The 72089-nt window shown below is 43.7% G+C and overlaps 2 protein-coding genes across 2 annotated transcripts; one reads left to right on the top strand and one right to left on the bottom strand.

Annotated features, from left to right (window-relative positions):
- Window positions 1-17596: 17596 nt before the first annotated feature.
- RSAD2 (radical S-adenosyl methionine domain containing 2) lies at window positions 17597-39174 on the bottom strand. The gene is made up of 6 exons (XM_073625413.1): window positions 38781-39174; window positions 36111-36272; window positions 28234-28463; window positions 26828-26977; window positions 25620-25652; window positions 17597-21144 (listed from the first exon to the last, which is right to left on the bottom strand). Exons 1-6 carry the CDS (start codon window positions 39082-39084, stop codon window positions 20980-20982), a joined length of 1044 nt encoding a protein of 347 aa, XP_073481514.1. The 5' UTR covers window positions 39085-39174; the 3' UTR covers window positions 17597-20979.
- An 11646-nt stretch (window positions 39175-50820) lies between these two features.
- CMPK2 (cytidine/uridine monophosphate kinase 2) lies at window positions 50821-67565 on the top strand. Its single transcript, XM_073625414.1, has 5 exons — window positions 50821-51568; window positions 55550-55661; window positions 60425-60626; window positions 63685-63918; window positions 67106-67565. The coding sequence occupies exons 1-5, from the start codon at window positions 50900-50902 to the stop codon at window positions 67224-67226; spliced, it is 1338 nt and encodes a 445-aa protein (XP_073481515.1). The 5' UTR covers window positions 50821-50899; the 3' UTR covers window positions 67227-67565.
- The last annotated feature ends 4524 nt before the right edge of the window (window positions 67566-72089 follow it).

Below are 72089 nucleotides of genomic sequence, written 5' to 3' on the forward strand. Positions count from 1 at the left end.
GTTATGGACATTTGCCGGGCAATTTCTGCACTAGCCCATACCGTACGAAATCTCCAAGAAGACTTGGGCCAGATGCAAGATCGTCTACCGAATCTGCTTGGTGTCTCATCTGCAGCTACTCTCCTTGCACTTGTAAATACGTCTGTACAGACTGACTTCTGCCTGCTCAACGAAACCTCTCTGCCTCCTGAACCTAGAGTACCTTTGCCAGAGCATTTTTCAGGGGATCGCAAATTGTTTCGCACTTTTCAAAATGCCTGTGAACTTTATTTTTCCTTGTTACCACGAACCTTCTCATCCGAGCATATTAAAGTGGGATTTATCATTACACTCCTACGAAATGAACCACTCTCCTGGGCTCATCATCTTAGAGAACACCATGATCCGGCCTTGTCTACCGCTGACTCCTTCTTTTCAGCCATGTCCCAGCTGTATGCTGACCCTTTCCTCCAACAGACTGCTGAATTTACACTGGGAAAACTCCAACAAGGCTTGAGATCCGTGGAGGACTATGTAACAGATTTCCGTGTCTGGAGTTTAGATACGCAGTGGAATAAAGCCGCTTTACATCATCAATTTCGTCTTGGACTCTCTGACCAATTAAAAGACGAACTTGCCCGAACAGGAGTGCCCTCATCCCTGGAAGATCTGATCCATCTTGTTATCCAAATTGACCGTCGATTGCGTGAAAGGCAATCTGAGAAAGCTAGTACCAAGCCAGCGTCTCTCTCAAGAAGTTTTGCTCCTGTCTCCACAATCACGTCCAGATTACCTAAGGGTCACTCCAAGAATAAGGAGCCTCCTGAGCTTCCCCGCAGAAGCTTTTCAAGACCACCACTATCTTCCTCTGAACGCCTCCGGCGAGTACGTGACGGACTATGTTTTTACTGCGGAGGAGCGGGCCATTTCATCCAAGCTTGCCCCATAAGACCTGCCAAGCCCACTTCTACGCCCCCTTACATGTTGCATCTTCCTGGGAGGGATCTGCTACACCTCCCTCTTTCGCTCCAGTTTCATTTGCCAGGGAGGACTATTTCTGTAACCGCAATTATAGACTCTGGAGCTTGCAGTTGTTTTGTGGACTCAGCCTTTGTCTCCTTACATCAACTTCCTGTATGTACCAAGAGGCAGGAATTTACTGTGCATCTGGCAGATGGCTCTGGTCTCAAGTCTGGGCCTGTTACACAAGAGACTGTACCCATTCTTTGCCAAGTCTCTTCGGAACATCAGGAGCTGCTCCGTTTGGACGTCATAACGTCCCCCATGTTTCCTGTTATCCTGGGGCTACCCTGGTTAAGGGCCCATAACCCTCATATTGACTGGCTTACCGGAGATATCTCATTTTCCTCTAATTATTGTCAGAAACATTGTTACCCAAAAAAGTTTGTTAATCCTGCTCCTCTCCTCAGCATCCACTCGGACCCTGAAACCCTGGAATTAGTACCCACAGTCTATCATGAATTCTTGGACGTATTTAATAAAAAGAGTGCAGAGAGCTTACCTCCCCACCGGACTTACGATTGTCCCATTGAACTCCTACCAGGGGCGGAAATTCCCTTCGGCCGAATTTACCCTCTCTCGGAACCTGAACTAGAGGCCTTACGCAAATACATTGATGAAAGCCTAGAAAAAGGGTTTATTCGAGCCTCTTCCTCCCCAGCAGGAGCTGGTATCTTTTTTGTGGAGAAAAAAGATCACTCCCTGAGGCCCTGTATTGACTATCGTGATCTTAATAAAATAACTATCAAGAACCGGTACCCACTTCCCTTAATTCCCGAGTTATTTCAGAGACTGCGTGGAGCACGAGTTTTTTCCAAGCTAGATCTAAGAGGTGCCTACAATTTGGTGCGAATCCGAAAGGGGGATGAATGGAAGACTGCCTTCAGGTCACGCTTTGGGCATTTTGAATACCTAGTTATGCCCTTCGGTCTCTGCAACGCCCCAGCCACCTTTCAGCATCTGGTAAATGATGTTTTTCGGGACTTTCTTGACCTGTTTCTCATTGTCTATCTCGATGATATTCTTATCTTCTCTGACTCAATCGAGATCCACCGTACCCATGTGAAAAAAGTTTTGAGTAAACTTCGTGAACATCATCTCTATGTCAAGGCTGAAAAATGCGACTTTGAAAAACATACAATTCAATTCCTGGGACTTGTCATCTCCGCTGATGGGATCTCCATGGATCCCCAGAAAGTCGCTGCTGTTTTGGATTGGCCAGCTCCTACAGATCGAAAGGCGGTACAAAGGTTTGTGGGATTCGCTAATTTCTACAGGAAATTTATTAAGAACTTTTCTGGTATTATTTCTGCTATCACCCTTTTGACCAAACAGCATGTTCCCTTCCGGTGGAGTACTGAAGCACAAACATCTTTTGAGCAGTTGAAAGCCTTGTTCACCTCAGCTCCCATCTTAAAGCATCCTGACCCTTCCTTGCCCTATATTCTGGAGGTGGACGCCTCTGAAATCGCAGTGGGAGCCATATTGTCGCAGCGACAGGGCCCCAAGTCCTTACTCCATCCTGTGGCATTCTTCTCCAAGAAATTGAATCCCTCTGAGAAGAATTATGATGTAGGGGACCGGGAACTGTTGGCCATTAAAGCTGCCCTCGAGGAATGGCGCTATCTGTTAGAAGGAGCCTTGCACCCTATACTCATTTTCACTGACCATAAGAATCTTGAGTATTTGAGAACAGCTAAACGACTCAGACCTCGGCAGGCAAGATGGGCATTGTTCTTTTCCCGTTTCACATTCCACATAACCTTCCGCCCTGGTTCTAAGAATGGGAAACCAGACGCGCTGTCACGCATGTTCCATGACCCTGTTCATCCTTCCGAAGCAGACACCATTTTACCTGCCAAGAACTTTCTTCTTCTCCAAACCAATCTGACTTCCCAAATAAGAGCTGAGCTGTTGGAGCATCCCCCTTCCCAAGATTTATCTCTTCAACTCAAAGACGGGCTGTATTACCATAAGGAACAGGTCTTTGTCCCGGAGCAGTTCAGGGTTTCTGTCCTCAAGCGTTGCCACGATCATCCTTTGGCAGGCCATTTTGGGATTCACAAGAGTATCAACCTAATTTCCCGTTCTTTCTGGTGGCCAGACTTGATTCAAGACTGTAAAAGATACGTCAAATCCTGTGTGACCTGTCAACGCAATAAGACTGACCGAGCCAAGACTTGGGGCCTATTAGAATGTCTTCCTGTGCCTAAGAAACCATGGAGCATGATATCCATGGATTTCATTGTGGAACTTCCCCCGTCTGAAGACTTTACCACCATATTTGTCGTGGTTGATCGCTTGACTAAGATGGCACACTTTTTACCCATGCAAGGAACCCCGTCTGCCGCTGAGACTGCTTCCATATTTATCCGAGAGATAGTGAGACTACATGGTATTCCCGATAATATCACTTCTGATCGAGGGGTACAGTTCACGTCCAGATTCTGGAGATCTCTCTGTGAAGTCTTGAACATCGAGCTCCGTCTGTCCTCTGCCTACCATCCTCAAACTAATGGACAGACGGAGAGAACCAACCAGACGCTGGAGCAATATTTGCGTTGCTTCTCCTCTTTTTCACAGGACGATTGGTCACCTCTGCTTCCGCTAGCGGAATTTGCATACAATAATTCCATCCACTCTGCTACCAAGCAAACCCCCTTTTTCGCCAATTATGGATATCACCCTTCCTTTTTGCCTGAATTACCCGTGGATTCTGCTGTGCCTGCTGTTCAAGACAGACTGAGTTGGTTCATCTCCAATAATAAAGTGCTTCAGGACACCATCTCTAAGGCCCAGGCCAATAACAAAAGATTTTTTGACAGGAAAAGGAGGGGTAACTTAAATCTGAATCCAGGAGACAAGGTCTGGCTATCCACTGCTAATTTAAAACTGAAGTGTCCCTCCAAGAAACTTGGTCCAAAATACCTGGGGCCCTTTGCTGTAAAAAGGAGGATCAACTCTGTGGCTTTTGAACTTATCCTACCAAAGAATCTCAAAATTCACCCTGTTTTTCATATTTCTTTGTTGAAGACATCAGTACCCAATCCCTTTTCTAACCGGGATCCAGAAAATCCTCCTCCATTGCTCGTTGAGGGCAGTGAAGAATTTGAGGTAGAAGCCGTTCTTGACTGCAGAACCAGGAATGGCCTAACACAGTTTCTGATTAAATGGAAGGGCTACGGCCCTGAAGACAATTCCTGGGAACCAGCTTCTAACGTACATGCCCCGCAAAAAGTACGAGCATTTTTTCAGCACCATCCAGAAAAGAAGCCCCTGAGGGGCATCCGGAGGCTGCCCGTAAGGAGGGGGCAATGTAAGAGAACTGTTACGTCCCGGGTTCACTCGCGGGTACACTCGTTCGTAAAGGACTCTTTACGCACGCATGCGTTCGGGAAGGTCGCTTCGGATCGCAGACGTGCCAATGCGCGTGCGCAAAGGAATGGGCGCACCCGCGGGAGCGCGTCCGCGCGGCCCTTTGGCGCCAGACGGCCTATTTAAAGGACACACTGACTGTGACAGGTGCTGACTGATCTTCAGCTGTTCCTGTATCTGTATCCTGTGTTACCTGCCTGCTTGATATCTGTTGCTGAACCTTGGCTCCCCTGACCTTGTCTCTGGACTCTCCCATATCCTGATTCACTGGTTCCTGACTTCGGCTTCCTACGTTGACTCTGCTTCTGCCTGATGATTTGGTACCTTGCTGTCCGCCTGCTTCCGAACCCGGCTATTCCTGTGACTCCGTTCCTGTCTCCTGTTTGGCTCCAAGCTGCCTGTCAAGTTCCTGCATCTCGGCTCCTGCGATCTGCTGCGACTTCCTGCCTACCTAAAGTCGCATCATCTGCCTCAAGATTCCTGGGTTACTTCTACAGGCACTCGTGTTCCTCCTTTCCTTGGGGTCCCTCTGTTCCCACTCTCAGCGGGACCCGGGTTGGAGATACAAGGGAGGCCGACCTCGTCACTTCAGACTCCGATCAGGTACGTGACACACGCGGTCACGTACACCACGTACGACGAGACTAGAAAAGGCCGGTTCAGAACCAAGCGCCGCACCCTTTGGGCTCCTTTTGCTAATCTCGTGTTAGTAAAAGTTTGGTGAGAGACGATTCGCGCTTTTTCAGACTCGTGGCTTTCAGATCGTTTTCTGCCGTTCAGTTTGTGCTTGTGGGTTTGTATCTGCTCTTCAGTGCGTGCAGTCAGTTCGTATCGGAGTTTTCTGTGTGATCTTGCCTGCTCGTTGCTGTTTTTCAGGTCGCTCTTCACAGGCCTTGCTGTTCTTCAGTGCGTTCTGTTACTTCGTTCTGAGCAGCCGACCGTTTTCTAGCCATGTTTCGTATGCGTGCTCCTCGTAGAGTTCGTGCTGTGCGGGGGCTTGGTGTTGGGGTCCTGACCTTGACACAAGTCCAGTCCATGAACAGGGTGAGGAGGAGTTCATGGACCAAGAATTGGTTGCTTCAGCGTGACCAGTTCTGTCATATGCCTTTGCTCCGTGAGATCCGTGAGAATAATCCTGATGATTTCAGGAACTTTCTCAGGATGACGGCCCCCGTGTTTCACCGTTTGTTGGCTTCGCTGACCCCCTATATTAGCAGGCAGGATACCTGCATGAGGCAAGCCATCACTGCGGAGCAGAGGTTGGTCACTACCTTGCGGTATTTGGCCACAGGGAGAAGCCTGCAGGACCTCAAGTTCTTGACAGGCATCTCCCCCCAGGCTCTGGGGATCATTATCCCAGAGACCTGTTCTGCCATCATACAGGTCCTGCAGAAGGAGTATATGAAGGTAAGATTTTTTTCATTTTATATCACATTTTATTGTATTGAATGTTTGCTAATATATTGTATTTCTTTCCTCATTCCCTAATTACCATGATTGTAATATGCTGTGAATGTCCCCTTTGTTCTCATGCATGCTGGATTTTTATGTAATTATTATTTTATGTCCTTCATACATATTTGCCCTTCAATAACCTCTCCAGCATGGTGTCTCCTGCCCCTATATTCACCTCATGTAGTCACTTAACAATGTATTTTATCAGCTCTATAGTAGTGCTTTACCCCAAACACCCCCTAAAATGTTTGGAAATGTTATTTTTGATTTAAATTCAGGCAGAGTGCCAGAGGCTTTTTTTTGTGGTGTCCCCAAATAATTTTTAGTAACCCTCCCTCCCCAACTGCTAAGTCAGCTGATCCCAATTCTCTATCCTCAATCATCTATCTGCTGACTTTGCCAAACCCATACACACTATACCCATCTCTTTACTGGTCAGATTTATGGATGAATTCCCCAAAGCATGTAGTGCAAGGGCCTGCCTGTATACTTTCCAATGGTACTGTTTAAAGTTTTTGTATCCTATTATTATCTTGATAGGTAATAGCAGAATGTTCAAATGTGCTCAAATGTGTACAGTGTGTATTTATATCTTTGTATTATGACACTTCTTACCTGTCCAGTGGTCTGCCAATAGTGTAACTAAGGAGGGGCTATTCCAAGTAATACCCTGTATTTAGGCATTCATCTCTCAATGAAGTGAAGAGAGTTACCTGTCCAAGAGTTCCCCCCCCTATAATGTTAGAAATGGCCCATGAGGGGGGGAGGGGGAATATGATAGGTGTACCTTATACTTTGTTGTTGTTAAATTCCCCTCAATAAATGCTATCTGGAGGTTGCCCCATAATGTTTGTGTCTAATCTGCTTGCCATGTTTCTGTGAAAAAATAGTAATGTTTATTGTTTTTTCCTCAACAGTTTCCTTCAACGCCACAGGAATGGCAGACTGTGGCCTCCCACTTTGCCCAGCGGTGGGACTTTCCTAACTGCGGAGGGGCAATTGATGGGAAACACGTCCACATCGTCCCACCACCCAACTCGGGGTCGTACTATTATAATTACAAGGGGTTTAATAGTATAGTGATGTTGGCGGTGGTGTCGGCTAATTACGAGTTCTTGTATGTGGACGTGGGGAAGAATGGCCGGATGTCCGATGGTGGAGTCATCGCCCAGACGGAGTTCTACAGGCGTCTCCAGAATGGCAGCTTGGACTTGCCACCTCCAGAGGACAATGTTGAAGGTCTCCCATTTGTGTTCGTTGCTGATGAAGCATTTGCGCTGGGGGACCATCTGATGCGGCCATTCCCGATGAGGACCCTCACCCTGGAACAGAGGGTTTTTAATTACCGGCTGGCCAGAGCCCGAAGAGTGGTGGAGAACACATTTGGAATCCTGGCCAGCCGGTTCCGATTATTTCTGACACCCATCCATATGGCGGAGTATAAACTGAACCATATAATACTTGCCTGCTGTGTTCTCCATAATTTTTTAAGAAAACATTCAGCCAACTATGCTGGCTCAGTTGGGCCTGAGGCCGGAATCCCAAATCCATCAACACTGACGGCGCTTGAAAGTGGCCGTCCTGGCTTGCCCTCCCTGAGTGCCCGTGATGTCCGGTTACGCTACCTGGAGTTCTTTGCGGGTAGGGGGGCTATCAATATGCCAGACAATCTGTGAAACCTTTTTCAAATAAAAAACAACCAAAAGAAATTCTTTGTGGACATTTACTGCTTGTGTTTGTTTTAGCTGACCCTGACAGAAATGTGTTGAGTGCAGAAAATGTCGTGATTGGGTAACCTTATAAAAAACAGTGTTGGCTGGTACTTCCTAAATGCAAAAACACATTTCACTACAAGTGCACTTGCAACTGCACTGAACCTGCACTTGTAGTGCGAAGTGGATTTGCCCTTAGGAAATAACCCCCATTTTTGCATAAAACAGCAATTACATCACCCCAAAAGTGTTGTAGTGTTGAGACAATAATCCACACATTCTTGAGTAAGCCACTTTTTTATACCTGCACAATCACATGTGCATTTACGAAAGGTTTTTAAAACAAACCAACATGTTTGTTGTATAACAATTTTTATCAAAGCATTATCAAAAATCGAAATATCCATTTCAGATAAAACAGGCCTGTGTAAAACCAACAAGAAAGCCAAAAAACTTGAACTTACAAAGTTCACATATGGTAAAACCTGAAGGCTATATCAGACATCAGTATTTAGGAACCGGGTTTGATATAGCGTTCAGATGGGTGGAAATCACCCCTGGAAAAGCCAAATTTGGAAGATGCGCACCAATTTACGAATGTCAACATGTGCTATCTGCCATCAGGGGGGATCAAGGGACGTGTTTTGGGGGAGCAAGCCCTTCTTCAACGCGGCTTTATAATTGAGGAAGGGGTTGCACCCCCAAAACGCGTCCATTGATCTCCCGTGATGGCAGATAGCACATGTTGGCACACTGTGTGCATCCTCCAAATTTGACTTTTCTAAACATTGAAAAAATTTTTGGAAGATTGGACCACAATAAAACAGGTGATTTTGTGAGGTTTAAATTCGCCCCAAAATATCAATGATGTTATTATTTTTTTTAATAACATCACTGATTTGTTGCTGTATGTTGTGCAATTTGAGATTACACCCCATGATCTCCCCGATCAGTATCTGGGCACTTTCAGATGTGAAACGTTCTCTCTCCCTCACATCACGATCACCTAAAAAGAGATAAAGAACAAAAAAAAAGGTCTAAAAAATCTGCCAACATCTATCTCTTTTACCTGAGCCTGTGGTCGCAGACACTCACCTGTTGTGGTGCCAATCTCCACCACATCTTCTTCTTCCTCCTGCTCAGCTTCTTGTGTTGGTGTTATTTCCCCTTCTTCCAGAGGTGGGGGGTCTGTGTTCTCCTGGGATGAGGGGTGTCCTCCGAGTCTTTTCCCCCCTATGTAAAACAAAAATGGTATACTTAGCACACAGATATTTGATGGCAGAACTAGAAATAGGAAACATTGTTTGGAAGTGGGGTACAATTGTCTATTTTAGCCGAGTTCCAAGATGTATATTTTTTATTGCCCTTTGTCAAGCTGCAATACTTTACCTGTTTGGTACAAGCTTCACAGATGTAGCCCCCCCTATAGTATACACTGGAGCACCTGTGTGCCCCCCCTAATAAAAATGGTGTTCTTGTGTCCCACACTAGTGCTCCAGTGTCCAGATGTGAAAACAGCTGCTGAGTGTCCTCTCCTTACACACAATCTAGTTGGCATTTCATTCTAGTAACAAACCCATCTACACAAACAAATATTTGGCATCCAAGTAGGCCCCAAAAAATGTGTGAAAATGCATATGGCCTAAACAATGGTGTTCTAGAGGCCGAAAGAAAAATGTTTGATACGAACGAATAATGGGCCCATGAACATTAAAGTTGCCCTTTTAAACGTTACAATTAATAAAAGCATATGGAGCAGAACGAACGGAATAAAGACAGAAAGAATAGGAACACAGCACAACTACTTACTTTTTTGCAGCACTCTCTGGATCTTTCGGTACTGCTCTGGCTCTCTCAACTTCAGGTCCGACCACTGCTTCCTGAGCTGATCTTTAGATCTTCGTACCCCGAAATTCCTGTGAAGGCTTTTGATCACTTTAGCAGTGATTTTTGCCTTTCGGATGTTGGGGTTGGGGTAAGGCCCATATTTTCCGTCATAGTCGGACTTCCTCATGATGTCGACCATCTCCAACATCTCCCCAAACGACATATTTGTGGCCTTAAAACGTCTCCTTCTGGATCGGGACGTGCCTGGATCCGGGCTTTCCTCCTCCTCCTCCTCGTTGCTAGAATTAGCATGCACCTGCTGTAACTCCGCCATGTGCTCTTCACCCACTGCGCCGAACGAAAAGGGGCGGGGAATAGACTAGAAAGAACGTCAGGGGCGGGCGGAGTTACACGCATGTGCAGTGTGTATAAAGCGTAACACGCGTGCGTATTACGTACGATCTGTGAGCAGAGGAAGGAGCATTGGACGCGCCGATCGTAAGAACAAAGGTAAGAGACAAACTTGTGCCTATACTGCTTCTAGATTGAGGCCTATATTGTAACAAGATTAGGAGAGTTTTGTGTGACATTAGGCTTTGTCTTGTGTTGTGTCTTGCAGTGAACATGGATATCTTAATGAAAGACAATGACTTCATGTCAGTATTCGTAGAGATGCTAAGTGAGCTGCCCTGTCTGTGGGAGATTACCCACCCCCATTTCAAGAACCAAGCAAAGAGGAAGGCAGCACTGGAGCAATTGTGTGCAATTGTGAAGCAGGTGATCCCCACGGCAGACATCACCTATTTAAAGATCTTCATTGGTGGCCTGAGGAGCACATATCTGAGGGAGCTCAAGAAAGTCCTGGATTCGCAGAGATCCGGAGCAGCAGATGACATCTATGTCCCCAGGATGTTGTACTACGACAGGCTGCACTTTCTGGCAGGCCAGACTGAACCCAGGCCATCCCTCTCCAGTCTTCCTTCCACGCTTCCTTCCCCCCTGGCTGAGGCTTCTGACGCCCAACCTGGGCCTTCCAGGCGATATGTGGAGGAGCCCAGCTTGAGCCAGGTATAGCATTCCTCTAAATATTTCTGCTTGTCCAATCAATGATGTTAACTAGATGTTAGTTGGGAGTACTAATTTAGGATTGTGATTGATGAAGCAAAACATTACAACCATGTCCCTTTTTCATACACAGGGAAGTCTCAGACAGGAGGTGGCCGGGCCGAGCCGGCTGGCTGATCTGCAGGTCCCTCCACCCCCCCCCGAAAAGAGAAAGTGGCAGTAGGAGGAGTACCCTAGAGGAGGCTGCTATAGCATTCTTTTGGAGGGCTACAGAGGTCCTGGGAGCACCCCACACCATGGAGGAGAACATTGCTGCCTTCATAGCCTATAAAATGCAGAGGATGGAGGAGGGCCAAAAAGTCATGTGTGAGGCCCTCATATCGGAGGCTCTGGAGAAAGGTATGAGGGGCCAAATTACACCTCAGACACATCTTTGGGATGGTCCTCCTCCTGCAGGTCCTCCTCCTCCTCCTCCTTCTCCTCCAGGTCCTCCCAGTCCTCCTCCAGGTACCCCCAGTCCTCCTCCAGGTCCCCCCAGTCCTCCTCCTCCTCCAGGTCCTACTCCTCCTCCTGCCACATCTCCAACTGCACAGCCACAGCCCGGAAGGAAGCGTGGAAGGAAGACCAGACAGTGATTGCAGCGTGACGAAAGTGCTGTATTCATTGCGAACGCTAAGTTTACCAGAACGAGCTGTCCCGTGTCGGAATTTCTTCTGAGCATGCGTGGCACTTTGTGCATCGGAACAGGCCACACACGGTCGGAATTGACGCGATCGAATTTTGTTGTCGGAAAATTTTATCTCCTGCCCTCCAACTTTGTGTGTCGGAAAATCCGATGGAAAATGTCCGATGGCGCCCACACACATTTTCTTCCTAAATTTTTGTACATTCTTTCGAACCCTCCTGTTTTTGTGTCACTACGGGTCTCTAGGAACATAAACTCCATTGTAGTGGGATTTCTGTGAGAATATTGTTCCCCCAGAGTCGCCCTGGCTGTAGTGAAATTGCCTACTACAATGGGGGGACTAGCCCTCCTGGACTTATGTTGATACTTTTTTGCCTCGCAACTGTCCTTACATTGGCTGTGTTTTCCCCAGATTCCTACGTCCTATGTTGCTGGAGGCTGCTGTAACTACTTTGCAGGAAACTCCTGAATATGGTGTATAGGAGGGAGGTTCTGGGTAGAAAGATGGGCTCTGGTATGGCACTTCCTGGCAGGATATTTTACTTCTGTGCCCAGTGGGCAGGGGATGAGCCTTTAAGGTTCTCCCACAATAGTTTGCTGTGGTATAATAGATCATTGGGAGAGTTCTTTAAACTGGAAGATGGATGTGTATGGGCTAAATATGGGGTAAAGTATTTTTTATCATATATACTAGAATGGTACAATGTCCACTTTTGCTCAATTACGGGAACAGTTTGGGATACCCAGGACCTGGCATTTTTTATATGCTCAGTTATATCATGCAGCTGTAGCGCAGTTTGGTAGTGGTGAGGTTAGGGTTCAAAATTCGGCTATGGAGAAGGTCCTGTTGGACCCTGATCCAGCCAAACGCAACTCCAGATACTATAGGGAGGTGAGGCCTGGGGAATCTGGGTTGCTAGCCAGGGCTAGGTCTCGCTGGGTGGCTTTTGTACCAGAGTTGTCAGAGGAGTTGTGGCAGGAAGTTTTGGATACTTATCTCACCTCTGTCATCTCTTCCACGAATAGGATTATTCATCTTAGGTACCTTCATCAGATGTATTATACACCGGATAGATTATTTTGAATGCATAACAGGGAATCTACTTCCTGTCACAAATGTATGGAGGCGGAAGGGACTTTTATTCACATGGTCTGGGAATTCCTTAAGATACACCCCCTTTGGTCTATGGTGACTGAATTTATAGCTGATAAATTTGCCCTCCCTAATATATGTTCCCCCTTGAAATGCCTCCTGGGAATTTTTGACCAGGAAGAGATCAATGTATATACTATAATATAGGAAAGGGGGTTGGGATAACGATGTAATGCAATCAGGAGAATCCACCAGTGGTGGCCCGTCCATAGGGGGAGCACAGGCGCCCCCCCCTCCAGGCAGTCACAAAAAAATAAAAAAATAATTAAAAAAAAAAAAAATTTTTTTAAAACTGGCCCTTTAAAAAAAAAAAAATACAAAAAAAGGTCCTTAAGTGTACTGTGTTCGAACACCGGACACAGTGCACTATGGGAAGTGCCACGTTTATGCAATCACGAGATTGCAGACGCGGTGCTTCATTTGCGGGCTTTTGTCCCGCCTGCAGCGCTTTCCAAAGCGTCGAGTAGCTTCCGCCCGGGGCTCGTAGTATCTATTACTATGGCCGGGTGGTTTGATTGACATCTGATTTAGATGTCACTTCCTGTTTTCTCTCTCCCATTGCGCCAGAGGGAGAGAGAAAAACGGAAGTATGAGGAGTGGATTCCTCCATCGCCGCTGCCAGTGGAAGGAGACACTGTAGGAGAGGACAACACAGCAAGGTAAGTACAAGAAGGGGGTTTAATGTGACACAGCTGTATTTAATGGGACACAGGATGCATTTAATGTGACACAGGCTGCATTTGTACACAGGCTGCATTTAATGGGACACAGGATGCATTTAACAGGGACACAGGCTGCATTTAGACACAGGCTGCATTTAATGGGACACAGGTTGCATTTAATGGGATACAGGATGCATTTGGACAAAGGCTGCATTTGGACACAGGCTGCATTTTATGTGACACAGGCTGTATTTTATGTGACACAGGCTGCATTTGATGTGACACAGGCTGCATTTGATGGGACACAGGCTGCATTTGATGGGACACAGGCTGCATTTGATGGGACACAGGCTGCATGTAAAGAGGGACTCCGCTGGGGGCACCTGATGTAAGGACGGACTCCGCTGGGGACACCTGATGGCATCTGGTGGCAGGGGACGTGGCTAGTGACACTCTCAGAGCTCCCACTGATTCTGCATTATGGTGAGTTGAATGATTTCATTGTATATTACAATGTAATAATAGAAATAATGCGCTTCAATCACAAACAACCATGGTGCCGGGATGATTGAAATGCTAACAGCAGGTGTTTGGAGTATCTTTATCTTGATTGTTAAACTTTCTAGAATACACATATTTCTATTGTGTAGGATCTAAGCCTGCTGTCCCTCCATCCCTCTCTCCCTCTCCCTCCATCCCTCGTTCATCTCAGACGCTAACCACATCACCTTAGAGCCACGCCCACTATTTTGCTGAAAACACGCCCATTTTCACCAAGTGGGAGGGGTCAAAAAGGAAGGGCGGGATCTGGCGCCCCCATTCTAAAACTTCACCAGCCGCCACTGGAATCCACAACGGTATATCATTGTAAATATCTAACAAGCTTTATTGATCTTCAAATAGTATGTTAAAAACCACTAAAAATGACAGAAATAGCATTAATGTGAAGTAGTTTACCCAAATACTCAACAATCAAAAGAAACACAAACATACAAGTGGACAACGTTGTCACAAAATGGCGCCAGAACTTGAAACCCCATGCACACTGCACATGCACACCCAGTACACAATGTTATTCTATGGTGCTGCTTTAGTATTAAGCCAAAAATATCATATATATATATATATATATATATATATATATATATATATATATATATATATATGCACGTATCTCTCACATGGATATTTTAGAACCTGAATATGCTAGTATGCTCATCGCTAGATATCCATTAAAGACTAAATATTGGGACCAGTGTCCGTTAGTTGATGGAAAGTTGAAGCAAAAAGATATGATAGTAGTTGTAGGCTGATCGAATGTAATGCATAGATAAGCGTTCCGGATTTATGATATAATAGTAGTTGTAGGCTGATCGTATGTTATGCATAGATGTGGCTCGAGAGTTCAGTAATCAGCAGGCTTGTCCATAGAGAACAGAGGAAGATGACAGTGCGGCGAAGCCACACAAAATTGCTGGGGCGTATGGCAGAGAGTCGGGCGGAGGTAGCGCTAGACTAGCCTCATGCTCTGCCATAGCAATTTTGTCACCTTCCTCTGCTCTCTATGGACAAGCCTGCTGATTACTGAACTCATGAGCCACCGTAGTTCACTTCCCGGTCAGCTGATCGGCAACTCCTATGCACGATCAGGACACTACGGATCACACTAGCACAGCCTTGAACGGACACTTTTCAAATTTCAACACTACAGTGGAGTGGTGAGAGCCTCCGGCTGTATCATGTGTTTGCGGAGTGGTGAGAGCCTCCGGGCTGTATCATGTGTTTGCTATCTCTTCCCATACCCGTTCCCTGAGAACACTGAGATATATTCAAATATACCGTGCACCTATCAGCTGTGTTAATGTGCCTAATTATATTTGCAGTATTGCATGAATCACTGTGCTTAAAGGACTTGTTCATCTCATTTTGTGATCGCCCTGTCTTAGATCTGGGACGCTCATCTATGCATAACATTCGATCAGCCTACAACTACTATTATATCTTAGATCCGGGACACTTATCTATGCATTACATTCGATAAGCCTACAACTACTTTCTTTTTGCTTCAACTTTAATCTATTAACTCTCCAGACTTTCCATCAACTAACGAACACTGGTCCCAATATTTAGTCTTTAATGGATATCTAGCTATATCATATATATATATATGATATTTTTGGCTTAATACTAAAGCAGCACCATAGAATAACATTGTGTACTGGGTGTGCATGGGGTTTCAAGTTCTGGCGCCATTTTGTGACAACGTTGTCCACTTGTATGTGTGTCTTCTTATTGTTGGGTATTTGGGTAAACTACTCCACATTAATGCTATTTCTAACATTTTTTAGTGGTTTTTAACATACTATTTGAAGATCAATAAAGCTTGTTAGATATTTCTAATGATATACCATGGTGGATTCTCCTGATTGCTTTCTTGGGATATCTCTTTATCCCAACCCCCTTTCCTATATCCCAGTGATTTATTTGCTTTGGAGGTATCCAGTCCCAACCGACGAATCAGTAATACCCTACTACTGGTTGAGCCCTCTTACCATTTAATTAAATTGGATTCAGATTAATTTTATCCGTATAGAATGTATATACTAAACTATTTCTGAGAATTCTATATTTTGGAGTCCGGAAACTTATTGCTAGGAGGTGGCTCTATGGAGAACAACTGATGTTAGGGATGTGGGTGAAAGTTGTGCATGAGGATGTTCTTCTATACTGGAAGACGTATGAGGCCAAGGGAGCTCCCAAGAAGTTTAGGGAGGTCTGGTTTAGGTGAGTTGACTCAAAGGATACACTGGAGGAAGATATAGCTCAGAGCACAGAGCAGGATTAGGAGTGGTGCTTTAGTTAGCTAGGCCTCTCTGGAGGGTGAGGGTATAGGTACAACACACTGATTAAATGAAGGTTCTTTAGGGTGCCTACTCTATATCCCAATGCCAATGGTTATAGTTATTAAGTTGGGATACCTGAGGGGGAGGGAGGTAGGGGCTCTGGTCTACTCGGGGGTCTGGGCCCTGTTGCGGGGGGGGGGGGGGGATTCTGCCTCTTTCCTACTGGAGGTATTATTGGGGTTTAACTGTTTGGTTGTATGTTATGACAAAAAAAAGAAATGAAAGAAAAGCAGAAAATACTGGTTTACAGGTGTGAATTTGGGACTCGGGGTAGAGTCTTCAAAGGTTGATGATGGTGGCCCTGATTACTGGATCGCTGTGATATTTTTTCTGTACCTGTTCATATTGTCTCACTTACCTGGCATTTTGTCTGTATATTTTTTGTTATGCTAAATAAAAATCTTTTGGGAAAAAAAATGATAAAACTGATTCACAGCAGAATAAATCCAATGTGTTTCGAGGGCCAATTACATTCCCCCTTCATCAGAGCTACAAAACAAATACAATGGTCATAAATTTAAAAAAGTAGAAGGTCATAAATATAAAAATGAATATATGTGTAAAAATAATAAATATAAAGTCAAAGGGTATATACCCTATTTTATATTATATGTGTTTATTATTGAGTGTGTTTGTCCCCCAAAATGTGTTGGATTTGTTCTGCTATGAATCAAATCTATCATTAAATTATTTTGGACCCTTGGTCATTTATTTGGCACTCATTGGATTAGACAGTCTGTATGTGGAGCCTATATAGTCAATCAGGGACCAGCACACTGCATTTCTTACATTTATTTTCCCTTCCTTTTATTTCACCATCATCTTGTATATGTTCTCTCTACTGTATGTTTTCTTAAATTTGCTTTTTTATTACTTTTCTTCTGCTTTCTGCACTTATTCATTGTTTACCCTGGCAGCCTTTTGTGGTCTCATTCAAACACAGTGAGGGGGTTTACTAAAACTGGTGCAGACAGAATCTGTTCCAGCTGTGCATAGCAACCATTTCGATTCTAATGCCGTGTACACACAATCGGATTTTCCGACAAGAAATGTCGGATGTGAGCTTGTTGGCGGAAAGTCCGACCGGTTGTATGCTCCATCGAACATTTGTTGTCGGACTTTCCGCCAACAAATGTTGGCTAGCAGGTTCTCAAATGTTCCAACAAATTTTTGTTGTCGGTCTTTCTGATCGTGTGTACACAAGTCCCTCGCACAAAAGTCCACACATGCTCGGAATCAAGTAGGAGCCGGAATCAATCGGTCTTGTAAAACTAGCGTTCGTAATTGAGATATCACATTACTATTGAACTTCCTTTTTATCGGCTCGCCGTACGTCTTGTACGTCACTACGTTCGTAATTGTTGGCCAACATTTGTGTGACCGCGTGTATGCAAGACAAGTTGGAGCCAACAACCTTCGAACAAAATTCCACGGTTTTGTTGTCGGAAAGTCCGATCGTGTGTACGAGGCATAAATTCAGCTTGTTCAATTAAGATTTGACAACAAGACCTGGAAGCTGATTGGTTTCAATGCATAGCTGCACCAGATTTTGACTGCGCCAGTTTTAGTAAATCCTCCCCACAGTGTATACATCTGTCACAGCTTATTCCTGTATATACTTTAGATGTTGTTCAGTAGGTCCTACGCACAGGCCTCCTATCCTTTCTTTTTTGACTCCATAGCCATTACATCCAACTTCAAGTAAATGTTATCACCGACTTTTAAATCTAGAACTCATTAAAAGCAGGCACGAAAGTAAGTAATATTAGAATACCATTTTATTAGTTGACAGAAAACTGTCAAAAACGCAAAATAAAAAAATATAGAATATTTCCAACATGTAAACATATGAATACACGGTACACAATATCAAATATTCATATATTAATAGAAATTCAAATTAAAAATGTAAATGGATCTGGTATTTAAAGTGCATTTTATGTCGAAATGATTATTATTACTATTATACAGGATTTATGTAGCACCAACAGTTTGCGTAGCGCTTTACAATATAAAGGCAGACAGTGCAGTACCAATACAATTCAATACAAGAGGGTACAGAGGGCCCTGCTCATAAGAGCTTACAATCTAATAGGCAGACATAATACAAGACGCATCAAATAAAGATTGGCTGCAGTACAGACATGGATGGTTTCAGCAGAAAAGCAAGGTGAGGAATATGCATTCAACTCCTAAAGTCCTATTAAACCCAAAAACAAAAATTGATTATATTCCAGCTTACCAGTCCTTAAATGTATGGCTGCATTCATTTTCTTTTTTTGTTAATTTTCCTTTATTTTCACCTGGTGATACTGTCAGCAAGTTTGGTATTTTGTCAACCTCCCTTAGCAAGGCCAGTAAAAGTGGTAGTTAGAGGCTTGGGACAAACCATTTAACACTGACAGGGGTGCTTACAAGGGTCCGCTTTTATTCAGTTATGTAAAATCTTTATCTTAAAATGAAAGAAGCTGTTACTGCACCTGCTTCCACAAGTGTTAGCGGGAGTTCGGCCTCAGGCTTCATGTACACGGGATGTTTTTACAACCTCTCCTGAACAATTTAACTTGACAGATAGTAACCCACGTTTAGAACGTCCGTTTTGCCACGTTTACATGCCGTGTTTTGTGTTTAGAAGCATTTAAAAAAAAAATATATATATATATTTTTTTCAAAATAGCCAAAAATGAAAAATGTCTGTAAACGAAACGTGGCTAAACGCGAGTTACCGTGTTTAGAAGCGTTTGGTGCTTGAAATGCCTCTAAACTCAGCTTCTGAACCCATTTTTTTGCGTTCCAAAAAAAGCCTCTAAACTCAACTGCCTAGAAATGACTGTAAATGACCCTGTGTACATGTACTGATAAGATAACATAAAGGAGAGTTCAGGAGCAGTTGAAAAAAAAATGCCCAACTGCTCCTAAACGTCCATTTACCAGCAGCAGTGTACATGAGGCCTTAATTCTTTAGCCCACATTCACATTGGGCCATTTTGACATGCGATTTAACATGTCAAATCGCCGCCCATTGCCGGCAATGGCACCGTCAGAATCGGTGTGACGCCGAATTTGTGTCGCTGATTCCCAAAAGTAGTTCCTGCACTACTTTTGGCGACTTCTGGGGTGATTTCAATAGACATCTGTGCATGAACCTGCACAGATGTCTCTGAAATCACTGCCGAAGTCGGACTGAAATGTGGGTTTGAAATTATTTCAAACCCGCATTCAGTGTGAACCTAGGCTTAGTCAAGATCATCTAAAACTGCTAGTCTAACACTACCCTCCCCCAGACTGACAATGCTGCTGTCCAAAGGTGTCTCTGTTGTTCCTCCATCTAGAGAGCAGACACCTTAAGATAGGAAACGTGTTGCTGCCTGGATCACCAGGCGTAAAAAAAAAAGAAAAGGAATGCAGCCACCACATTTAAGGATTGGTAAGCTGCAAAATATGACATTTTTGTTGTGGGGTTTATTACAGCTTTAAAGAGATACAGTACATTAAAGAATTATAATGGCTCTGATTGCCTCTGGAGCTTACAAAGCAAAGAAGAAAGGAGAGTTTTAATTGAGCAGAGATGCAAAATTGGTTTACCATGATTTTGTCACTATTAAACAAAAGTGGTGTTCATTCTTCTACATACCTACAAATGCGTCCATCTTTATCACGTCATGACAGAGTAAAAATAATCCTATTAAATAAATTAATTACAATGTAGAATCTCAAAAAACAAAATCTAAGTAGTGTTGAGCTGGTCTTATTCAGCTGGTTTACCAGGGATCGGACAAATTTCTATTTCCCGGCTGGAAAAAGCTAAAACAGTGTATTCTGACCGCAGCAGGTTCCAATGTAAAAATACAATGTCCTGCCAGGGGGATTCCTCCATACACCTTGCTTGTGTGGATGGAGGAATCTCTTAGTCTATGGTTAGCTTAAGTCATAATGTTCGCACAACACAAATAAACAGACATATTTTTGCTTATGAAGCTTCCTGTACAGACAATAAATGATATATTAGCTTATAAAATAAGTGCTTTATGCATAAGGGATTTAGGAGGAAAATATAGCTTATACAAGCAGATGGCAAATACTGGTACTAACCATCTAAGTCCCCATCTATATTTGTGTGCCATGTGAATGTGTGCAAAATCGCACATGTGTTCATGCAATGCAAAAACGTTTTTGCTTTTATTGCAGGTTCATTCCTAATAGAACCACAACACACCTTGCTAACATGTGGGTTTTAACATACCACATGACATGGTTTCTTACTACCATGCACTGAAAAAAAAAAAGAAATGTACATACACTTTTTTAGTGCAATTTCTATGCGTTGGGCAGTCCTTTTAAATGAACAAGGCTGCCCAAAGCATGTAAAACCAGCATAAAAATGTGCATCATCATATAGATGTAATAGATGTAACTAGGGGCTAATACTGCAATCCTCCGAGTTTTTCCTATGCCAAATGGTGGTAACCTCTTTTTTGGCCAGCCAGAGTGATAGAGTGAAGTGAGGTTAAAGTAGGACATGTTTTCATCCCAAATATCAAAGAGAGTATGCACCTCAAATTCCCTTGTAAATGCATTGCTTGAAGATAGCATCCAGTGTTCAATATTACAAGTCCTTAGGTCAGTAATTGGAGAAAACCTGATACGCTACTACATAAAAACAAAGCACATGGTCATAGGATACAACAAATAATCTTGGAATGGTCACACCCCATGAAACATGTCTTTGACAGCTTTAGAAGTTTGTCTCAGGCGTCGGTATAGGATATTGTCATCTTAGGTCTGTTTTATACCCAAGCCCCAAAGACAAATTTTTAAAGACAAAAGTAATCACGTAATCCAGCTTTTAGTATAATTCACTAAACTTCACTTCTTACAAGCTTTCTGAGGTTTTCCTCTCTTACATATGCCATAAAAAGTTAAAAAATACTGTAAATTCAGTTATCTACATACTTTTACATCAGTTCATGCTGGTGTGAAGCTAATTAAGTGGGAGGACTGTCGCTAGTATTTTCTGATAATGGCAAATATGTCCTGGATGTCACGGAATGAGGTTTGGAATGGTTACTACATGCTTGCAGTAAAAGTGCTTCTTGCATACAATGCTTGTAAGTAAAGTCCATCATATGACTATATAATGTCATCACCAGTCCAACTTCAGGTCTGCTTTGCTCCACACGTACTTCCCACCTCGTTTAAAGAACATTTTTTCATCAAAACCGCTAAACTTGATGCCATTTTCAACACCAACATCCAAGATGGATCTGGAAGGATCTTTTCGTCCATTTCTGCAGTCCAGAAAACGCATCTGGAAGGAAGAATAGCAATCAGTTTTGTTGCTTATGTCACTTTACAGTAGTTTTCATTATCTTTTGTAGAAAGGTGACACCAACAGGTCATATCAGAAAAGTTCCCTCACTGAGAGCACTGAGAGCACTGAGAGAACATCGAAGCCCCATAGGAGGCTCTCTGGGTAGTTGTACCAGTGGAAGGAAATCCAAACGGAAGGAAGCAATGGCCAGGCACACAGTATGCTGGCAGAATTATATTAACTGGATGGCCTGGGAAAAATGCAGAGATGGGGTCTGTGATTTTGGAAAAGGAAGCCTCCACAGACCTGCTCAGCCTCTTTCCCAAACAACAGGAGTATGTGGTTTAAAAGTAAAAAGTTATTTATATATGGCATGGGAAAGTTATTTAAATATCGCATAGAAGAATGTACAAAAAAATTGATTTTTAGGGTGTCCATTTACAACACAAGATTAAAAGTCAACAATCCATTTTGTTAATTCATTAAAACCTGATTAAAACAATAACTATATTCAGGTTTCATTCCACAATATAAGGCTGAATCAACATATTTTATGCTACAACAGATTACATTCTCGACATGTTTTGCCAAGTTCACAGCTTCTTCAGGAGTTTTGTAGCAAACTGAATCAACTGTTAGAATATGAAATGTAAAGAACCATCTGTATCTATATTAGATAAAGGAACCAATCAATTTTGATGACAACAAAACAGTCGATCAGGTGGCTATAGCCATGAGAAGGAATGTAATCCCCACACACACTGTGTCCATTTACAACGGGGGTCAACAACCGGTAGATCGCGATCTACCAGTAGATCGTTGCCAGGTGACTGGTAGCTTGTGGTCTGGGCTTGCTGACCCACCATCCCAGAGCATCAAACAGAGTGCAATGCAAAGCAACTACTTTTAAAGTTGGAGCTGTAAGCCAATGCCTCCTTTGTAGTGTTGGCTACTGTCCCATGTGAAGTGATACCAACTGTACATCACCTCTTATCCCGTCTAGCGGTCTCCAGAGTTGTGCGGCAGCAGGAAATAAGAGATATTCAGGCCAGTGTGAAGCAATTTACTAGGCATATTAGTAAAAGGCTGCTCTCACACTGATGCACTGTGATTTACACAAACCGTAGGTGCAGTGCAGTGTACCTGCAGCTTTCGTAGGGGTTTGCTGTAGCCATAGACTTCTTCTTCTGAATGCAGGAGTTTTTGTGCCCCACACCTGCAGGATATAATAGAAGTCTATGGCAAAGCGCAGCTAACCCACTGCACCCACAGTGCAGGTAAAACTCAGCACATTAGTGTGAAATGTTAACCCCTTGGACCCCACAGAAGCATGCAGTTGCAGGATGCTTACAGAGTGGCCCCGTGTACTTGAATGGGACACATTTGGCAGGTGGTAGCACCCACCAAAAGCAATAGGGTGTTTAATTCCTGCTGCAGCATGTATACACCTTTGACTGCTGCCTCAGCAGCTAAAGGGGGTAGGGATTGGGGGTAGTAAAACCTCAATTAAACCATACCACCCCCCAACTTTATGTGTGAATGAGCCCTAAGGGTGCTGCTATCAAATGCAACTAAGGGCATTATTCAGGCACTGCTGCTCCTCCGAAAAGTGATCCGAGTGTGTTTGACAGGTGGTGAGGAGGCGATATGTTGCCTCCTCACTCCCTGATTTAAACCCATGATTGCCATGCAATGCACGTGATTGCGACATGGCAGTACATCAATTAATAGTTTAAATCAGGTGTGGGCAGGCGACACTGTCTGGTGATCTTTGACTTCTCCCATTTTGTTCAGGTAGATCTCCACCTCTTAGGCCGGGTTCACACTTGTAGAACAAACACTCCGACATCGTGAGCACATGTCGCATGACGTATGGAAATCAATGTTTCCCTATGAGAGCCGTCTTAACTAGTCCAACACAAGTTGGTCTGACTTTGAAAAAGGTTCCTCCACTACTTTGGTCCGACTTTGATCCTACTTCAGCTCACTGAATATCATTGAAGTCGGATCAAAATCGGATCATCGTCTTAACTGATCCAACTTTGACATGCGACTTGTGCTCTGAGGATCTTGAAGGGGAACTCCACGCCAAATTAAAAAAAAAAACAATGGCATAGGGTTCCCCCTCCAAAAGCATACCAGGCCCTTTGGTCTGGTATGGACTTTAAGGGGAACCCCCATGCCAAAAAAACGATGTGGGGCCCCCCGAAAATCCATACCAGTACCTTATCCGAGCACACAGCCTGGCAGGTCAGAAAAGGGGTGGGGACGAGCGCCCCCCCCAGGCCACATGCCCTCAACATGGGAGGGTGGGTGCTTTGGGGCAGGGGGGCCCTGCACCCCCCACCGTAAAGCACCTTGTCCCCATGTTGATGAGGATAAGGGCCTCTTCTCAACAACCCTGGCCGGTGGTTGTCGGGGTCTGCGGGCGGGGGCTTATCAGAATCTGGAAGCCCCCCTCCCTCATTCACATAGGTTTGGGGCGGAGATCTGGGGTCCCCCTTGTTAAAGGGGCTTCCAGATTCTAATAAGCCCCCCACCCGCAGATCCCGACAACCATCGCCCAGGGTTGTCGGGAAGAGGCCCTTGTCCTTATCAACATGGGGATAAGGTGCTTTGGGGTAGAGGGCGCAGGGGCCCCCCGCCCCAAAGCACCCACTCCCCCATGTTGAGGGCATGCGGCCTAGTATGGTTCAGGAGGGGAGGAGGCGCTCGCTCGTCCCCACCCCCTTTCCTGACCTGCCGGGCTGCATGCTCGGATAAAGGTCTGGCATGGATTTTGGGGGGGACCCCACACTTTTTTTTGGCATGAGGGTTCCCTTAAAATCCATACCAGACCAAAGGGACTGGTATGCTCTTGGAGGGGGAACCCCATGCCATTTTTTAAAAAAATTTGGCTTGGAGTGCCTGGGATCAAAGTCGGATCCCCATTCATTGAAGTCGGATGGATGTCGGACTTCAAGTCGCAGGGCAAAGTCGGATCCACAGCCTTACGACTGTCATGTCGTACCAGTGTGAAACCGGCCTTAAGGTTGCCTACCCCTGATTTACATCATCCACCAGCAGAGACAGAGAGTGCTGGCACAGTGGTTTAATATACACATGGCCCCCATCCTGGACCCTTTCTGTCTCTCCTATGGCCACTTTTTCGCCTGCTTTCTTGTCATCAAAATTGATGGGTACCACAATTCTTTTAATTTCATATTCTAACAGTTGGTTCAGTTTGCTACAAAACTCTTGAAGAAGCCGTGAACTTGGCGAAACATGTCGACAATGTAACATCTGTTGTAGCATGAAATATGTTGATTCAGCCTTATATTGTGGAATGAAACCTGAATATAGTTATTGCTTTTAAACCTGGCTTTAATGGATTAATAAAATGGACTGTTGACTTTTAATCTTGTGTAGTAATTGGGCACCCTAAAAGTACATTCTTCTATTTAATTCATGGGATGTGGGGCAAAATGTAAACCCTCTCCTACCTATACCGGGCACTAAATTATTTAAATATCCATTGATACAGAATAATTGATCTGTTCTAAATTAAAACAACCCGGTTGCAACAGATTTTTTTTAAAATAAAAGCACACCTGTCAAAGAAGTCTGTTAATACTTATCTTTCCTGCTGTCTGTGGCTTAGAATGTCACTCAGATGCTGCAAAATCTTCTGCTGAAGTCTGATGGGAATCCAACATTTCCAAGAGTGTCAATCTCCTGGGTCTTTCTCTGGTTCCTACCTGTGACATCCACCCATTACAGCACACAGTAGTGACATGGAGGTCAGCAGGAGGAACGACTGAGTGAGGTGTCACTTTCAATATGGACTCCAGTAGAAGATTTATTTTCTTTCTGGAGTTCATTAGTGCAGGCATCAGGAAAGTTATGTTCTTTCACAGCCTTTACTGAAAATCTTTACTTTAGTGACAGTCGCTTTAAAGGAAGGCCATTATGAGAGAAGTACATAGGCTACCATTGCTGATCTGCTAGTGGAAAGCTAGCGGTTAGAACTGAGCCTCTGTCTTTATTACTTTTAATGAAAAATTAGTGCATATTGGATTTTTTACTTCACTTGCTGCATACTTGCTTCAGAACAGTGACTCAGACAGGGCTGAAGACAGGGGATAACAATGTTTGCAACTAGCATTTTCAGAAGAAAGTCAGCAACAGTTTTTCCTTAAGGGTCCATTCACACAACTGCAAAGCGATAACAGAGTTTATTCTAAATGGCTCAACAACACACCTTGCTGACGGACAATGCATTAATGAGCTGTCTTAATGGGATGCACATTAATGAGCAGCATAATACACATTAACACACATTGCAATACTGTAAATGGGTGCTCAGTATGTCTGAAATATAGCCTGTTGGGGGTTGTGCAGTGGATACATTATTTACAAAAAACATGAACAAAAAACACATACTGTACATTAATGGGCATGAAAATGCATTGAGTTTGACTTTATAAACTTACATATTCATCCAGTATAAGATAAGAATCCCGCATCTGAAAAAAAAGGAAACAGTAATATTTAAGATACAGATGTGACATGGTTCTGGCAGTAATAAAGATATTTAATACATGAAAGGGGTCTCAGATTGTGACCTCTCCAGTGTCCAAATTATTCAGTTCTAGTTTTTCCAGGGAAGGGTGCTGTTAATGCTATAGCAAAAAAAAAAAAAAAAGACTATTGTGTGCTTTCAAGCTTGAGGCAACAGTTTGGGGGAAGGCCCATTTTCTGTTCCAGTATGACTGTACCTCTGTGTACAAAGCCAGCTCCATAAAAACATTGTTTAATGAGTTTGAAGTGGAGTAATCCAACTCAAGTGGGATTCACAGAGCTCTGATCTCAACCCTATTAAAAGACTTTGGGGTCAACAAAAACAATGACCAGGTCTTCTCATCCACCATTAACACCTCCTAGCCTCACAAAACCTTTTTTAGCTAAATTAATACAAACTCCCACAGACACAGCCGGAACCCCCAAAATGTTGTCAATTGTGTACATGTCTCCATTGCTGAGTAGATAAAAATTGGTCCCAGTATACGTATTTGCAGGGGATATCTGTCAATCATCTGCTTTGCTGAGTACTGTAATGGAGGTTATAAAGACCCTTTTGCCAGACCATTCATTTAACAACAATCTTCCTATAAGATTATGTGTGCATTTAATGTATTTATGCATGTTATTTACCAGTATAAGCCTCCCTTGTGTAGACATCCAAAAGTCCTGAGACTGCTGCTAGATGCCACCATTGTGGATGTGATGTCAGCAGCCCCAACAGATTTGGAGCTGTGATAACTGATGCTCTATGGCAGACTTTCTCAACCTTTTTACGCCAGAGGAACCCCTAAAATAAAATTCAGGTCTCAGGGAACCCTTACATTAGTGGTCAGTGGTAATCAGATTGCCACCCTTAGATGGTTTAAAAAGATAATTGGTGTCATGCTACAGGCTTTGTCAGGTAGCATGGTCCTGACTCTACCCATGCAACAAAGGGGAGAGCAATCAGCCATAGCTCAAGGAACCCCTAGCAACTTCTGGAAGAATGCTAGAAAAGCCTGAAAAGCAATCCATCATGGAAATTGACCCTCAAAGTTTATTTTCACACCTAATCAATTCTAATTCAGTTCTGTGATTGTGTAAAATTATCATATTAGTTATTTTTAAAGTAAAATACCTGCTGATTAGATTCTGGAACCAAACATTTAATGTTCTTATGTCGATCCAGAAAACCTCTGAACTCTTCATCATTGATGACAAATTTTTCAGCTTGTCTTAATGCATCATCACCACAGTTTTCTCCATCAATAATGAGACACTGGAATACCTGAGGATCAACAGAAACAGCATTGACTTGATACAAATGTTTCCTTTCATTGTTATATATTTTATCATTAGGCATTTCTGTGCATTGGGGTTGTTAAAGATTCCCATGAATCAGTATATTTATATTTTAAATGCATATGATTTTATATTGATCATTGTGTGTTGGACTGTATCTTTACATACATGTGGGTGCAAAGATCAGATTAGAGCACAGTAACTGGAAAAATGTTTAAACTACTTGGGAAATTTGTTTGTTAGGCCTCATGCACATTGTAACTTTTCTAAACGCCTTTCTCCTAGCAGGAGAAAGCAGTGTTAAAACGTGCCCAAAACTGCATATTTTTTCTAACGCTTTCAGGCACATGAAGCATTTTGGCATTTATTCATTTCATTGGCCAGATTACACAACCACATGTAAACGAGCCTGTAAGGAGGAGCTGAGGTGGCCAAGCTAAAGGATTAGTTATGTAAATATCACTGTACAGTAAAGCAGCCCATAGATGACTCAATTTTCTTTCCCTTTTCCTCAACACTATCTGTGTTGATGGGGGAACACCTCCTGCAGCACTATTGTGTTCTGCCGGCAGGGGCGTGTGGGGAGCCTTCCCGTCAGGCAGAACAGATTGGTCACTGCTAGCGGCTATAGCTGCCGGCAGAAATCACAGGCTGGTTGTTCATCGATCGACTTGGGTACAATCAGCCTGCCCATACGTGAATCGCATCTCGACCGGTCTCTGCTGAACTGGCCAACTCTCGATCCATGCATGGCCAGCTCAGGTTGTTAGGACCTGTACACACAATAAAGGGTGTTTAAAATTCCTTACAGCTTATGAACACTGGCCAACGCTCAGAGTAACTGTGTTGTATGGAGACAAATAGCTTAATATTCATAAGAGATGCCACAGTCAAACTTAACATGTATGTATACCCATTTTTTTTTCTTACAAAGTAGGGAATGGTTAAAACACCTATAAAGTTATTTTTGCTATGTCCTGCCGTGGAGATTTCCATTCACCTCCTGTCATGGAGACACAACAGGAAATGATAGGAAATCTCAGCAAAGTGAAGGAAAGCCCTGTCCTAGGCAGCCCCATAGACTTGCATGGGTACTTTCGACAGTAGTAGTGCCCACTGAACGTTACATACTGTTTCATTTATTCATGTGGACACCCCTCAGCAGCTTCATGTCTGTGTTCAGGTGGGCCACACATGTGAATGAACCCTTAGGAAGCTGAAAGTTACAAAACAGCCACCTACCTTCCAGCGTATTGGACTGATCATCTCGATCTCTTTTGTCATGTCCTCGTCCATATTATAATAATTGATGACGGAATTTATTTTGAAAGCCACGTTATAATCCCGGCACCATTTTCTGATCTTCATCAGTTTTTCCACATGGTTTTTCTTTCCTTGTCCCCGACCAATAAGCTTGTTCACTTCTTCAACAAAGCTGTCACAGGACACGGCAAGGATATCCAGGTGTTCTCCTGGGGCATAAACAGATCTTCATTTAGGAAAATAACATGACCGAGTTCCTTTATGTATAAGACTATATTAAAGATCAGCTTACAAATTTTTCTAAACTGATCTAATGCACACGGAAACTTACTAGCCCCTGTGTGCTGAGGTGTACAGCCACCAATACGAATGAATGACTGTATGTGGCCATTCTTAGGTAAATACCAATGGCTTCTGCATCGAATTTTACTCAAGCATGTGCAGATAGCACTTCTCCCCAGACTCATCACTTTCACATTTGAGGAGAAGAGCCGTACATGCATGCACAAGTAAACACTGATGCAGAAGCTGTGGGCATTAACTTAAGCATGGCCGCTTAAAGCCAATTACTTGGCAGCTGTACCCTGCATGTGCGTCTCCCCAAGAGCCCAAAAGCAACGGGGATTTTATGGCTTAGCACATATGAGTTAGCTAGTTAGTTTGTTTTGTTAGTTAGTTTGTTCTCCTCACTGAGCTCTACAGAGTGTAACTTCAGCTCTCCACCTGTTTTTCTGACAGCTCAGACAAACTTAATAAATTCTGGAATTTGAATGGATGTAGAGAAAAGAAGACTTCGGATAAACAGGTACAATGTATGTAGGAGGATTTGTTTAATCTCCATGTATCATCTTGGGGGGATTGGGAAGGATTATTTTTACCCCTGCTGGAGCAAACCATATCATGTTTTATTGGGTTTTTTTTTTTTTTTGCTTTCCTCTGAATCAACTGTGGGTATAGGTTTGTATATATTGGATTGTATATATATATATATATATATATTTTTTTTTTTTTTTATTCCTTCTATTGGTTTACTAGATCAGTGATGGCGAACCTTGGCACCCCATTCCCCATGATGTTCATGCACTCTGCAGTGTAGTTGAGCATCATAGGAAATGTAGTTCCAAAACATCTGGGGTGCCAAGGTTCGCCATCACTGAACTAGATGGACTTGTGTCTTTTTTTAACCAGACTAACTATGTAACTATATAACCTGAGGATAGTCCCTCCACTGGGTATATACAAGGGTTTACAACCACGTTAAGCTAGCTATACGCTAACAGAAATGAGTTTAAAAAAAATCACTTTAACCACTTGACGACCGCCTCACGCCGATGTACGTCGGCAAAGTGGCACGGACAGGCAAAATCACGTACAGGGTACGTGATTTGCCTTCCGCGGGTGGGGGGTCCGATCGGACCCCCCCCCGGTGCCCGAGGCGGTCGTCTTTTGTCCAGCGGCGATCGGTGATGAGGGGGAGACCATCCGTTCGTGGCCCCCCCCTCGCGATCGCCGCCGGCCAATGAAAACACTCCTTTGCTGCTGTATGCTAAACAGCAGCAAAGGAAGTGATGTCATCTCCCCTCGGGTCGGTATTTTCCGTTCCGGCCCGAGGAGAGAAGACATCTATGTGAGTGCACCAACACACACACACACAGTAGAACATGCCAGGCACACAAAACACCCCGATCCCCCCCCCGATCGCCCCCCGATCCCCCCCCAATCACCCCCCCCCCCTGTCACAAACTGACACCAGCAGTTTTTTTTTGTTTTTTTTTGTTTTTTTTCTGATTACTGCATAGTGTCAGTTTGTGACAGTTACAGTGTTGTGACAGTGAGTATTACCCCCCTTTAGGTCTAGGATACCCCCCTAACCCCCCCTAATAAAGTTTTAACCCCTTGATCACCCCCTGTCACCAGTGTCACTAAGCGATCATTTTTCTGATCGCTGTATTAGTGTCGCTGGTGACGCTAGTTAGTGAGGTAAATATTTAGGTTCGCCGTCAGCGTTTTATAGCGTCAGGGACCCCCATATACTACCTAATAAATGTTTTAACCCCTTGATTGCCCCCTAGTTAACCCTTTCACCACTGATCACCGTATAACCGTTACGGATGACGCTGGTTAGTTCGTTTATTTTTTATAGTGTCAGGGCACCCGCCGTTTATTACCGAATAAAGGTTTAGCCCCCTGATCGCCCGGCGGTGATATGCGTCGCCCCAGGCAGCGTCAGATTAGCGCCAGTACCGCTAACACCCACGCATGCAGCATACGCCTCCCTTAGTGGTATAGTATCTGATCGGATCAATATCTGATCCGATCAGATCTATACTAGCGTCCCCAGCAGTTTAGGGTTCCCAAAAACGCAGTGTTAGCGGGATCAGCCCAGATACCTGCTAGCACCTGCGTTTTGTGCCTCCGCCCAGCCCACCCAAGTGCAGTATCGATCGATCACTGTCACTTACAAAACACTAAACGCATAACTGCAGCGTTCGCAGAGTCAGGCCTGATCCCTGCGATCGCTAACAGTTTTTTTGGTAGCATTTTGGTGAACTGGCAAGCACCAGCCCCAGGCGTCAGGTTAGCGCCAGTACCGCTAACACCCACGCACGCAGCATACGCCTCCCTTAGTGGTATAGTATCTGAACGGATCAATATCTGATCCGATCAGATCTATACTAGCGTCCCCAGCAGTTTAGGGTTCCCAAAAACGCAGTGTTAGCGGAATCAGCCCAGATACCTGCTAGCACCTGCGTTTTGCCCCTCCGCCCGGCCCAGCCCACCCAAGTGCAGTATCGATCGATCACTGACACTTACAAAACACTAAACGCATAACTGCAGCGTTCGCAGAGTCAGGCCTGATCCCTGCGATCGCTAACAGTTTTTTTTGTAGCGTTTTGGTGAACTGGCAAGCACCAGCCCCAGGCAGCGTCAGATTAGCGCCAGTACCGCTAACACCCACGCACGCACCGTACACCTCCCTTAGTGGTATAGTATCTGATCGCATCAATATCTGATCCGATCAGATCTATACTAGCGTCACCAGCAGTTTAGGGTTCCCAAAAACGCAGTGTTAGCGGGATCAGCCCAGATACCTGCTAGCACCTGCGTTTTGCCCCTCCGCCCGGCCCAGCCCACCCAAGTGCAGTATCGATTGATCACTGTCACTTACAAAACACTAAACGCATAACTGCAGCGTTCGCAGAGTCAGGCCTGATCCCTGCGATCGCTAACAGTTTTTTTTGTAGCGTTTTGGTGAACTGGCAAGCACCAGCCCCAGGCAGCGTCAGATTAGCGCCAGTACCGCTAACACCCACGCACGCACCGTACACCTCCCTTAGTGGTATAGTATCTGATCGCATCAATATCTGATCCGATCAGATCTATACTAGCGTCACCAGCAGTTTAGGGTTCCCAAAAACGCAGTGTTAGCGGGATCAGCCCAGATACCTGCTAGCACCTGCGTTTTGCCCCTCCGCCCGGCCCGGCCCAGCCCACCCAAGTGCAGTATCGATCGATCACTGACACTTACAAAACACTAAACGCATAACTGCAGCGTTCGCAGAGTCAGGCCTGATCCCTGCGATCGCTAACGTTTTTTGGTAGCGTTTTGGTGAACTGGCAAGCGCCAGCGGCCTAGTACACCCCGGTCGTAGTCAAACCAGCACTGCAGTAACACTTGGTGACGTGGCGAGTCCCATAAGTGCAGTTGAAGCTGGTGAGGTGGCAAGCACAAGTAGTGTCCCGCTGCCACCAAAAAGACAAACACAGGCCTGTCGTGCCCATAGTGCCCTTCCTGCTGCATTCGCCAATCCTAATTGGGAACCCACCACTTCTGCAGCACCCGTACTTCCCCCATTCACATCCCCAACCAAATGCAGTCGGCTGCATGAGAGGCATTTTCTTTATGTCCTCCCGAGTACCCCTACCCAACTAACCCCCCCAAAAAAGATGTTGTGTCTGCAGCAAGCACGGATATAGGCGTGACACCCACTATTATTGTCCCTCCTGTCCTGACAATCCTGGTCTTTGCATTGGTGAATGTTTTGAACGCTACCATTCACTAGTTGAGTATTAGCGTAGGGTACAGCATTGCACAGACTAGGCACACTTTCACAGGGTCTCCCAAGATGCCATCTCATTTTGAGAGACCCGAACCTGGAACCGGTTACCGTTATAAAAGTTAGTTACAAAAAAAGTGTAAAAAAAAAAATATGAAATAAAAAAAAATAGTTGTTGTTTTATTGTTCTCTCTCTCTCTATTCTCTCTCTCTATTGTTCTGCTCTTTTTTACTGTATTCTATTCTGCAATGTTTTATTGTTATTGTTATTGTTATTATGTTTTATCATGTTTGTTTTTCAGGTGTGTAATTATTTACACTTTACTGTGCTTTATTGTTAACCATTGTTAACCATTTTTTTGTCTTCAGGTACGCCATTCACGACTTTGAGTGGTTATACCAGAATGATGCCTGCAGGTTTAGGTATCATCTTGGTATCATTCTTTTCAGCCAGCGGTCGGCTTTCATGTAAAAGCAATCCTAGCGGCTAATTAGCCTCTAGACTGCTTTTACAAGCCGTGGGAGGGAATGCCCCCCCCCCCCCACCGTCTTCCGTGTTTTTCTCTGGCTCTCCTGTCTCAACAGGGAACCTGAGAATGCAGCCGGTGATTCAGCCAGCTGACCATAGAGCTGATCAGAGACCAGAGTGGCTCCAAACATCTCTATGGCCTAAGAAACCGGAAGCTACGAGTATTTCATGACTTAGATTTCGCCGGATGTAAATAGCGCCATTGGGAAATTGGGGAAGCATTTTATCACACCGATCTTGGTGTGGTCAGATGCTTTGAGGGCAGAGGAGAGATCTAGGGTCTAATAGACCACAATTTTTTCAAAAAAGAGTACCTGTCACTACCTATTGCTATCATAGGGGATATTTACATTCCCCGAGATAACAATAAAAATGATTAAAAAAAAAAATATGAAAGGAACAGTTTAAAAGTAAGATTAAAAAAGCAAAAAAATAATAAAGAAAAAAAAAAAAAAAAACACCCCTGTCGCCCCCTGCTCTCGCGCTAAGGCGAACGCAAGCGGCGGTCTGTCGTCAAACATAAACAGCAATTGCACCATGCATGTGAGGTATCACCGCGAAGGCCAGATCGAGTGCAGTAATTTTTCCAGTAGACCTCCTCTGTAAATCTAAAGTGGTAACCTGTAAAGGCTTTTGAAGGCTTTTAAACATGTATTTATTTTGTTGCCACTGCACGTTTGTGCGCAATTTTAAAGCATGTCATGTTTGGTATCCATGTACTCGGCCTAAGATCATCTTTTTTATTTCATCAAACATTTGGGCAATATAGCGTGTTTTAGTGCATTAAAATTAAAAAAAGTGTGTTTTTTCCCCAAAAAATGCGTTTGAAAAATCGCTGCGCAATTACTGTGTGAAAAAAAAAAATGAAACACCCACCATTTTAATCTGTAGGGCATTTGCTTTAAAAAAATATATAATGTTTGGGGGTTCAAAGTAATTTTTTTGCAAAAAAAAAAACTTTTTCATGTAAACAATAAGTGTCAGAAAGGGCTTTGTCTTCAAGTGGTTAGAAGAGTGGGTGATGTGTGACATAAGCTTCTAAATGTTGTGCATAAAATGCCAGGACAGTTCAAAACCCCCCCAAATGACCCCATTTTGGAAAGTAGACACCCCAAGCTATTTGCTGAGAGGCATGTCGAGTCCATGGAATATTTTATATTGCGACACAAGTTGCGGGAAAGAGACACATTTTTTTTTTTTTTTTTTTTTTTTTGCACAAAGTTGTCACTAAATGATATATTGCTCAAACATGCCATGGAAATATGTGAAATTACACCCCAAAATACATTCTGCTGCTTCTCCTGAGTACGGGGATACCACATGTGTGAGACTTTTTGGGAGCCTAGCCGCGTACGGGATCCCGAAAACCAAGCACCGCCTTCAGGCTTTCTAAGGGCGTGAATTTTTGATTTCACTCTTCACTGCCTATCACAGTTTCGGAGGCCATGGAATGCCCAGGTGGCAAAAAAAAACCCCCAAATGACCCCATTTTGGAAAGTAGACACCCCAAGCTATTTGCTGAGAGGTATAGTGAGTATTTTGCAGACCTCACTTTTTGTCACAAAGTTTTGAAAATTGAAAAAAGAAAAAAAAAAAATGTTTTTTCTTGTCTTTCTTCATTTTCAAAAACAAATGAGAGCTGCAAAATACTCACCATGCCTTTCAGCAAATAGCTTGGGGTGTCTACTTTCCAAAATGGGGTCATTTGGGGGGGTTTTGTGCCACCTGGGCATTCCATGGCCTCCGAAACTGTGATAGGCAGTAAAGAGTGAAATCAAAAATTTTCACCCTTAGAAATCCTGAAGGCAGTGATTGGTTTTCGGGGTCCAGTACGCGGCTAGGCTCCCAAAAAGTCCCACACATGTGGTATCCCCATACTCAGGAGAAGCAGCTAAATGTATTTTGGGGTGCAATTCCACATATGCCCATGGCCTGTGTGAGCAATATATCATTTAGTGACAACTTTATGAAAAAAAAAAAAAAAAAAAAAAAAAAGTGTCACTTTCCCGCAACTTGTGTCAAAATATAAAATATTCCATGGACTCAATATGCCTCTCAGCAAATAGCTTGGGGTGTCTACTTTCCAAAATGGGGTCATTTTGGGGGGTTTTGTGCCACCTGGGCATTCCATGGCCTCCGAAACTGTGATAGGCAGTGAAGAGTGAAAGCAAAAATTTACACCCTTAGAAATCCTGAAGGCAGTGATTGGTTTTCGGGGCCCCGTACGCGGCTAGGCTCCCAAAAAGTCCCACACATGTGGTATCCCCATACTCAGGAGAAGCAGCTAAATGTATTTTGGGGTGCAATTCCACATAGGCCCATGGCCTGTGTGAGCAATATATCATTTAGTGACGACTTTTTGTAAATATATATTTTTTTTTTTTTTTTGTCATTTTTCAATCACTTGGGACAAAAAAAATAAATATTCAATGGGTTCAACATGCCTCTCAGCAATTTCCTTGGGGTGTCTACTTTCCAAAATGGGGTCATTTGGGGGGGTTTTGTACTGCCCTGCCATTTTAGCACCTCAAGAAATGACATAGGCAGTCATAAACTAAAAGCTGTGTAAATTCCAGAAAATGTACCCTAGTTTGTAGACGCTATAACTTTTGCGCAAACCAATAAATATACGCTTATTGACATTTTTTTTACCAAAGACATGTGGCCGAATACATTTTGGCCTAAATGTATGACTAAAATTTAGTTTATTGGATTTTTTTTATAACAAAAAGTAGAAAATATCATTTTTTTTCAAAATTTTCGGTCTTTTTCCGTTTATAGCGCAAAAAATAAAAACCGCAGAGGTGATCAAATACCATCAAAAGAAAGCTCTATTTGTGGGAAGAAAAGGACGCAAATTTCGTTTGGGTACAGCATTGCATGACCGCGCAATTAGCAGTTAAAGCGACGCAGTGCCAAATTGGAAAAAGACCTCTGGTCCTTAGGCAGCATAATGGTCCGGGGCTCAAGTGGTTAAGAACGTTCTTCTGATTTTCTAAATGTTAGTAGGGTAAATTGACATTCGTGTCCGACCACAGTGATGAGAAAGATTGAAGCAGCAGGATGGAAATTTTTAACAGTGTATGTGGTTTTCGTTCAGTAAAGTCCATTTGTTCAAAAATCAGAAGTTTTGAACAAATGTTTGTTCAAACGTTCATTCAAAAATCTGCTAGCAAATGGCCAGCTTTACAATACTAAATGAGGATAAAGAAGATAAACAATTTCTGCTGCAATAGAAATACGTGTTAAAGCTCCATTATTTCACTCACCATAAATCTGAAACCACTTTTCTGTGATCAGACTGCCATTGCTCACAATGCTGACACTGGGCAACCTCAGCTCTTTCTTGCAATACTCCACCAGCTTTCCTACAAAGTTCCCTCTGTCTTGCAAGAATGGTTCACCTCCAGAAAAGTTAATCTTCTCCATACCTGGAAGACAAATGAGGCTTAATAGGGCTCAGATCACAAAATATTATTTATTACAGGTACTTATATAGTGCCATCAATTTGTGCTTTAGCTATATATTGTACATTCACATCAGTCCCTGCCCTCAAGGAGCTTACAATCTAAGGTCCCTAACTCCCATTCATACATACTAGGGCCAATTTGGACAGGAGCCAATTAACCTACCAGCATTTCTTTGGGGTGTGGGAGGAAACTTATGCAGGGGCAGTCAGGACATACAAAATCCATGCAGGTAGTACCATGGTTAAGATTAAAACATATATATAGTAAGCCACTAACTTATGAAGCTTCACAAATACAGTATATTGTGTCAGACACATTCAGTTTGAGGATGAAATCAGCTCAAGATGCTTCCCAGCTCCATCTCTGATGCATTTGGTCTTCTACTAAGGTGTTGAAATTACTTTTGTACTCCCTATCACTTATATTTGATGAAGGGCAGTTCTGATATAAGCATAAGTCTGAGAACACAATTCCCAAGACATATACTAAAGGTGGCCACAGGTGGATCGAAATTTGGCCGGTTCAGCAGGGAGTGGCCAAATTTCGATCAGTGTGTGGGCCTTCCTGTTAAACAGAGGACAGTTGTAAAATCAACTTATGTCGAGCAGTCCTGTTGGGAAACCTTTCTTGGCTACACAGTTGGAAGCAAGTGGAGATCACTGGAGTAGCGTTGTCTACTTCAGATTTTTGCAGCTTCCAGTGGCGTCGGGCAAGTATGTCATATATATATATATATATATATATATATATATATATATATATATATAGTTACATTGGTCACAGCTGGAACAATGTAACTATGTATAACATGCCGATGCCTGGAATTATTCTTTAAATATTTTGCAATTCCTGTTGCTCTTTAAAAACTTTGGCATGGCATTTCAACTCATTTTTTTCAGGGTTTTCTTATGAAATTTGTTTAGTCTATATGGTGTATGGCCACATTTAGGCCGTACTGTAGGTCAGCCTTTTTTTTTAACCAGGGTGCCCAGGCACTCTGGGGTGCCTTGAGATTTCTTTAGGGGTGCCTTGGCAAAATGAAAGGTACACTCAGGTGCGCTACTACTGTCAAAACAACCAGACTGAGGGGAGGGGCCAGCCTAATGATTGTGCAAGTGGAGCTGCTACTGGAGAAGTGTGACAAGTACAAGAGCGCACTACGGATGGCTGGCAGCTGAGACTGGTGCTGGAACAACCACTGCTTTTCTAAGGAAGAGGACAGCGCCATCTTTGTTCAGGCATCATCCAGGTTTAGCTTAAACTTCCTGAACTGAGATGCTGGCTCAGAGATGACAAAGTCATGTAAATCCTGGTGCTTGTGCAAGTTGTTCTTCAATATCGGACACAGGACCTCATCATACCGCTGTCCCAGCGCCAGGCGGAGGGATGTCTGAATAGTAAAATCCCACCAGCTGTTCCTGCCTGCGGGATTTGACACACCTGAGCCCTTAAGACCCCCGTGATAGGGGTCCAACAGATCTGGTAAGCGGCCCCCTTTTTCAATTTCTCCCAAGATCCTGGCTTGCAGAGAAAGGACCGTACACCTAGGAAAGCACACATTGAGTTGCAGGACTTTTCTAATTGTCTTTTTTCAACTACTTATCCCTAAGTGGACTGTGCCATATTGTAACCATTTATTCATTGCCAGTTTGGAGTTTTTTAGATGGCACTTCAGTTTGATGTTTGATATTAGTATTGTTCAAAATAAGACTCATATGCACACCCAGGCCAAGGGAGTTCCCTCAGTCTGGTTGTTTTCACAGTAGTAGCGCACCTGAGTGTACCTTTCATATTGCTAAAACTGAAAATTCCGGTTTTGTTAGGGTTGCAGCACTATTAGTCATTTTTTTCAATTTTTTTTTCAATTTATTTTCAATTTCAATTTCTAACTTCTAGTTAGACAAATCCACAGGTTTTCATTGTACATCATTACAACCTTCTAGCTGCCAACCTCCAAACAACCAATGACATCCTAAGTTGATAAGGAGGATGTCAGTTGCCTGCATATCATCCTTGTTTGACCCTCCCCTGCCTCTCTCCATCAGCTTTGGGGTCTCATTAGCTGAGTGATGGAGAAAAACTGAGGGAGAAGAGAAACACTGGAATACTAGTCAGTACCAGTTTGCAAAAGTGTATTTGCTTTGGAAGAATACATCACCTCTAATGTTGGCTGTCCTACATGTATTGATACTGCTGCAGTATGTAAAACTATTAGAAAAGTTTTTACATTTTAGAATGGGTTGCCTTAAGACTGTCCATCATTTTGGAGGGTACCTCAAGATTTCCCATCATTTTAAAGCGTACCTTGACTGAAAAAAGTTGAGAAACACTGCTGTAGGTAATGCCTGACTAAGGACCATGGAGAATGCTCCAGGCTAGAGGAGGGGACATATCCACTTTTTTTTTTTTTTTTATAGGAAATAACAAAATCTTAAGGTAACATAGTAAAGAAGAGATTTGTCCAGTACCTGCAGCCTTCAGCATGGCCAGTCCTTTCTTGGCTTCTTCTATCGGTAAGACGAAGGAGGTCTTGGCGGTGTGGAAGCAGAATCCACACTTGTAGTTGCACTGCCTGGTGAAGTGGTAGTTGACACTGGTGGGTATAACCCTCTCTGGATCCTGGACCTGTCTGCTTGGGACAGAAAGGACTTCAGATGCAGAAAGTAACCAGCACCTAGAGGAGATCATCTTCATGCCATGAAGCAGAGAGCTCATGTTCTTCCAAATGAAGACAAGTATTGCTACAACAGGTAGAAAGCTCTGGGACAGCATCTTGCCAAGATGAGCTTTATCTGACAGCTAGGGAGTGACTGAACTGATCTCATGCCTTCACTGATTATATAGGCTCAGCTGGCTGGTGAGCAAGTCAGTTTCACATTCTGTTCCCAACACAGAAATCAGAAACCTGCAATAACCACAATATATAAATAATAAATGGTCTCAGGGAGTTTCGTTTCTGCTCATTAGTGCCTCAAGTGGTGAAGCTTTATAAGGTCATTTGGCAATGCATGATGATAAATACTGTATATAAACACATTCAACCCATTAATAGCAAATTATTTTACGTGAATTTAGTAAGAAGAGTGTCAATTTCATGTATTTTTTTGTTACTTTTTTCATGTGTTTTTCTAGCAAGCATTTAAATATAAATTAAATATAAATCTATTGTATTGTACTGAAAAATTCAAAGTTATCTTTGAATTGAGTGTCATACGTTTTTTGCGGGTGTGTGGTGGTCTTTTGTTTCCTCTCTGTGGGTTTTGTAGTCTAACTTTTTGTGAAAGCTGTGTGTGTGTGTGTATATATACTGTATATATACACACATATACAAAAAAAACCCCAAAAAAACATATTTGTTATTAGAACAGAACAGTCAAGTTTAGAGATTTTAGTAAACAGTATTTGCAGAAAAGGAGTGTAAAGGTAAGGGTAGTATATGTAAACAAGATTGCTGGATGTTATTGGGGGGCAATATGTGTAAAAGAGGAGTGAGGAGGGTATGATAGAAGCTTATGTACAGGAGAGGATTGCAGAGGGTATTATAGGGGTGGGGTATGTGTAGAAGAGAAATGTGGAGGGTATTATGAGGGGTATGGCAGGAGAGGATTGCAGAGGGCATGCTAGGGGGAAGTATGTGTAGAAGAGGAGTGTGGAGGGTATGATGAGGGGTATGTACAGGAGGGGATTGCGCTGGGTATGATGGGGGGTATGTGCAGGAGAGTATTGCAGAGGGTATGTCAATGGGTAGTATGTGCAAGAGAAGAGTGCAAATGGTATGATGGGGGCAGTATGCGTAGAAGAGATGTGTGGAGGGCCTGATAGGAGGCAGTATGTGCAGGAGAGGAGTGCAGAAGGTTTGACAGGGGGAAGTCCAGTATCTCACAAAAGTGAGTACACCCCTCACATTTTTGAAAATATTTTATTAAATCTTTTCATGTGACAACACTGAAGAAATTACACTTTGCTTCAATGTAAAGTAGTGGTGTGTACAGCTTGTATAAGGCCCCTTTCACACTGGAGCGGTTTTCAGGCGGTATTGCGCTAAAAATACCGCCTGAAAACCGCCCCTAAACAGCCTCCACTGTTTGTTCAGTGTGAAAGCCCGAGGGCTTTCACACTGAAGCGGTGCGCAGGCAGGGCGGTGAAAAAAGTCCTGCAAACCGCTTTTTTGGAGCGGTGAAGGAGCGGTGTATTCACCGCTCCTTCACCGCTCCTGCCTATTGAAATCAATGGGACAGCGCGGCTATACCGCGGTAATACCGCGGCTATAGCCGCGCTGTACGAGGGATTTTAACCCTTTTTCGGCCGCCAGCGGGGGTTAAAACCGCACCGCTAGCGGCCGAATACCGCTGCAAGAACGACGGTACAGCAGCGCTAAAAATAACGCTGTTGTACCGCTGACGCCCCCACCGCCCCAGTGTGAAAGGGGCCTAACAGTGTAAATTTGCTGTCCCCTCAAAAAAACTCAACACGCAGCCATTAATGTCTAAACCGCTTGCAAAAAAAGTGAGTACAATTAGCCATTTTCCCTCCCCGGTGTTATATGTTTTGTTAGTGTTACAAGGTCTCATGTGTGAATGGGGAGCAGGTGTGTTAAATGTGGTGTTATCGCTCTCACTGTCTCATACAGGTCACTGGAAGTTCAACATGGCACCTCATGGCAAAGAACTCTCTGAGGATCTATAAAAAAAAAATTGTTGCTCATAAAGATGACCTAGGCTATAAGAAGATTGCCAAGACCCTGAAACTGAGCTGCAGCATGGTGGCCAAGACCATACAGCGGTTTAACAGTACAGGTTCCACTCAGAACAGGCCTCACCATGGTCGACCAAAGAAATTGTGTGCATGTGCTCAGCGTCCTATTCAGAGGTTGTCTTTGGGAAATAGACGTATGAGTTCTGCCAGCATTGCTGCAGAGGTTAAAGGGGTGGGGGGTCAGCCTGTCAGTGCTCAGACCATACACCGCACACTGCATCAAATTGGTCTGCATGGCTGTCATCCCAGAAGGAAGCCTCTTCTAAAGATGATGCACAAGAAAGCCCACAGTTTGCTGAAGACAAGCAGACTAAGGACATGGATTACTGGAACCATGTCCTGTGATCTGATGAGACCAAAATAAACTTATTTGGTTCAGATGGTGTCAAGCATGTGTGGCGGCAACCAGGTGAGGAGTACAAAGATAAGTGTGTCTTGCCTACAGTTAAGCATAGTGGTGGAAGTGTCATAGTCTGGGACTGCATGAGTGCTGCCGGCACTGGGGAGCTACAGTTTATTGAGTGAACTATGAATGCCAACATGTACTGTGACATACTGAAGCAGAGCATGATCCCCTCCCTTTGCAGACTGGGCCGCAGAGCAACATAACAACCCCAACACACCTCCAAGACGACCACTGCCTTGCTAAAGAAGAAGAGGGTTAAGGTGATGGACTGGCTAAGCATGTCTCCAGACCTTAACCCTGTGGGACATCCTCAAACATAAGGTGGAGGAGCGCAAGGCCTCTAACATCCACCAGCTCCATGATGTCGTCATGGAGGAGTGGAAAAGAACTCCAGTGGTAACCTGTGAAGCTCTGGTGAACTCCATTCCCAAAAGGTTAAGGCAGTACTGGGTGTACTCACTTTTGTTGCCAGCAGTTTAGACATTAATGGCTGTGTGTTGAGTTATTTTGAGGGGACAGCAAATTTACACTGTTATACAAGCTGTACACTAACTACTTTACATTGTAGCAAAGTGTCATTTCTTCAATGTTGTCATATGAAAAGGTATAATAAAATATTTACAAAAATGTAAGGGATGCACTCACTTTTGTGAGATACTTTATGTGCAGGAGAAGATTGTGGAGGGTATGATAGGAGGCAGTATGTGACAGAAAGAAGTATGCAGGGTTTGGGATACTATGTGTGTAGGGTATGATGCGGGGGCATAATGTGCAAAAGAGGAGTTTGAAGGGTATGATGGGGGCAATAGGTATGTGTAGGAGAAGATTGTAAATTGTATGAAAACAGGCAATATGTGCAGAAGAGGAGTGCCGGAGCTTATTATGGGGCAATATCTGTAGAAGAGGAGAGCAGAAAGTATGATGGGAAGGTATGTGCAGGAGAGGATTGCAGAGGGTATGATAGGGGAATTTGTGCAGGGGACAATTGCAGAGGGTACAATAGGGGGTAGTATGTGCAGGAGAGGAGTGCAAAGGGTATGATGGAGGCAGCATGTGTAGAATTGAGTGGAGCGTTTGATAGGAGGCAGTATGTTCAGTAGAGGAGTGCAGAAAGTAAGACAGGAGGCAGTATTTGCAGGGGGGACAAAGGAGTTGCTGCAGGGCTTTGTTGCGGGACAATATTTAAACAGGAAATGTAGCTAAGATTACTATAAAACCTAAGTGAAGGCAAACAGGCTTAACAGATTAAATCTTCAATCTTCCGCCCAATTTTTTTATTTTAGCAAAAACTTGCAATGCTTAAAGAATGCAAAAAAGATATATCTTTAGGTAGGTGACATAACCAAGAGACATACATTAATTAAAGTGGCGTTCCACTGTTTTTTTAGTTTATTAAAAGTCAGCAGCTACAAAAAGTATAGCTGCTGACTTTTAATAAACAGACAATCACCTGTCCCATGGTCCAGCGATGCAGCCACCCGAAGCCTCCATTCTCTCCCCCTCCTCTCTGCCGGCGCCAACATTGTGAGTGTGGGCGCCCGGCTGTGACAGTTTGCGGCTTCACAGCAGGGCGCGCACTGAGCATGCGTGAGCCGCGCTGCACTCCGTCAATGGCCAGGCAATGTTCTGGGACCTGTCACGTGTCCCAGAACATTGCCGGGAGGGAGGGCCGCCTAGGAGTCGCCTAGGCGGTTAGAAGCCCGGAAAGAGGAAGTTAGAAGCCCGGAAATCGCCTAGGTGGTTAGAAGCCCGGAAGGAGGAAGTGGGACAGGAAGTCCCACTCCAAACCAGGTACCCAGCTCCCCCCCCCCAAAAAATGACATTCCAATTGTGGCATGTCAGGGAGCGAGGAGTACTTAAAGCGGAAGTTCCATTTTTAGGTGGAACTCCGCTTTAAGAGTGTTTTCATCAAGGACATTGGTAAGATAAAGAAATACAAAAACTCTAAAGCATTAGCACAAACTGGGGAAGAGGGGTGAGCTACAAACAAAAATTCATCCAGATAATGAAGAACACCCCCACAGGAACCTTGTAATACAACCCATTGTAAAATGTCCAAAAGCCTCAAAAACCCAGTTGAACCTTCAGTTTAAATCAGCGACACCCCAGGTGCATCAAAACAAATGTGTTTAATGTATTATAGTTTTTTTTTATAAAGCTACAGCCTGCGTAAAAAAGCTTGTTCCCTGCCAGCAGGTGAAGAGTGAGACCCCTGACATGCCCCCTTCCTGAGTCAGTACCTCTACAACACAGGTTCAAAGAATTTTATTTAAACCTCTTGACGGTACCAAAGCCCAATGGGGGTATTCATTATACTGGACTTAAAATGGAATTCGCAAGGTTGGTAATTGCCTCTTTGAAACAAGGGCAATACATGGTTATCTGCATGTTCCATTTATCCACCACATCAGCACCTTCTGTGCTTCATAGTAGCAGACAATCATTTCCAGTTTGTCACACTACCTCTGGCCTATACTTTGCTCCCAGAGTGTTCACAAAGGTCCTAGAACCTCTTCTAACCCTTCTTAGAACTCAGGACATCCAGGTCACAGGCCATCTAGACGACCTTCTCTTGAAAGACTCATTTTCCTTCCAGCTGTCAGCATCCACAGGACAGTTCAGATGCTCCAGGCTTTCGGTTGGGTGAGCAGTTAAAAAAAAATCTGCTCCCCAGCCTTCTCTTAGCCTGGAACACTTGAGTCTGATCCTGGAAACATCCAAAGGTTTTCCTTCCAGAAAAGAAAATTCTTTCTCTCAGAGCCCACACTCTGAGATCAAAGAGACATCTCACAATGAGATTCTCCATGAGAGTTCTAAGCCACATTGTAGCCTCCTTTAAGGGTGTACCAGTTGCCTAATTTAATTAAAGAACACTCCAACACAATATCCTGTCAACTTGGAGCAAGCATGCTCATTCTCTTATCCTATTCATGCTCCTGTCTAGCCAAAAAAGACATTTCCTATCTTGGTGAATCTCAAGCCCAGTCTTAAATAGCTGCTAACTGCACTGGTCTTGCAACACTGACACTGGTGTGGTGGCGATCAGGAACACTGTTACTGACTCACACTGGTCTGGTGACACTGGGACTGGTGTGGCAGAGATCAGGAAAACTGTTGCTGGCTTACACTGGTCTGGTGACACTGGGACTGATGTGGTGGTAAGTAGTAACACTGTTGCCTGGCTAACACTGGTCTGGTGCCACTGAGACTAGTGTGGTGGTAATCAGGACACTGTTTCTGGGTCACATTGGTCTGGTGACACTATACTGTTGTAGCAGCAATCAGGAACAGGGTTACTAGCTTACACTGCTCTAGTGACATTGGAACTGTTGTGGCAGCAATCAGGAACACAGTTACTAGCTTGCACTGCTCTGGTGAAACTGTTGTGGCAGCAATCAGGAACATTGTTACTAGCTTACACTGCTCTAGTGACATTGGAACTGTTGTGGCAGCAATCAGGAAAATTGTTACTAGCTTACACTGCGTCTGGTGTGGCAGTGGTCAGGAACACTGTTGCAGGGGCACTAGTGTGGCAAAATTGTGACTGGTTTGGCAGTGATAGGGGACACTGTGGCTGGCTACACTGGTCTGGTGGCCTGCATTAGTGAACATGGGCCTCAGGTAAGTGTTTGGGGAAGAGGGCATGAAAAGGTACTTGGGTATATTTTATCTTAATGCAGAGGATGCATTAATGTGTTACTAAACCTGGGACCCTGCATTCACTATATCTCGTCTCCCACAGTACACAGAACATGGACATGAAATAATTTTAGTACATATAAACTGCCTTTTCTCATCAGCAGTATGTGACTTCTATAAGTGTCTGGTTAAAGCTTGTAGTCAGAGTTTTCCTTCTCCACTGACTGTCCTAAGAGGTTGCAGGACCCCTGACCCTCTGTCTGGACAGTGCTGATTGGCCCTGTGCTGATCGCATGTACCCCCCCAAGAAAAAAAACTCTCTAGCAATACACACCAAACTAAGCATGTGCAGCTTGCACCAAAGGCTCTGTACTATCATGAGATATATTGGGGACTGTGGAAGAAGGGAAGGATCAGAGAAGGCAGGATCAAACAGCCTTTTTACACAGTGCAGAGTATTAACCCCTTAGGTTCCACAGTGGGTATAATAAGCATGCTTTACTGCATATACAGACTGATTTTACTGTTGTGAGTTTAGTAACACTTTAACTTTAGCTAAACAATTCATAGTATTTAGTACTAACTTTAAAGTGATTGTAAAGTCTTGTTTTTTTTTTTAAATAACAAACATGTTATACTTACCTGCTCTGTGCAGTGGTTTTGCACAGAGCAGCCTGGATCCTCCTCTTCTTTGGTCCCCCGCCGGCGCCCCTGGCTCCTCCTTCCTGCTGGGTGCCCCCACAGCCATAGGTGTGCGTAGCCTATTGCATTAGGGTGTGCACCCCAAAGCTCAAACATACATGCGTGTGTGTGCATGAGTATATATACTGACAGTGAAAGTAGAGCAGTGAACGGTGTCAGTAGGGCAGAGGTTAGTGTCAGTAGGGCAGTGGACAGTGTCAGTAGGGTAGAGGTTGGTGTCGGTAGGGCAGTGGATGGCGTCAGTAGAGCAGTGGATGGTGTCAGTAGAGCAGTGGACGGTGTCAGTAGAGCAGTGGATGGTGTCAGTAGGGTAGAGGTTGGCGTCAGTAGGGCAGTGGACGGTGTCAGTAGGGTAGAGGTTGGTGTCGGTAGGGCAGTAGACGGTGTCAGTAGGGTAGAGGTTGGTGTCGGTAGGGCAGTGGACGGTGTCAGTAGAGCAGTGGACGGTGTCAGTAGGGCAGTGGATTGTGTCAGTAGGGTAGAGGTTGGTGTCAGTAGGGCAGTGGACGGTGTCAGTAGAGCAGTGGATTGTGTCAGTAGGGTAGAGGTTGGTGTCAGTAGGGCAGTGGACGGTGTCAGTAGGGCAGTGGATGGTGTCAGTAGAGCAGTGGACGGTGTCAGTAGAGCAGTGGACGGTGTCAGTAGAGCAGTGGACGGTGTCAGTAGAGCAGTGGATGGTGTCAGTAGGGTAGAGGTTGGCGTCAGTAGGGCAGTGGACGGTGTCAGTAGGGCAGGGGACGGTGTCAGTAGAGCAGTGGACGGTGTCAGTAGAGCAGTGGATGGTGTCAGTAGAGCAGTGGACGGTGTCAGTAGGGCAGTGGATGGTGTCAGTAGAGCAGTGGACGGTGTCAGTAGAGCAGTGGATGGTGTCAGTAGAGCAGCGGACGGTGTCAGTAGAGCAGTGGATGGTGTCAGTAGAGCAGTGGATGGTGTCAGTAGAGCAGTGGATGGTGTCAGTAGGGTAGAGGTTGGCGTCAGTAGGGCAGTGGACGGTGTCAGTATTTTTTCATTTTTATTATTTTGTTTTTTTATTCTTTTTACATAATTTTTATATTTTTATTTTTTTAGGAGCCTCATTAGCGAACTTTGGACTCATAATATTTTACCAAACAGGGGAAATCTGCGCTACACAGGGTTATTAGGGTGTGCCCAGGCACACCTGGCACACCCTGTGCGCATACCTATGCCCACAGCTAACAGCTTACAATGGGGGCACCCGAGCAGGTGCACTCCCGATCAGCGGCTCTGTATGTCCATTCACACACGCCCCGCCCCCTCCATCTCCTGTGTGGCTCACTGGCTGTGATTGACAATGGCTCCCGCTGCTGTCAAAAGCTATTCAGGAGTGCAAGCCCAGGGAGAGCAAGGCTCTCGTGGACATCGCTGAATTGAGATGAGGCAATGAAGGTAAAAAACCTTGTGCCTTTACAACCACTTTAAGCTTCATTCACATGGGCATATGCCTAAGTTTTTGCTGTCAGAGCTAGCAGAAGATCATGTTTAAAATATGTGCATAAACTATTTGTCTAAACACATACAGCGTAAAAATATGTGCCGTAGGCATCTAAACATGGCGTTTTAGACACCCATGTGAATGAGCCCTACATCTGTTCGGTCTTACTTAAAGCACTTATAAACCCAAGAGCAATCATTTATCATATTGCAGCTTAACTGCAGCTTTCTTCGATGTGAGGGCTGCGTTCGCTTTTTTTTTTGCCTTATTTATTTTCACCTGGTGGGTTCACATATCTGCTGTGCAGTTTGCAGTCCGGCATCCTGTGCATTTCTGTTCACCGGTTCAGGTGCGATTCAGATGCAAATTTTTCCCTGAATTTGCACCTGAACTGCACCCAAAATCGCACAGGACTCTTTTCAAAACTGCACCTCAGCTGCTCCGGACATGTGTGAATCGGCTCCATTGAAAGCCAGTCACACTCACGTTATGCGAATTGGACGCGGTTAAAAATGCATCCAATTCGCATATATGTGAACCCAGCCTTAGTTTCTTGCTTATCAATAGAAGAATCTGTCCTGCAAATCTGTCATTAAAATTGTGATGATAAACCATTTACTACTGACACAGAGCTTACAATGATCAGCTTATATTTATTCATGTGAAACCTTTACTCCAAAAGAAAAAAGAAAACTGTTGCTGTAACTGCTTGTCTAACTGCAGTGTGAGCTGGAGTTTTGCTTCAATTTGTTAGTGTATTTAAATCTGCTAGTCCATCTAACATTCCGCTCACCCTCAGGCTGACAATGCTGCTGACCCCTGTGCCCTTTCCTCCAGAGTGAGGGCGCTCTAATACAGGAGGTGTGTTACTGGTCAGATCCCCAGGTGAAAACTAATGCAGCCACCACATCTAGTGATTGGTAAGCTGCAATATATTACATTTTTAGTTTTGGGTTTAACCATTTCCCGCCCGCCGGCCGTCATATGACGTCCTTGACTTTGTGGGGGTATATCTGAATGATGCTTGCAGCTACAGGCATGATCCGCCGGCCCTGGATGTTTACCATAGAGATTTCCAGCAGATCAGATGGCCGCCGGAGTCTCTATGATCATTCGGAGGCCAGGCACGATGTTATGACGTCACGTCCGGGCCTCTGCATTCAAACAACGGTGCTGCCTTGGCTTTTTTTTTTATTTCAGGCTTCCCAGCCTAGGAGGTGAGATGTGGGGTCTTATTGACCCCATATCTCACAGTAAAGAGGACTGATCATGCTATATTCCTATTACAAGGGATGTTTACATTCCTTGTAATAGGAATAAAAGTGATTAAAAAAAAATGTTTTTTAACCACTTCCCGCCCGGCCTATAGCAGATTGACGGCCGGGAAGAGGTTTTGTTATCCTGACTGGGCATCATATGACGTCCAGCAGGATAACATGCCAGCATGTCTGTCTGACACCCCGCATCTCCGATCGTGATAAGAAGCCTCTGTCAGAGTCTTCTTACCATGTGATCAGCTGTGACCAATCACAGCTGATCATCGCGTGAACCAGGAAGTGCCGGTAAAAGGCATTCCTCGGTTTACGCTGACAGGGAGAGCGATCGGTGGCTCTCCCTGTCAAAGGGGGGTGGCTCTGTGCTGATAATAAGCACAGCCCCCTCAAATGTACCAATCATCTGCCAATCAGTGCCCAGCAGTGCCCCAAAATTAAAGTGTGCCAGTGCCCACCACAGTGCTAATCACTGCCCAGCAGTAACACCTGTCAGTACTTATCAGTACCTAATCATCAGTGCTGCCCATCAGTGCCGCCTGTCAGTGCCAATCAGTACCGCCTATCAGTGCCGCCAGTAAATGCCCATCACAGCCGCCAGTCAGTGCCCATCAGTGCCTCCTGTCAGTGCCCATCAGTGCCATCTATCAGTGCCCATCAGTTCTGCATACCAGTGCCGCCTATTGGTGCTCATCAGTGCTGCATATCAGTGCCGCCTAGCAGTGCCCATCAATTCTATGTATCAGTGCCTCCTCATCAGTGCCCATCAGTGCCACTTTATCAGTGCCAACTCATCAGTGCCCATCAGTGTTGCCTCATCAGTGCCCATCAGTCCCGCCTCATCAGTGCCCATCAGTGAAGGGGAAAACAAAATTTTATGAAAGAAACTAAAAAAAACTCATTTTTTTTCAAATTTGGGTCTTTTTTAGTTTGTTTAGCAAAAAATAAAAATCAGTACCGCCTATCAGTGCCGCCAGTAAGTGCCCATCACAGCCGCCAGTCAGTGCCCATCAGTGCCTCCTGTCAGTGCCCATCAGTGCCATCTATCAGTGCCCATCAGTGCTGCATACCAGTGCTGCCTATTGGTGCCCATCAGTGCTGCATATCAGTGCCGCCTAGCAGTGCGGCATTGATGGGCACTGCTAGGCGGCACTGATATGCAGCACTGATGAGCACCAATAGGCAGCACTGGTATGCAGCACTGATGGGCACTGATAGATGGCACTGATGGGCACTGACAGGAGGCACTGATGGGCACTGACTGGCGGCTGTGATGGGCAGAGCTGATCAAATACCACCAAAAGAAAGCTCTATAAGTGTGAAGAAAATGATACAAATTTTGTTTGGGTACAGTGTTACATGACCGCACAATTGTCATTCAAAGTGCGACAGCGCTAAAAGCTGAAAATTGTCCTGGGCAGGAAGGGGCGTAAGTGCCTGGTATTGAAGTGGTTAAAAAAGTGTCAAACTAAAAAAAAAAGAAGTAAAATTAACAATAAAAAAAAAAAATTTAAAGCGCCCCTGTCACCGTGAGCTCGCACGCAGATGCGAACGCATACTTAAGTCCCGCCCACATATAAAAACGGTGTTCAAACCACACATGTGAGGTATTGCTGCGAATGTTACAGTGGGAGCAATAATTCTAGCCCTAGACTTCCTCTGTAACTCAAAACATGTAACCAGTAAAAAAAAAATTATAGCGTCGCCTATGGGGATTTTTAAGTACTGAAGTTTGGCACCATTCCACGAGCGTGTGCAATTTTGAAGTGTGACATGTTAGGTATCTATTTACTCGGCATAACTTCATCTTTCACATTATGCAAAAAAATTGGACTAAATTAACTGTTTTTTTTTTTTTTTTAAAGCACAAAACTGTTTTTTTGCAAAAAAAAAAAAAAAGGCGTTCGAAAAATTGCTGCGCAAATACCGTGCGAGATAAAAAGTTGCAACGACCGCCATTGTATTCTCCAGGGTCTTTGCTAAAAAAAAAAACTTCTATAATGTTTTGGGGTTCTATGTAATTTTCTATCAAATAAATTATGATATTTACATGTAGGAGAGAAATGTCAGAATTGGCCTGGGTGGGAAGTGGTTAATGCTCCTTTAAATGTCGCCTCCAGTTTTCTATAGAGTTACATAACTACGCACGCACGTAAGCAGTTTGTTTCTATGTACAGAGCTGAGCTGTATCATGTGTCTTTCCTCCTGATAACATTCCTTCTCCGTGACCTCCCTAGGAAACAGAAACTGTAAATAGGCTGCAATATGGTTACGTTTCTATTCTCCTCTGAGCTCCTGGTTTCGCTTTCTATTCTTCGCAGCAATACCATAACAAGCTGCTGCTGTTTCCGTTTCCCCAGAATGATGGCAGGCTGTAAAACCTTTCCCATTGTCTGCCTCCAGCTCTATCTACACACCAGGTCTATGCTGAGAACCTGCACAAGGATGGCCAGTGCTGCCTGTCAGCACAGAGTAAAATCCCAAATGTATGCTGTGGAATCTGCCTGTAAGTCTCCCTTCTATTTCACTTTGAAGGACAATGTAAGCCCAGTGTCCTCAGGGACCTCCAATGTCTGGCCATTCCTAGCACAGGGGGGGTATGCTCATTCATTGTGTGTAACTACAAGCCAACGGGTGCAAGCAGCGAGGCTACAGAAGTCAATGGGAAAAGAACTGACTGCCATAGTGCCTGGGATTCAGGTTGTAAAACTCCTCTCGTACATTCCTGATAACCTTCATGGGTCTCTGCAGAGAGGGTTCCTAATTCTGGATTCGCAGCATCACCATGACTTACAGAATAAATTGGAGGGTCTACTGAGGGAGAACCAGCAGGACATCCAGCTGTGCACCTATACAGAAGAAGAGGGCCGGGTCTGGCAGAGCCGCTGGGAAGTCAATGGACAAGTGAAGGAGATGGACAGGTCAGAGGTAGTGGCAGTGAATGGTCCAATGCCATCTCCATTTGTGGAAATTCTCAGAGGCTCTGCTGTTTATTCCTCCCTGCAAGATGTACTGTCTGTGCTACATGAGGTGAGATCTACAATATAAGGTATTCCATGTTATTTTATTGTCTCTTTGGACTGCCATTGCATAGGGGGTGCAGAGAAGACATGATTTAGTATCACACACAATCAGATTCATGCTGACACTCACATATTTCTATACACACACTGCCCGACTTGGGTTTTTAACCACTTCAATACCGGGCACTTATACACCTTCCTGCCCAGATCAATTTTCAGCTTTCAGCGCTGTCGCACTTTGAATGACAATTGTGCCGTCATGCTACACTTTACCCAAATGACATTTTTATCATTTTGTTCACACAAATAGAGCTTTCTTTTGGTGGTATTTGATCACCTCTGGGATTTTTATTTTCTGCTAAACAAATTAAAAAAAGACCGAAAATTAAAAAACAAAAAATTTTTGTTTTGTCTCTGTTACAAAACTTTGTAAATAAGTATGTTTTCTCCTTCACTGACGGGCACTGATAAGGCGGCACTGATGGGCACCAATGAGGTGGCACCGATGAGATGGCACTGATGGGCACTGATGATGGGCACTAATATGCGGCACTGATGGAGCACTGATAGGCGGCACTGATAGGTGGCACTGATATGCAGCACTGATGGGTACACATAGGTGGCACTGATGGGCTTTGAAAGGCGGCATGGATGGGCACTGATAGGCAGCACGGATGGGCACTGATAGGCGGCATGGGTGGGCACTGATAGGTGGCATGGATAGGCACAGATAGGTGACACTGATGAACATTGATTGTATGGTTGGATGCCAATAAGTGCCAAACAATAATGCCTGCCAATCAGTGATGCCCATTGTGGGCACTGATTGGCATCCATTGTGGGCACTGATTGGCATCCCTGGTGGTCTAGGGTGGCATACCTGGTGGTGACATCCCTGGTGGTCCTAGTGGCATCCCTGGTGGTCCAGTGTGGGCATCCTCGGGGGGGGGGGGGGGGGGGGGGCTGCGCTAATAATCAATCAGCACAGACTCCCCCTGTCAGAGGAGCAGCTGATTGGCTCTCCTCTACTTGCGTCTAAACGTCACTTGATTGAGTTGTTTTTTCATGCTTTATTTTGTACTGCACACATAGGGCAGCCCGTTCATCTGATTCACCAAACAAGCTCATGTACCTTTAGAGCATTGAACTTCGCAGTGTTTAACAGTGCATTTTTGTGCATTTGGGGTGCTATTAACAAAAAAATGACACCACAAGCACAACATGTTTTTTTGCACATTCACAGGACGTTTCGTTTTGAATGAAGCCTTAAAGTGGTTTAAACCCTCACATTTACCCAGTGAAGTGACTGGCCTCAGGTGATACACAGAGATGAATCAAATCATCCTACATAAGTTGTACCTGTTTATCAGCGTCTTCTCTTCTCTACATCCATTCAAAGCCCAGGATTTATAAAGCTTATCTAAGCTGTCAAAAAAAGAGGCAGAGAGTTGAAGTTACACACTGCAGAGCTCAGTAAGGAGAGCTCTGAGAGCTGATTGGATGGAAGGGACACCCCCCCCCTTCACACAGCACACAGGAACAGAGCTGAGACTGCTGGAGGTCCCTCCCCTGTCACCTTTTTCCTCTTGGTGTCAGGAAAACTTGTCAGAAGTGACTCATGCAGATAGCAGAGGAATAAAGCAGCAGACAGAAATCACACTTAGTACTCTTATTTGAGGCAAGTACACACTATAGAGGGATATGCTCATATTTCATATCTGAGGTTTACTTAATCACTTTAAGCTAACCATACACGTTAGAGTCTGACTGTACGATTTCGGATTTACCAAATCCGAACAATTCAATCTAATGGAATCCAAACTTCAGCTTTAAACTATATTTTGGCAGTTCGGCGGTGTAATAATGGCATCCCTCTTACTTGGTAAAAAAAAAAAAAAAAAAAGATGTTGTGGGATGATGGGAGTTGACATACTGTATCAAGGTGGAGAACTTGACGCATTACTAAAGGCAATTTTTTTTGTAAGTAACAAACATGTTATACTTGTCTGCTCTGTGCAAAACCTTCTCTTCTGGTGTCCCTCTTCAACGCTGTCTGCTCCTCCTCTTCTCTGTCAGCCCCCATAGCAAGCTGCTTTCTATGGGCACAGACGTTGCCGGCTCACTCCCAAACCGGGCTGTGTGTGTCTATAAACTTACGTAGCGTGGCTATGCTCTGCCCCCTGCTTGCTCCTCACCGGATTTGGTGGCGGGAGCCATTCTGTGAAGGAGAAATGCTGTTCATAGATACTGCCGCCCTACTGAACAAAGTTGGGTGCTGGCTAGGTGCAAGGCAGTGGAAATAGGAAAGTCCTGGACTGCCGCACTCCATGAAAAAGCATCTTTATTGAATATAGATAAAATCCAAAATCGTAGACAAATACAAAAGTGGACACAATGGGGATCAAATAGTTAACGCGTTTCACATCCACAGATGCTTACTCATACCATTCTGTCTCTGAGACATTGAGGAGAGAGAGCAGCACTGCTTCTCTGGGGCACAGCATTAGATTGAGATCCGGATCAGGTGAGTATTTGGGGGGGGGGGGGGGGGGGCTGATTATAGAAGCTTTTTTTTACCTTGCAATGAATGCATTAAGATAAAAAAATCTTTAGCCTTTAGAACCACTATAATAGAGATATAAGGTAAATATGTATTACTGTTCCTATATAATACAGTGATTGTAAAGTTTTTTTTGTTCTAAATTAGAATAACAAACATGTTATACTTACCTGCCCACTTGCTGTGTGCAATAGTATTGCACAGAGTGGCCCCGAACCTCCTCTTCTGGGGTCCCCCACCGGAGCTCCTGGCTTCTCCTCTTCTGTGTCTGTCCCCATAGCATGTGGAGGCAGACGTGCAGTGGGGGGGGGCGTTACCGTGCCAAGCTGTGTGCGTCTATAGACACACGCAGCACGGCTCAGGCCTCCTCACTCCCTCCTCACAGGATATGTGCCAATGGCTCCCACTGTTTTAAACCAAGCTTGTGACAGAGTAGAGAAGAGCTGCTGTAGACAGGACAGTGTTGGATCGAGAATGGACTCAGGTAAGTGTTTTTTGGGAGGGGCTGGGGGGGTGGTGAAAGCTTTTTTTTACTTTAATACAGAGAATTCAATAAGGTAAAAAAAAAACGTTTTGCCTCTAGAACCACTGTGACAGGCCTAACCTAAATAGGTGCTTCTGGAGAGGACTGAGAGCAAGCCTCTTACCCACTGACTATAGCCCAGGGAGAGAGCAGATCATTCTCTAATGATGGACCACCACTTAATGGATACTGAGAATGTGGTTTGGAATACTTCAGATGGGACAGTAATATTTATCCACAATATCTCCCAGGAAATATATAAAGACTATTACTGGTTTGTTTGATTCTTAACTATACATGTTCATGGAAAGAACTGGTCACATTGATCTCTCCAGTGTAGGTGCCGAACAGTCTGCTACTGGGGTCTCCTGCTATTGTCTGTTTAATAAGGTGTTCTGTGCTTATACCTAGGATAATGTATAATGTACTCTGCTTTACCCTGTTGCTGGGCAGTTTGTTCACCTGGGCTGGTTTAAGTAATGCGTTAATTAGCATGTTAATTATATCATTATCAGCTAGTAGTTGCTAGAGGAGGGGGGAGTAGCCATGAGTCAGCCCTACCTCGTTATCTAACCCATTGTGTGATGTTTTGGGTAAATATTTGGGTTATTGGGTCTGTGGGGGACTAACATACTTTTCAAGTGTATAAAAAGCCTGTATTCTTGTCCAATAAAACATTCCATGTTCCAGTTAGTAACTGAGCTAGTCTCGCCTGGTTCTTGGTACAATATGTGGCTGTATTACCTGATATTATCTGATATAAGGTCCAGACTGGAGGAAGCAGTGTACTGACGGAAGCACTTAGCTAAGTATGGGAAGCGGTCCGTGACAACCACTTCATATAAATATAAAAAAAATAAATGAATAGAAAAAAATTAACAAATATGTATTTTTTTTTTTTGTAGAGTGCCAAAGTGATCCCAGAAGCGGAAAAACTTTTAAAATGTATGGATTTGGGTAACATTCCAGAAAAAGGATCCCATCCTGTCATTGTAATAGAAGGGCTTGATGCTACAGGTATGACACAATGGGAGTACATAAAACAGAAAGTGTAACTATGTATTGTTTAATGGCTGGTTCACACCAGGAATTGCACTGGAGCAGGAGTGAGTTCCTCTGCGATTTGAGTGCAGTGCATTTATAGTCCATTCATTTGAATAGGTTGAAATCGCACTGCACCGCACCATGAGTAGTGCATGCACTACTTTATAAAACACACTGCAACCGGATTGCATAGTACTTTTGTACCAGGCTATCCGATGCAGGCAAATGCACTGAGCTTATGACCTGCATCTGGGGTGTTGTTAGCTTTGAATTGACACCTGCTGCAGATCACAAATGCAGTGTGCTTTAAGCACGGTGCAGGAAACGTGCATAGAACGCAGGTTTCTTGCACCGCGTTTTGGTGTAAACAGGACCTAAAGCTGAAGTTCATTCCGTGGTTCATTGCTTCCTCCTTTATTAACACAATAACAAAGTTTTAAAATAAAACCTTTCTATTTTTACTTATTTTACTTACTTCACGTACTTTATTTTAGATTCGGTAATGTCACTGGGTCTCTATGTTTCTTTAGGCAAAGCGTGCAGATCATGGCTGGTGGGAGGGGCTCTACATAGTTTTCTAAAAACAGCAGCATGCCTTTGGTAACGCCCACATGTGATGCTGAGCCTTCATGATTGAAAGAACTGGTCCCTAACTCACATTCATATATACACATACAGTACTAGGCCAATTAAGACAGGAGACAATTAACCTAGCAGCATGTCTTTGAAGTGTGGGAGGAAACTCTCATGTAAACATGTGAATGTATAATAAATGTGTACAACACTGTGTAAAATTGACAGCGCTATATAAGTACCTGTAATAAATAAAATATAAATAAATAAATCAAATTCATAAAATGGGTGGGAGGGCAGGCTGGGGAGGAAAGAGCTAGATGATGCCAGACTTCCTGAAGCCAAGAAAAAAAGGTGTGCTGTAACTGACTCCAGCTACAGCTTTTAATGCACACTATGAGAAGCTCACAGTGTGCAGTGAAAGTTAATTTTAGCAGAGGAGAGGAGCTTGTGGAAGGAGTTCATTTTTTTTAGAATTTTATCCAAAACATTCTATGGTTTTGAAAAGGGTAGAGAATAGTTTGTATTTTTGTTGGGTTTTGATTTCTGTCTGTGACCTACTAAGTTAAAGCGGAGCTCCAGGTTTGAAGTTAGATTATCCAAAAAAAAAATAGATGAGCCTTGCTATCAGCACTGTATAAACTTTATTTAGCATCAGCTATGCACAGTATACAGTGCTGTGTTCCATCAGTGGTATGGAAACTTCCCGTCCAGCTCCCAGGACAAAGCCAGGTCGGGCTGACCACCGCTCAGGAAAGACAGACAGACGGACAGACAGACAGATGGACGGACCTTTGGGGTATCTTAACCACTTGACCTTGGGAAGATTTACCCCCTTCATGACCAGGCCATTTTTTTCTATACGGCACTGCTTGAGTTCAGTGTTTCTCAACTCCAGTTTCAATGCGCCCCAACAGGTCATGTTTTCAGGATTTCCATTATTTTGCACAGGTGATTTGATCAGTTTCAATGCCTTAGTAATTACCAGAGCCGTTTCATCTGAGGAAAATCCTGAAAACATGACCTGTTGGGGCGAATTCAGGACTGGAGTTGAGAAACACTGCGTTAGTTTAACTGACAATTGCGCGGTCATGCAATGCTGTACATAAATGAAATTTATGTAATTTTTTTTCCCCACAAATGGAGCTTTCTTTTGGTGGTATTTGATCATCACTGGGTTTTTTTTTATTTTTTGCGCAATAAACAAATTTGAAAAATTTTGAAAAAAAAAAAAATATTTTTTACTTTCTGCTATAAAACATACCCAATAAAAAAAAAATTAAAACAATTTAATATCTCCATAAATTTAGACCAATATGTATTCTACATATTTTTTGGTAAAAAAAATCCCAATTTGCAGGGAAACAAAATCCAGCACATCCCCACTGACAGGACAGAGCTCTGTCTTAGTTACATAGGCAGAGCTCTGTTCTGTCTTTCTCCTGGCCGATCAGCGGGTGCCAGTGGACATCCATTGTCCGGCACCCACTGATCATCTTGTGCTGTGCCCCCTACCCGGAAGAGCAGCATCAGGTATATATATGTGATTCTGCGCAGCCGGCCCGCACTTTCGCACTAGATTTACAGTGCGTGGTCGGCAAGTGGTTAAAAGTGGCATATAAATAATTGGTAGATGTTGGATTAAAAGAGCTTACACTCGTGTGGGGTAGTTTAGGATTTTGCAGCTGCATAGCTATCCTATTAAACATCTAGTCTTATAAGGACCTAATATTTTAATTCTATATGACCTTAAAATGGTTCTAGAGGCAGAAGGTTTGTTATCTTAATGCATTCTATGCATTAAGATAAAAAATCTTCTGTGCGCAGCTCCCCTCAGCCCCCTTAATACTCACCTGAGCTCCATCTCGATCCAGCGATGTTGCACGATTGACTCGGCTGTACTGGACTCTCTCTTGGTTGGCTGAGACACACAGTGGGCGCTATTGGCTCCTGCTGCTGTCAATCAAAGTCAGTGAGCCAATAAGGAGAGAGGGGGGGTGGGGCCAAGCTGCAGCTCCGTGTCTGAATGGACACACAGAACAGCAGCTCAGCTCGGGTGCCCCATAGCAAGTTGCTTGCTGTGGGGGCACTCGGCAGGAGGGAGGGGCCAGGAGCATCGACGAGGGACCTAAGAAGAGGAGGATCTGGGCTGCTCTGTGTAAAACCACTGCACAGAGCAGGTAAGTATACCATGTTTGTTATTTTTAGACGAAAAAATAAAAACGCAAGACTTTAATATAACTTTAAAGAGGAGCCCATTATGTGTCACTCACCTGAAACTGAAGCCCGTGATGTCTCCGTAGTCCCCACTAGCAAGGAGCGTCCATCTTCGCCCCTCTTCTTTCTGGGGCCGTGAACTACGGCTCTGTGACTGGCTGGAGTCCTGTGACGTCACTCGCGCGCATGCGCCCAGGAGCCGCCAGTCACAGCATGACCCCTATTAGAAATGGCATGATCTGCCCTTTCTAAAGTGCGCATGCGCCGATGACATCGCAAATGCGCCTTAGTCATCGACGCTCGGCTTTTTAGTAAATATCTCCTGAACCGTGGAGGTTTTGGAGGTATTTCAAGCACCTACAGGTAGGCCTTAATATAGGCTTACCTGTTGGTAAAAGGGGTTGTACAGGGTGTACAACCACTTTAAGTAGGATTAAAGCTACAGCCACATTTCAGTTATGTCTCCCTTCAGGTTGTTTTTATGCTTTTGCTGCCATGGCCACAACTTGATGCTTCATTACATAGGATGCCTCAGGCTCAATTCACAAAGCTTTAACACAAGATGATGATGCGTTTCAAAACGAGTCGCATCACGTCCGTGACGTCATTTCGCCGTTCGCTGCGTTCCAGCCCCCTTCCTAGGCCTGCTGACTATGCCCCAAACCCCGCTCTGGTTCCCGCCCGAAAGCCAGAAGACACCCGATATACAGGACGCCGGCTCTGCTCCACACGGCCCTACAGGAAGTTTCTGATGTTGCCAGCTAGTACAGGAGACTGACGTTCCACTGGAGTTCACTATGCCGTTATACAGATACCTCCATATGAGTGTTTTAAGGCAGTGGTCATCAACCCTGTCCTCAGGACCCACTAACAGGCCAGGTTTTATGTATTACCTTGGGGAGATGCAGACTAGAATACTGCAATCACTGAGCAGCAAATGATATCACCTGTGATGGATTTCAGTTATCTTGCAAACCTGGCCTGTTAGTGGGTCCTGAGGACAGGGTTGATGACCACTGTTTTAATGCATCTTGTTTATTAAAATTATACAGCTTTACTTAAGTGGCGCCTTTTCTCTTTGTTTCCTATTTTAGGATTACAGTTATTTAAAACCTAACTTTAATCCTAAAATGGCTGTAAACCCTCACATATACCCAGTGATGTGACTGGCCTCAGGTGATACACAGAGATGAAACACATCCTCCTACATAAGTTGGACCTATTTATCTGCAGTCTTCTCTTCTCTATAGACATTCAAAATACAACATTTATAAAGCTTGTGTGAGCTGTCAGAAAAAAGGGGACGGAGAGCTAAAGTTACACTCTGCAGAGCTCAATGAGGAGAGCTCTGAGAGCTGATTGGAGGGAAGGGACACATCCCCCTCCACACACAGCGCACAGGAATAGAACTGAGGCTGTCAATTAGCTGGAGCTCCCTCCCCTGTCACCTTTTTGCTCTTGGTGTCAGGAATTGATTCATGCTGATAGCAGAGAAATGGAACAGCAGCCAGAAATGACACTTAGGGGGTTATTTACTAAAGGCAAATCCACTTTGCACTACAAGTGCACTGCAAATGCACTTGAAAGTGCACTTTCAAGTGCAGTCTGTAGATCTGAGGGGGACATGCAAGGAAAATAAAAAACAGCATTTTAGCTTGCACATGATTGGATGATAAAATCAGCAGAGCTTCCCCTCATTTCAGCTCTACAGCGATCTACAGCCACTGCACTTACAAGTGCACTGCAAGTGTACTTGCAGTGCACTTGTAGTGAAGAATGGATTTCCTTTTAGTAAATCAACCCCTTAGTGCTCTTACACAAGTACAAGACCAGTACACAATATAGAGGGATATGCTTAGTTCATATTTCATATCTGAGGTTTACAACCATTTTAAGTATTGATTTGATCATCAAAAACATATAATCATGTTTTCTTTTCCTCTAAGGAAAATCCACTTTGACAGAATCTTTGAAACAGCATCTGAAAGCAACACTACTTAGATCACCACCAGATTCCATTAGTCGGTGGAGGAAAACCTTTGATGACGAGACGTCACTCATAAAAAGAGCATACTATGCATTAAGTAACTATGTTGCAGCAGTGGACATCGCAAAAGCATCTGAAGTGTCTCCGGTGATTGTGGACAGGTTGGGTAATATTTAAAAAATATCTAAACCTAAGAACAAAAATTTGGTAAATTGCAGCTTACCAGTCCTACAATATGATGGCTGTATTAATTTCCTCCTTCTGGCTTTTTCCCCCTTATTTTTCACCTTATTTTCACCAGGCGATCCTTTCAGTAACACATTTCCTAGGGTGAAAATTCTTACTGAGTGAATTGTATCTATAGAAGAGATGAATTGTCACCTTAAAATCGGACTACAGAACAACCCCCCCCCCCTCTTCTTTATAACTTTGGAAAGGTGTTCTATGGTCCTAAAACATAGCTTGAAGCAATGCTACCTAATAACACTGAGCAAAGTCAGAGAGGATAGGAAGTGATCAGATCAGAAGAGTTCTGGTAGGAATAGGATGAACAGTTTTCTGCTATTATTGAAAAGATACAACAAAATATTCCACCCACTTTTATAACTCTTCAGCATCCCTCACTAAACTGTGCACTGTAAACAAATTGGATATTTTTTTATTTTTTTTTCTCATCACCTACTGTATATCTGCTGTATTCATTTTTCACTTCCTCCTCCCTGGCCGTGGCCCATCGCATCATTTCCTGTTTGCAATGCCTTCTGGGAAGGGGCGGCAACTTCCTCTGAAACTGCCGTTGCTATGGAAACCTGACCTCAAACCTATTACACTGCTTGTGCTGCACTGAGCATGTGCGAGATCTGCAAGGATGAGATCCAGGAAGAAATACAGTCTGGCTTCAGATGCCCACACTTAAGATGGCCACGGCCTGCTGTAAGTTTAGAAAATAACAAACTACTGCTATAAACTAACAAAACAGACCTTAATTTACAGACTAACTTTACTAGAATACATTAAGCTTGTGTATTATAGGGAAATTTAAAAAGTATAATTTTGGCCGGAACACCACTTTAAAGTGTCTTTAAACCCAGACAAACTCCCATTACATGCTATATTACAGAGTGTGCAGACTTACAAAGCCACTAAAGCAACTTTTTTTTGTGTAGAGTGAAATATACCTGGTTGATCCTGCCTTCAGCTGTCTCTCCTATCCTCTCTGTGTCCCCACTTTCAGGATGAGATTGTGTAGACCAGCTGGTGTCCTCTATGGAGCATGCTCTGTTTCAGTTCCTTTCTAAGATCTTCATTTCCTCCTTTTTCTTAAATGTGCAGCCCACGTTACTATAGAGTAACACATGTGGGCATATACAGTGTGTTAAATGACACTCCCCTTCCTCCCTCCCTCTCCCTCCATGTCCTCCTATTGCTAAACACTATGGAAGCGGGATTTAGTATGCTGATTGATTACACTGATTACACTTACAGTAAGCTTAGTTTTATTTTTTATATATTTTTTTTTTTTTTACTTTAAATTATTAGTTTTAAGATAAACAGTTCAATAGTAGTTAATACAGCTATTTTGGTATTTCTTTTAACAGTACACAACACACAAAATAACATACATTTAACAGTTATGTAGTGAGAATAAAAAAATAAATAAAAACAATTGAAGAATGTAGGAGATACAATAATATCAGTTATTGGTCATGTAATTGAAAAAACAATTTCCGCCCACCCCAATGGGAACTAACTGTAGGCGGATCTTGGCCTCAAAGGGTTATATATAAACACAGGGCTAGGTGTTCTAAGCCATATGACATTCAATCTTACAAGAGTTCATAACTCATAGTTCTTTAGCTAGTAAGCTTAGTTTTAATATAAATCAGTATTCAATAAAGATTTATAGGGAGCTGTAAAACAGTAATTTGAGATTTATAATCTAATTTGAATTGCTCTTTAGAAACAGTTTTTTTTTTTTTTTAGTCATGTGATTGGCACAGCACCAATCAGGGCTGGCCAGACACAAACTCACACTGTAGAGAGCATACATCTGCAGTAATAGAAGCCTCTCCCAAGGATCTTTCCCTGCACATACCAAAGAGCAGGGAAAGATCATGTGAGCACACAACAGCGCTGCAGGAATAAGATACTTAGATGAAAGAAAAAATACAGTGACATGATATATATGATTTATGTGAATGAATTATGGCACTTAACACTTCTCTGTTTAGTATCACTTTAATTGTATACTTATCAGGCTAGCTGGAAGCAAGAGACATTTATTGTGGGATTTTCCACACATATTAAGTAGAAACATATGTTTCATTGGCATTTCTTTAAAGTGGTTCTAAAATCAAGATATTTTTTACCTTAATGCATTCCCTGAATTAGGGTAAAAAATGTCACGTTAGTTGTATTGCCCCCCATGTTCCTAAATACTTACCTGAGCCATTTCTCAAACCATCGCTGTGCCTGTCTGCATCAGTACTCTCTCTTCTCACAGGACACAGGGGTAGCCTTTCTCTCCTGGCTGTCAATGAAATCCTGTGAGGAGGGAGTGAGGGCCAAGCCACGTTGTGTATGTCTATTGACCCACTCGGCTCAGCTCGGTAGTGTGCCTGCACAGATGCCTCCATAGTAGCTGGCTTGCTATGGGGTCACTTGCAGAAGGGGAGGAGTAAAGAGCGCCGCAGGGGGAGCTCAGAAGGTAAGGGGCCTATAGCAACACACACAGTCCAGATCTGGAGAATGCCTGCACAAGTGCCTTGATAGTAACCAGCTTGCTATGGGGTCACTTGCAGAAGGGGAGGAGTAAAGAGCACCGCAGGGGGACCTCAGAAGGTAAGGGGCCTATAGCAACACACACAGCCCACATCTGGAGAATGCCTGCACAAGTGCCTTGATAGTAGCCAGCTTGCTATGGGGTCACTTGCAGAAGGGGAGGAGTAAAGAGCGCCGCAGGGGGGCCTCAGAAGGTAAGGGGCCTATAGCAACAAACACAGCCCAGATCTGGAGAATGCCTGCACAAGTGCCTTGATAGTAGCTAGCTTGCTATGGGGTCACTTGCAGAAGAGGAGTAGAGAGCACCACCGGGGGACCCCAGAAGAGAAGGTAAGGGACAGCTCTGTGCCATTCAATTGTAGTATATAAAGTATAACTTGTTATTTTAGGAAACAAAATCGCGTTTATATACTCAGCTCAGCTTTATGATCCTTCTAGGTTTTGGCATAGCACTGCTGCCTATGCTATAGCCACAGAAATCGGAGGTAACATTCAGAATCTGCCAGACCATCACCATGTTGTTTACCAATGGCCAGAAGATCTTCTTAAACCTGACCTCGTCATATTGTTGACTGTCAGTGATGAGGAGCGGATCCATCGTATTCGCAAGAGGGGACTTCAGGAAACACAGGAAGAAAAAGAGCTTGAGGCCAATAGTATGTTCCGTCAGAAGTAAGTGCATATATGAAGAATGAAACACCATCTATAGCAGATTAGAAGAATGCTAGAGTTTTGAGAACATACAGTGGGGCAAAAAAGTATTTAGTCAGCCACCAATTGTGCAAGTTCTCCCACTTAAAAAGATGAGAGAGGCCTGTAATTGTCATCATAGGTATACATCAACTATGAGAGACAAAATGTGGAAACAAATCCAGACAATCACATTGTCTGATTTGGAAAGGAATTATTTGCAAATTATGGTGGAAAATAAGTATTTTGTCAATATCAAAAGTTCATCTCAGTACTTTGTTATATATGCTTTGTTGGCAATGACAGAGATTAAACGTTTTCTGTAAGTCTTCACAAGGTTGTCACACACTGTTGCTGGTATGTTGGCCCATTCCTCCATGCAGATCTCCTCTAGAGCAGTGATGTTTTGAGGCTGTTGCTGGGCAACACGGACTTTAAACTCCCTCCAAAGGTTTTCTATGGGGTTGAGATCTGGAGACTGGCTAGGCCACTCCAGGACCTTGGAATGCTTCTTACGAAGCCACTCCTTCGTTGCCCGGGCAGTGTGTTTGGTATCATTGTCATGCTGAAAGATCCAGACACGTATCATCTTCAATGCCCTTGCTGATGGGAGGAGGTTTGCACTCAAAATCTCACGATACATGGCCCCATTCATTCTTTCATGTACATGGATCAGTCGTCCTGTTCCCTTTGCAGAGAAACAACCCCAAAGCATGATGTTGCCACCCCCATGCTTCACAGTAGGTATGGTGTTCTTTGGTTGCAACTCAGCATTCTCTCTCCTCCAAACACGACGAGTTGTGTTTCTACCAAACAGTTCTACTTTGGTTTCATCTGACCATATGACATTCTCCCAATCCTCTTCTGGATCATCCAAATGCTCTCTAGCAAACCTCAGACAGGCCCGGACATGTACTGGCTTAAGCAGGGGGACATGTCTGGCACTGCAGGATCTGAGTCCCTGGCGGCGTAGTGTGTTACTGATGGTAGCCTTTGTTACGTTGGTCCCAGCTCTCTGCAGGTCATTCACTAGGTCCCCCTGTGTGGTTCTGGGATTTTTGCTCACCGTTCTTGTGATCATTTTACCCCAGTGTGACTGTTTGAGTTTGTGGACAGGTGTCTTTTATACTGATAACAAGTTCAAACAGGTGCCATTAATACAGGTAATGAGTGGAGGACAGAGGAGCCTCTTAAAGAAGAAAATACAGGTCTGTTAGAGCCAGAAATCTTGCTTGTTTGTAGGTGACCAAATACTTATTTTCCACCATAATTTGCAAATAAATTCTTTCAAAAATCAGACAATGTGATTGTCTGGATTTGTTTCCACGTTTTGTCTCTCATAGTTGAGGTATACCTATGATGACAATTACAGGCCTCTCTCATCTTTTTAAGTGGGAGAACTTGCACAATTAGTGGCTGACTAAATACTTTTTTGCCCCACTGTATAAAACCCTAAAAAAAAGAAGTATCACTTTTTTTAAGATTATTTAGCTGCTGATGGGACAAAGTACAAGTAACCATCTTTGTAGATGTCCAAAAGCATTGCGTCTATTTTATTTTGTTTGGTCTGCCCCCCCCCCACCCCCACCTAGTCGTCATGTTGAACCCCTGCCCAAGGTTGTGGGGGTCTGCAGGCAGGGGGCTTATTGGAACCTGGAAGCCCCCTTTACATAGTACCCCTACCCATTAACCAAAAAAGTGTAAAAGTGAATAGAGACAGTACAAGAGTTTTTAACAAGTCCTTTATTAAAAAAATAAAAAACAATGTAGATCCATCGTCAATCACAGCGCCCGCCGCCATCGCTGGACTTGCAAATAAACAAAAAAAAAGAAGCTTGGCTCACAACAAATGCTTCCACGGTCTGCCTGCCCCTTGGGGTGACATTTTTGAAACAGATATGGGGCAGGACCACCCGGCGACGTCACCTGGTGACACCGCCCCCCTGTGACACCGGTGACCCAGCATGCACTGGTCGATGATGTCACAGGGGTCTGGTATGGATTTTAGGGGGCACCCCACGCCTTTTTTTTTTTTTTGGGCATGGAGTTCCCCTCCAAATCCATATCAGACCCAATGGCCCTGCTATGGATTTGGGGGGGACCCTACGCTGTTTTTTATCCAATTTTTTTTCTTTTGTCGGCTGACAGCTGATGACTCATCGGTTGTTAAGGACGCAGCGGCTGGCTTTCTGGCCCACTCTTTATCAAGGATCTATACACAGTGTGTTAAAGTGGGAAAAAACAGCAAAACACATAAAAAAAACGCATCATAGCGCAACTCTTGCATTTCTAATGCAGCTCTATTGAAGTCTATTACACGTAAAATGCAATCTGCTGTGGGAAAAAAGTCCCTGACTCTTTCCAAAAGCGCACCAGCTGAAAAATGCATAGATGTGAACGTGTACCATAGGAAGACGTGTTAAATGGACTGTAGTGCGTTTCTGCAAACTGCAAAATGCACTAAAAACCGCATGGGTGTGAACGTAGGGTAACATCTGCCTAGAGTTCAGCTTTAAATGAACAGCTGGCACTTAGAGACTGGCTATGATTCTAGCTCTTTTTGTAAAGGGTTAGTCCACCCCAAAAGATATTTCAGCTGTTGGTTGACACTGGAGCTTTCTTGGGGACTTCTGTAGACAGATTTCTACGTTTAGCTCCCAGGTCTGCACACCATTGTAGGTGGGTCCAATCTCCTGCTTTGATCTGTAATTTATTTTAAATGAAAAACACACCAGAAAGAATAAGAACACCCAAAACTCTCAAAAAGAGCCTTGTGCCACTTAAATCACCCCACTACTACTACTTTTTTTTGTGCTTCTATATTGGTGGAGTTATCTCGTTACAAAAATTTTTTTCTCATTTTGAATGGAATTGTTTTTTATTTCCTGCACATACAGCCAAACGTCCAAGACTCCAAATTTTTATGATCAAATGAGTTCATAGCAAATTAAAATCCAATGTATTTTGGATCCGAACAGACTTCCCTCTTCATCAGTGTTTAGGAATTTTGACTGGGCTCAAATGGTAAGCAGATAACAAATAGATCTGCACGGTGATTTATTGCTTGGAACTGTTTCAGGTGGGCAGGTTAAGCCAGTATTAATGAGTACTGTGTCCCCACTATTTCCATTTTGACTTTTTCAACTTACTTTCAACAATTATCTTATAGAGTTGAAGAAGCATACAGAAGAATGGAGAATCCAGGATGTGTAGTTATTGATGCCGGTGCTTCAAGGGAAGCTGTATTAAAAAACACATTATCCATCATAAAGAGACACTGTGATATCTAGGTACGCCTTTCTAAAGGATAAACCAGGATTCTATGAAGATGTTTGAACACCCGATCTAAAGAAGTCTAGTCTATAATACCAATATGGCATTCAATGCTAATGTTCTTTATCTGTTATTTAGATGACAGGTACCCTTAACAAAAATGCAGTTTTTCAGATAATGTACCACATAACCCTAATGATCCAAATTAAATTAAACAATAATTGTAATAACTGGTAAGCATTTTACTATGTACTATAAAACAGAAACTGTAGCAATTTCATGTTCTAGATTGGTTTGTTTTTTTATTTGTACTCAAAGGTTGATTTTCCAAATAAATTTTTTTTTTACGATTGTGACACACCTTATAGTGAAATAACTTGTAACAGGTGAACTCTAGACAAAAACTTCTATATGTTGCCTCCTTGACATATGTGTTGGCAGGATTTTGTTTGCATGAGAACTGCTTCTCTTCCATAAAAGTCAATGTGAACACAAAAACAGATTGATCAGGTTAGAAGGGGGTATAATGCTGGTTAGAAGGAGGTCAAATGTATTAGTCAATGAACTGTTAATGATTTCCGGCCTATCTAAAATGTAGGATGTGTGCAAGCAGAATACGCCTGAAAGCACGCTGCATTTGCCCATCAATACAAGCCCAAAGCTCTTCAACACAGGCTCTTGTTGACTTCTATGTGCAACCTCCACTGGTTCAGGCTGGCAGGAAAGTCGACTACCTTGGAATGCTAAGGTAGTGTATGGGGCTGAAGTAACAGACTCAACTACAGTAAATACTGCTGGCTACCTTGATCTTAATATGGTGCAGATCAAAGCTTTCTGAAGCTACTGTATATTGATGTATGGCTTGGTACCCCATACCTAGCCTGGTGTTTGAAGGTGTACAGAAGATATTAGGAATATCAACTGAGTGATATTCTTCGAGCAGAACTAAAGTCAGATAGAAAATAATTGCTAATTGGTAGAGTTTCTTGGTGGAGGAGACTAGCACTGTAAGCCTGTAGTCTGTAAGAAGCTGAAGAGTAGAGCTTAGTGCTGAAATAGTATCAGGTATACTCATCATCATTGGGTGTTCTATACCTGTAGCTAAAGGTTCAAAGAAGATAACAGTGCTCAGACTAGAGCTGCACGATTATGGATAAAATGAGAATCACAATTTTTTTGCTTAGAATAAAGATCACGATTCTCGGCCTAACATCATCTTTCACATTATACAAAAAAATTGGGCTAACTTTTTGGGCTAACTTTACTGTTTTGTTTTTTTATAATTCTTTGAATTACACAAATACAGTATGACATAAAATATTGCAACAGCCGCCGTATTATTCTCTAGGGTCTCTGCTAAAAAATATACAGTGGGGCAAAAAAGTATTTAGTCAGCCACCAATTGTGCAAGTTCTCCCACTTAAAAAGATGAGAGAGGCCTGTAATTGTCATCATAGGTATACCTCAACTATGAGAGACAAAATGTGGAAACAATCCAGACAATCACATTGTCTGATTTGGAAAGAATTTATTTGCAAATTATGGTGGAAAATAAGTACTGGTATTTTGTCAATATCAAAAGTTAATCTCTGTACTTTGTTATATATCCTTTGTTGGCAAGGACAGAGGTCAAACGTTTTCTGTAAGTCTTCACAAGTTTGTCACACACTGTTGCTGGTATGTTGGCCCATTCCTCCATGCAGATCTCCTCTAGAGCAGTGATGTTTTGGGGCTGTTGCTGGGCAACACGGACTTTCAACTCCCTCCAAAAGTTTTCTATGAGGTTGAAATCTGGAGACTGGCTAGGCCACTCCAGGACCTTGAAATGCTTCTTACAAAGCCACTCCTTCGTTGCCCGGGCGGTGTGTTTGGGATCATTGTCATGCTGAAAGACCCAGCCACGTTTCATCTTCAATGCCCTTGCTGATGGGAAGAGGTTTGCACTCAAAATCTCACGATACATGGCCTCATTCATTCTTTCATGTACATGGATCAGTCGTCCTGTTCCCTTTGCAGAGAATCAGCCCCAAAGCATGATGTTGCCACCCCCATGCTTCACAGTAGGTATCGTATTCTTTGGTTGCAACTCAGCATTCTCTCTCCTCCAAACACGACGAGTTGTGTTTCTACCAAACAGTTCTATTTTGGTTTCATCTGACCATATGACATTCTCCCAGTCCTCTTCTGGATCATCCAAATGCTCTCTAGCAAACCTCAGATGGGCCCGGACATGTACTGGCTTAAGCAGGGGGACACGTCTGGCACTGCAGGATCTGAGTCCCTGGCGGCGTAGTGTGTTACTGATGGTAGCCTTTGTTACATTGGTCCCAGCTCTCTGCAGGTCATTCACTAGGTCCCCCCATGTGGTTCTGGGATTTTTGCTCACCGTTCTTGTGATCATTTTGACCCCACAGGGTGAGATCTTGTGTGGAGCCCCAGATCGAGGGAGATTATCAGTGGTCTTGTGTGTTTTCCATTTTCTAATTATTGCTCCCACAGTTGATTTCTTCACACCAAGCTGCTTGCCTATTGCAGATTCAGTCTTCCCAGCCTGGTGCAGGTCTACAATTTTGTTTCTGATGTTCTTCGACAGCTCTTTGGTCTTCACCATAGTGGAGTTTGGAGTGTGACTGTTTGAGGTTGTGGACAGGTGTCTTTTACACTAATAACAAGTTCAAACAGGTACCATTAATACAGGTAATGAGTGGAGGACAGAGGAGCCTCTTAAACAAGAAGATACAGATCTGTGAGAGCCAGAAATCTTGCTTGTTTGTAGGTGACCAAATACTTATTTTCCACCATAATTTGCAAATAAATTGTTTCAAAAATCAGACAATGTGATTGTCTGGATTTGTTTCCACATTTTGTCTCTCAGAGTTGAGGTATACCTATGATGACAATTACAGGCCTCTATCATCTTTTTAAGTGGGAGAACTTGCACAATTGGTGGCTTACTAAATACTTTTTTGCCCCTCTGTATATACAGTATCTCACAAAAATGAGTACACCCCTCACATTTTTGTAAATATTTTATTATATCTTTTCATGTGACAACACTGAAGAAATGACACTTTGCTACACTGTAAAGTAGTGAGTGTACAGCTTGTATAACAGTGTACATTTGCTGTCGCCTCAAAATAACTCAACACACAGCCATTAATGGCTAAACCGCTGGCAACAAAAGTGAGTACATCCCTAAGTGAAAATGTCCAAATTGGGCCCAATTATCCATTTTCTCTCCCTGGTGTCATGTGACTTGTTATTGTTTAAAGGTCTCAGGTGTGAATAGGGAGCATATTGGTGTTATCACACTCACTCTCTCATACTGGTCACTGGAAGTTCAACATGGCACATCATGGCAAAGATTTGTTGCTCTACATAAGGATGGTCTAGGCTACAAGAAGATTGCCAATACCCTGAAACTGAGCTGCAGCACTGTGGCCAAGACCATACAGTGGCTTAACAGAACAGGTTCCACCCAGAACAGGCCATGGTCGACCAAAGAAGTTGAGTGCACGTGCTCAGCGTCATATCTAGAGGTTGTCTTTGGGAAATAGACGTATGGGTGCTGCCAGCATTGCTGCAGAGGTTGAAGGGATGAGGGGTCAGCCTGTCAGTGCACAGACCATATGCCGCACACTGCATCAAATTGGTCTGCATGGCTGTCGTCCCAGAAGGAGGCCTCTTCTAAATATGATGCACAAGAAAGCCTGCAAACAGTTTACTGGAACTATGTCCTGTGGTCTGATGAGACCAAGATAAACTTATTTGGTTCAGATGGTGTCAAACGTTTGTGGCGGCAACTAGGTGAGGAGTACAAAGACAAGTGTGTCTTGCCTACAGTCAAGTATGGTGGGAGTGTCATGGTCTGGGGCTGCATGAGTGCTGTCATCACTGGGGAGCTACAGTTCATTGAGGGAACCATGAATGCCAACATTCAGTATGTCAATACTGTGACATACTGAAGCAGAGCGTGATCCCCTCCCATCGAAGACTGGGCCACAGGGCAGTATTCCAACATGATAATGACCCCAAACATACCTCCAAGTCGACCTCTGCCCTGCTAAAGAAGTTGAGGATAAAGGTGATGGACTGCTCAAGCATGTCTCCAGACCTAAACCCTATTGAGCATCTGTGGGGCATCCTCAAACAGAAGGCGGAGGAGCGCAAGGTCTCTAACATCCACCAGCTCGGTGATGTCGTCATGGAGGAGTGGAAGAGGCCTCCAGTGGCAACCTGTGAAGCTCTGGTGAACTCCATGCCCAAGTGGGTTAAGCCAGTGCTGGAAAATAATGACGACAACACAAAATATTGACACTTTGGGCCCAATTAGAACATTTTCACTTAGAGGTATACTCACTTTTGTTGCCAGCGGTTTATACATTAATGGTGTTGAGTTATTTTGAGGGGACAGCAAATTGACACTGTTATACAAGCTGTACACTCACTACTTTACATTGTAGCAAAGTGTCATTTCTTTAGTGTTGTCACATGAAAAGATATAATAAAATATTTACAAAAATGTGAGGAGTGTACTCACTTTTGTGCGATACTGTATAATGTTTGAGGGTTCTAAGTAATTTTCTAGCAAAAAATACTGATTTTAACCACTTAAGGTCCAGCCACCACAGTTATACTGCGGCAGGTTGGCTCCCCTGAGCGAATCGCCGTAACTGTATGTTGGCCACTTTAAGAGCTGTAGGGGGCGTGCGTGCGCCTGCAGCAAGACGTGATGCCCGCCGGCTACCGGCGATCACTCCTGACAGAGACAGAATGGAGAGCTGTCAATGTAAATTGACAGCTCTCCGTTCTGTCGGGGGAGGAGAGACAGATCTGTTGTTCCTACTGTTTATGAACAGCGAGTTCCCATCCCCCAACAG

This window comes from Aquarana catesbeiana, linkage group LG04, assembly GCF_042186555.1.
Source record: "Aquarana catesbeiana isolate 2022-GZ linkage group LG04, ASM4218655v1, whole genome shotgun sequence".
Lineage (NCBI taxonomy): Eukaryota > Metazoa > Chordata > Amphibia > Anura > Ranidae > Aquarana > Aquarana catesbeiana.

What these genes read in the sequence shown, in the direction of transcription:
- RSAD2 (XM_073625413.1), bottom strand. Translation starts at nt 39,084, where the DNA reads ATGCTGTCCCAGAGCTTTCTACCTGTTGTAGCAATACTTGTCTTCATT. An exon ending in GGCCATGCTGAAGGCTGCAG is followed by an intron (nt 36,273 to 38,780) that starts GTACTGGACAAA and finishes TTTGTCTTCCAG; the next exon opens with GTATGGAGAAGATTAACTTT. An exon ending in ATCTTATACTGGATGAATAT is followed by an intron (nt 21,145 to 25,619) that starts GTAAGTTTATAA and finishes TCTTCCTTCCAG; the next exon opens with ATGCGTTTTCTGGACTGCAG.
- CMPK2 (XM_073625414.1), top strand. Translation starts at nt 50,900, where the DNA reads ATGATGGCAGGCTGTAAAACCTTTCCCATTGTCTGCCTCCAGCTCTAT. An exon ending in TCTCCGGTGATTGTGGACAG is followed by an intron (nt 60,627 to 63,684) that starts GTTGGGTAATAT and finishes TGATCCTTCTAG; the next exon opens with GTTTTGGCATAGCACTGCTG. An exon ending in AATAGTATGTTCCGTCAGAA is followed by an intron (nt 63,919 to 67,105) that starts GTAAGTGCATAT and finishes ATTATCTTATAG; the next exon opens with AGTTGAAGAAGCATACAGAA.